At 40.4% G+C, this 72,089-nt stretch overlaps 1 protein-coding gene and 1 pseudogene across 1 annotated transcript; both read left to right on the forward strand.

The window, feature by feature from the left end:
- The first annotated feature begins 3,678 nt into the window (after positions 1-3,678).
- Positions 3,679-29,742, forward strand: fn1a (fibronectin 1a). The gene is made up of 46 exons (XM_017691684.2): positions 3,679-3,918; positions 4,277-4,402; positions 4,580-4,717; positions 4,804-4,935; positions 5,188-5,325; positions 5,671-5,829; positions 5,998-6,195; positions 6,429-6,611; positions 6,772-6,948; positions 8,403-8,558; positions 8,767-8,895; positions 9,189-9,332; positions 11,001-11,122; positions 11,231-11,399; positions 11,542-11,727; positions 12,999-13,127; positions 13,277-13,366; positions 13,454-13,654; positions 14,714-14,992; positions 15,373-15,636; positions 16,449-16,543; positions 16,671-16,839; positions 16,988-17,074; positions 17,674-17,865; positions 18,595-18,867; positions 19,468-19,659; positions 19,752-19,841; positions 20,093-20,359; positions 20,660-20,776; positions 21,002-21,166; positions 21,330-21,485; positions 21,623-21,736; positions 21,867-22,136; positions 22,335-22,525; positions 22,948-23,035; positions 23,141-23,320; positions 23,775-23,864; positions 24,008-24,196; positions 24,525-24,614; positions 24,972-25,423; positions 26,012-26,150; positions 26,285-26,452; positions 27,039-27,164; positions 28,090-28,196; positions 28,479-28,595; positions 28,748-29,742. Exons 1-46 carry the CDS (start codon positions 3,789-3,791, stop codon positions 28,814-28,816), a joined length of 7,443 nt encoding a protein of 2,480 aa, XP_017547173.1. The 5' UTR covers positions 3,679-3,788; the 3' UTR covers positions 28,817-29,742.
- A 1,140-nt stretch (positions 29,743-30,882) lies between these two features.
- LOC108423853 lies at positions 30,883-34,198 on the forward strand (annotated as a pseudogene).
- Positions 34,199-72,089: the final 37,891 nt, after the last annotated feature.

A 72,089-nucleotide genomic window follows, 5' to 3' on the forward strand; every position in this document is an offset into this window, starting at 1 on the left:
TAGAATATCATAGAGGTCTAATGTATGTCCTCCAGTCACTCACAGTGTAGCACAATGTGAACCCAATATAGACATTTAGGAGTAAGAGAGGGATGTATGTGGTTTAGACTTCCTCAATGAGATGCAGATCTGGTGAACGTCCATTAGCACTAGGCATTGTTATCCCTTCTCCTGACCTCTTCCCTTATACTTTCAGCCATGTCTTTACACTTACACAGATACACAAATAGACACTGCACTATGAACAGACATCACTTTGGCTTTGTGGATAATTTGTACTGATGAACCAGGTCTCACTCCAAATGGCAAAAAATTACCCTGACTAAATTCTATTACAATTTCATACTAAAATATTTTCTCTCCAAACTCAAAATGAGCTCTCTCACAAATCTGTAGAGTTTAAATAAATGGAAGAACAAATTAAAGCTGTGCTGAAGCTGAGAATTCTACATTTACTTCAACAAAAGCAGTAATCTAATTCATTCCAAAGACACCACATTCATATGAAGTCTCATGTTCCTGTGTAGTCTTCAGAGACACAAAGCCACTGTAATGATTTAAAGAGAGAAAATCACTTTAAACAGTGCATAAATGGTCTTGTCCAATGATGTCTTCCAGGACAGACGGCTGCAGGATGAGTTTATGCTGAGTTTCAATATCAGAGCAGTCTGGCTTGAAGCTGATGGGGGTTGCAGCTGTACACTGCTTCACTCCTCAGGGAGGATGAAGTCATAGTCTGGAACAGAGATGTAGAGATTACAGTGGGCTTAAACTAACAGTTGCTCACTTCACTGCACTGCATATTCAGTAAACTTACATACATAATATGGAACCTTTACTTTATATGGAGATTCTTTGAACTTTAAAAAGTACTCACACATAATTTTTTAATGATTCTTTAAAAACCCATTAAAATAATCTTTAAGGAACCAACAGTGTTTTATGACAAACTGCTCCAAATAACTCTTTTCAAAAGTGTAGCCTACATATTTTTCACTATTGTACTCTTTCTCAAATATGGAAATATGTTGAGACAGTAATGCAGGAAAAAACACAGGTGATTGAGTCACTCATCATGAATGTGAGCACAGGGCAACCTCCATATTTAGCTATCTGCCAGAGAGGCCCGAGGTTTCCTGAGTTCATTTCCAGGAATCACTCAGTGCTGCTGCCTCTACCTCTTTGACTAAGCTCTCTAATGGGGATTCTTCTGGATGAAGTTCTGCCATTTCTTTCCTCCTGCCACCAAATTGCCCTTGCCTTGTAGGAATGTGATAATGAGACTTTCTGCCACCAACTTCCTATGGAGATTTAAGCACTAGACCTCATGACTGAGAAACATTCTGAGATTGAACTCATCGCTTGGCATAAATCCCTCCAGTTTAGGCAAAGCAAAACTGATTCATTAAGCGGATATAGTGTGTGGTTGGGAGAGTGGGCTGGAAAACCACTAAGAAACATCTGAATCATTACATTCAAAGGATTGCCAACATTTGCTAAGAGAACGGAATAAATTAAATAAAGTGTTCATTGTGTTGTTTTAGCTAAGAGCAAATATTTGCTTCATTAAAAGCAGCATGAAGTGTAAACTTATAAAATCACCCTGAAGCAACAACAACCACAACCAAAAGGAAGGACTTCTTGCATATTAGCACCTAAATGGATTAACCCCCCATTTGCTCCTCTGGGGAAGGGTGTAGGAAAGGGTGCAGACAGATTGGAGGGGGGTGTAGGTGGGGAGGGCTTGAGGGAGCCATCTGAGCTAAACCCTGACTCAAACTTAAACAGCTGGTCCAGAGACAGAGGGCCTCTGAATCATGTGTTATAGAGCAATATATATGATGTCATCACAAAGAGCTTGTGTGGCTTATGATGTGTGTCTCTCATCTCAGCCTCATGAATATGTCAGGTTCTGAAAACTGACTCTTCTATGTCATTTTAATTAAGTACAAGGCAGATCTTTCAGCACAGTAATCCCCACTGAGAGAGACAGAGCTATTCAGTTTAGAAATAAAAGGCTGGTGATATCAAGACTGGTCTCTATTGGCTGCCCCAGCAGATAAACTCAGAGATAAGACACACATGCAGACGCAGACAAAATACACCCAGCTGTGAGGCCTACTTAGCATACAGGTTTTCGTAGGTCACCAGGAAGGTTTAAACATATTTTAAGCTTAACAATACAAAATCTTGTCAATTTGTCATTTGTAATGATATGTGTTTTTCTTCAAATGAACAAGCATGTTCATTACCACAGACATTGGTTTAAGATTATATGTGAATCCATATGCAAATCCTTTTGTTATGTGTATTTTTAAGATTTGTCTTTCTCCTTGTGTCTGCCTGTCCCTCTTTCAGGGGGTGATGGTTACTTGAGTTTGACTTTATCTAGCCACTTAACAGGGCAGAGAGATACAGTTTCAGCTCTTGGTTTGCCTAATTGGTTTCAGATGAGTATAAAGAACAGAGGCCTGGAGCCTTGAAGGGATCAGCCTATCTCAGACACAGATAAAGCTTCACTGTGTATACCTGGGGTGTCCTCACCATGAGTCTGAGCACATCAAATAACACAGTCATACCATAACTTTACTGCAGGAATGCTATAAAGAAGGAATGAATAAAAATATCAAGAAAAATGAATAAAGCTTTCCTCCATTTAGCATCCAAATTCTCAATGGTTTTTAAGAGGAAACCAAATGAGAATGTAAATGATGACATGGCCCTCCTGTCCATTCTGCCCCATCAGACGTGCTTGCCTGGGCATCCTGAGGGTAAAAAGCTACTTTTTCAACATAACAGTGAGTGAAAACACACATTGAATGAGTAAATAAATAAAAAAGAGGCATTCACAAGAAGTACAAATTAGGGCTTATTAGGATTAGGAGTCATAGAAGTTCACTCTCAGGAAAAACTGTAGTTTTCCCCATAACAACATTATCACTAGAGGATCTTCAGAACTATGTCGCTTTAGTACCTCTGATAGGGAACATGATTTTTTTCAGTTATGTTGACGCAATATATATTTTCCTGACTCCAGACTGTTCATTTATTTGTGTTTGTTTGTTTTTATTACTGTCTGTTAAAACACTTTAGATATGAAAGGGTACAGTTATGACCCTTTAACCTGGAATTGGACCTGAATTGACTTCGGGCCGACTAACTCTGTTAGTCACCTCTGTACAGAGGTGAGTAATCCAGGTCCAAAAAGTAAAAACCCTCCCCAGGATTTTTTTCCAACTGCTTGACTTCTCGAATTTGCTCAAACCAGCAGCAAAGGTGTTCAGGCAGTTGGAACAAAATCCTGGGGAGGGTTTTTACTTTTTGGATCTGGATTACCCACCTCTATATAGGTGGAATTTTCCTTTAACTCGTGTGTGGTCATGTATTTAACTCTTGGAAGACGGAAACCATGACTAATGTGAGGACATCTGGCGGGTCTCCATGAGGATATTTTTTCTTTTTTGTAAAATTATAAGTGCCGGTGAGTAACTGTTTGCGCGCGTGTGCGTAGCTCCTCCCGCCGAATGCTGAGCTCAAATAAAAACGTCCAGCTCGCGAGGTGCGCGAGAGAGGGCGTGGCCTGAGCGCAAGAAGGAGAGAGGCGGCGAGTTGAAGGCGTTTCAGAGACACTACAGCAGCTCCGGCGGCAGCAGCAGCAGCAGCAGCAGCAGCAGCAGCTCCAGCTCCCACTCCCACTCCCTCGGTGTCTCCTCAGGTCTCCCCCACAGCCAGGGAAGGGCCTTTTCCTGCTGGTGTCGTACTTTTTTGTTCCGTCTTTAATTGTGAATATGTTGGGGGGCCGTCTGGCCACAGCGCTGGCGGTGGCCTTACTTGCGGGCGCTGTGAGCTGCATGCCTAAAGCCTCTGGAAAAAGGAGGAGGCAGGCGCCGGAGCACCATGTGTCCTCAGTGTCTCAAGGTGGGTCAAACAGTTCTAGTCCTCTTACATATGCCACTTTACCATTTCTTGACTAGCTTTTTTTCATTTACTCATTTCATTTTTTAAATTTACTCTCTGCAAGTTTTTAAATACATGCATAGGTTCTTATGCTGAGGGATGTTATTTTTGAAGTTACTAAAAGTTGCTAATACTTTTACCCAGGTTATTTTTTGGTGGGGTGGAGATACATTTATTTGTACTTGAGTGGTCATTTTAGTTTAAGTAACAGATATATTTACTTAGGATGATTTTAGACTGTTCCTCCCATTTTGTAAGCTAACGGGTCAACTAAAGACTTCATGTGGGTTTATATGCTGTGTTATTGTGTGCTCCACAGATGGTTGTATAGAATATGGACAGTTTTATGAAGTTGGTCAGCAGTGGGAGCGCACGTATCTGGGCAGCATACTGCTCTGCACTTGTCATGGAGTTGCCGGCATTAAGTGTAAAACAAAACCAGAGGGTGAGTTCAGGTTTATAGTGGCAGTTGCTGGATAAAATGAACTATGGAAAACTGGCATGTGTGTTCTGTTTGTGCTTTCACAAAGCGTTTTTAAAATGTAAAGCAATGTATGCAATTGAAATTAAATTTCTACTATGTGTGACCAAATTTAGTGAATATTGTTCTTGTCAACCTTAGCTGAGGAGACCTGCTATGATAAAGTGAAAGCTCGCTCATACCGGGTGGGCGAGACCTATGAAAGGCCAAAGGATGGGATGATCTGGGACTGCACATGCATTGGCTCCGGCAGAGGAAAAATTAGCTGTACCATTGCAAGTGGGTTGACTGGAACTTTCCTATACTAATACAGTGACAGACTGAAGTTTGGTTCTGTGTATTTACTTGCTTTTATTCCTTTGTAGACCGCTGTCATGAAGGAGGAAACTCTTATAAGATTGGAGATACCTGGAAGAGACCCCATGACACTGGAGACTACATGCTGGAGTGTGTATGTTTAGGCAATGGAAAAGGGGAATGGACCTGCAAACCTGTTGGTAAGATATCACAAGAATTGAGTGACTGAGGCAGTTGAGGTTGAATTCTTGGTCTGTTCAGATAGATGCACTTTTAGGGTTGTACATCTGAAATCTAGTTAATACAAAAAAAAAACTAAAAATATAAATAAAATAAATCTTTTAAACTGGGTTTCTAAGACAGGTCTTAATATGGTTCTCTCAAACTGGCCCTTATTAATGCACTAATGCCAAATCCATCTCTTCCGGTCTTTCACTCCCTTTGCCTATTAGCGGAACGTTGTTATGACAACGCAGCTGGGACCTCTTATGTGGTGGGTGAGACCTGGGAGAAACCCTACCAGGGCTGGATGATTGTGGACTGCACCTGTCTAGGAGAAGGAAGTGGACGCATCACTTGCACATCTAGAAGTAAGAAAATCTCTGCAGGACTAAGTACCCTCAAAATTGGTTTTAACTGTACAGACTGTGCATACTTCTGCTCTTGGTCACTATCCAGCTGGATCTCACTTTAATTATCCACAAAAACCATTACAGCTGTAATCCACTGGCATCACATCTGGTTCTTTGGAGAAAGTGGATAAGCATACTTCTAGCAGTTTAATGAAGAAGGAAAAACATTCAGCTCTCTAACATAAATAATTGTAACGGTGTGTTGGAAAACCTCTGCTGGTTTTTTGTTAATGAGCAGTAACCCACTTTGTCAGCCATCTTTGACTGGTGCAAAACCTCTGATTGTGTGTATGGTGTTCTTAGACCGCTGTAATGACCAGGACACACGCATGTCTTACCGCATTGGGGATACATGGACTAAGACAGATGCCCGTGGACACATCTTGCAATGTTTGTGCACTGGTAATGGCAGAGGGGAGTGGAAATGTGAGAGACATGCCTCCCTACACACTACTGGCTTAGGTAAGAACTGTTTGCAGAAAGAGAATATACTGGACAGACTGAAAAGAATAGATATTAAGGATAAGGTTGGTAGTTTAATTTTTGTGCACTCTTCCAAAACTAGTAGGCCGATAGATGACAACAAATGTTAATCACATGCTCTTACACTTTATGTTTCGGATTTTGCAGGCACTGGTTCTCGAGTAGTCACCAATGTGCAGCCGGCTGTGTTCCAGCCCATGCCCCATCCAGTGACCCCTGTTGAGGCCACCTGTCTGACAGATGCAGGTGTGGCTTACTCTTTGGGAATGCGCTGGATCAAGACCCAAGGCAACAAGCAGATGCTGTGTACCTGCCTCGGCATTGGCGTCAGTTGTGAAGAGTGGGGTCAGTTTCATAACCTAAGTGCTGTTGGTTTATGTTGGATTGACATACGTCAGACATTGTACACTTTTAAACATGACAGATAGGAATTTTAATATTGCTGCTTTAGTTCAAGGTCTATGGTTGGACCCAAGGTCTTTTGGTTTGTCCATTCCATTCAAAGATAATTATTGCTGTTTTTTTATACTGTGCTAATTGTGCCTTTTGATGATTATTTTTACCTTTTTGATACATAGAGGGCCACTCTCAGGTTTATGGTGGTAACACAAACGGCCAGCCTTGTGTGTTCCCATTTGTGTCCATGGGCAAGACCTTTTACTCATGCACCTCAGAGGGACGCAGTGATGGGCAGCTCTGGTGCAGCACTACCTCAGATTTTGAGAAAGACCACAAGTACTCCTTCTGCACAGAAAAGAATGGTGAGCTCACATTCTGAAAAATAACCCTGACATAATATGAGATGTGCTAACATTAACTGTTGTGAATTCATACTGTCATACTGTATGCATGCACACCAACTGTGGGCAGCCTTTAAAGAGTCTGTGCTTGATTCTCATCCTGTGGTCCATGATTTTACAGTTTTGGTCACAACCAGAGGAGGAAACTCTAATGGTGCCCTGTGCCACTTCCCTTTCCTGTATAATGGCCGTAACTACACGGATTGTACTGCTGATGGACGCAGGGATGGCATGAAATGGTGCGGTACTACCTATAACTTTGATGGAGAACAGAGGTTTGGCTTCTGCCCCATGGCTGGTGAGTACCAAAATATTTTATTCAGAACTTTTAAATGGAGACGAGTTCCAAGAGGTTGATTTCATAACTTTAGGGCAATGTATTCAAAGCATGTTTCTGTCCTGAGTCTCATAATTTAATCTATCCTGATATCATCCTAATATCATTTGCATATGGCAAACAAATACTGGTCAGAGCTGCTCCTTCTCTCTGCAATATGGTTAATCTGTTTGGTGGATATTTGTTTCAGATTCCAGCACTATTATAATGCATTCAAATGGTTCTTGCAGTGACAAGCAGCAATGAACAAAGAATGGTGACATGACTGAAGTTTCCTTATCTATTCATTCTCTAACTACTAAGGTTAATTGAGAAGAGTCTACTCACAAGGGCAGGGGACAAAAGTGACTGGTATTACAATTTTCAAAATGGCCCAATTAAATGCAATACACTAAGATCATAAAATAAAATATATAAATAAAATAACTTGACATTGCATCCTGTAAATTTGTACATCATTATCAGTGTTATTTTGCCCCTTATCAACTGGGGTATTTAATGATGTTGAAATTTGAGGTGTTCTTTCTGCAGTACTCTGGGGCATTTGAAAAACATCTAATTATACAAAAACGCCAGTGGGGTCCACTCAAGGCCTTTTAGGCATTCTGATAACACCTAAGTGGACCTACAAAACTAACCTAATGCTTTCATGAATGGAAGGAGACCAAACAAGTGTTAAGAAGAGGATGCCAGAGTGGGGAACAAAGGATGAGTCGGCACCTATCCAGACACATTTACATGCCTACAGAGTGGTGTCTTTGAAGGGTCTCTTTGACATCTAAGTGCTAATTACGATGGGCCAACCAGGATTTTGTAGGCCTTTGCTATTTAATTTATTGGTAGAATCTGTTTGATGCTTTGGGCTCCACAGCTGTCCTGGTGTTCAGACGGAGAGAGTCTGGTTGAGGCACGGAGTCTGGTTGGTAGTGAAGCATTGTAGGGCTGGCTGGAGTCCAAAACGGCTGCTTTCAGATCAGTGGGCTCCTCCTTCAACTCACTTTTCCTCACTCAACCTTGGCATCCCTATCCAATTTTCATCATCAACTCATTTTCATTACCCCAATAGGTCAATAAGCCCTATTCTAACTTGCAACAAAGAAGCCATTCTGAAAGAGCACTCTGAGCACAGTGCATTTTCCCTGTAATTATTGTTTGCAGTTTTAGCCCATTTCACTCATACATTATCATATCATACATCATACATAGATAGATGCTTGTGTTAGAGTGCAAGTCAACTGTAAACAACAACAACAACAAAAAAACAGTTGTGGTGTTTTGCAACGAAAGTTTTGCCTTTTAAATCTGCATAGTGGGTTAATCCCTCCCATTCTTGTCATACCATTTCATCTCATTCTAAGTGTGCATTGTTCTTGGGTGCAAGTGCTTATCACCCAAATAAATTTTTACCCTTTCAGCTCATGAGGAAGTATGTACCACCAGTGAGGGAGTGATGTATCGTGTGGGAGATCAGTGGGACAAACGCCATGATGTTCTGGGTCACATGATGCGCTGCACATGTGTAGGAAATGGTCGTGGGGAGTGGAGCTGCATTGCCTACTCACAGCTCAAAGGTAAGGTCACCCTGTAAGGGAAAAAATTAAAAGTTTTTCTTTATATGTACATTTCACACCCATTCTGTGCTCATTTTTTACAATGCAGTAGTAATAGGAAAAGGAGACACTATTCAGGAAAAAAAAGTACTGGATATCAAGTTAAGCACAGTCATGTTTAAGCCATTTTTTTTGTTTTTATAGTAGACTAATTCAACTTTCATTTTAGACCAGTGTATTGTGGACGGTCTAACTTATGAGGTGAACCAAACCTTCACTAAGCGCCATGACGAGGGCTACATGATGAACTGTACCTGCTTTGGCCAGGGCCGTGGTCGCTGGAAGTGTGATGCTATTGGTGAGTTCACATTGAATAAATATCACAATTGAAAATTTTATTCTTTTTGTAAGAGACTACAGAGTTGAGGAACATGCAATCATGCCCAGAAAGGAACATAATTGTAACACTGGGGCAGTTCTAACACTTGGAGTATTTGCTACTATCAAAATCAACTCCGATTTGAGCTGGGCTTTATTTCAGCGATCAGAATATAACTTCTTTGCCTCTAGGTTTAAACTAATTTACCAATGTTTCCCATAAATAGCTAATTTAATGACTAATGTGTAATGACCCAACACTCATTTCCTCAGACCAATGCCAGGAGCCAGAGACCAGAGTGTTCTATCAGATCGGAGAGTCCTGGGACAAGGTCATACATGGAATCCACTACAGGTGTTATTGCTATGGCAATGGTATTGGAGAGCTGAGCTGTGAGCCCCAGCAGTCCTTCTCTGGTGAGTGTAGCACATCTTCTCTAAAAGAGACTAAATGAAGCATGTGTACCCACACATAGTGTGTATATATATATGTCATGCTGAGGACTTCTATAAGTAGTCATGTGGTCTTGGGTGGGGAGAGCATTGGAAGTCAAAGTGTTCAAGATGTTTACAGAGGTATAGAGACTGTTGCTTATTTCCTTTCAGGTGTTGGAGAGTGCTAGACCTGCTTAAAGCCTGAATGTGATCACTTTACTGCTTTGAAGAAATGCTTGTCTTTCAGAGGTGTTGTTTGAAAACGACACTTTGGGCTTTTAACTTGCGCTCATTTTTGCCTCCATTTGTTTGTACCTGTGACCTGTGTTTGTCTCTTGGGCTTTGAAGTTGGATAGACAGAAGAAAAACGCATGTACAGTCAACTTTTGTCTTGTTTGTCCCCCCACCGCTCTCTTGCCTTTTGTTTACTTGCATAATTTTTTTTTTTGCTTGCTGCTTCAGGCGCTAGGAGTTCTTAATGGATTTTTTTTTTAGAGTGCCTCAATGCTAATACACATTCTTTTGGTTGCACTGCTTTAGCATCTGTGAAGTCATTTACTGATTACATATTTTCCATTGTTAATGGCTTACTAGAGTTTTTATAGACATCATAGTTATGAAATGGCATCTCTTCTTCTTTAATACAGTCTTCAGACCAAATTGCTTTTATCATACATATTTACTGTGAAGATTTGATGTAAAACACATGAACTCTGCATTAAAAGTTTAGCAAAGGAACTGCATTTTAGTTAAGCCAAGAATGCTTCAGAGACCTGTGTAGGGTCAAGAGAGAGTTCTGTGCAGTCCTGCCTAAGTGCTGGGGACCCCAGAACAATAACTCTGCTTAATCACATACAGCTGTGTGCAGGCTAGGAACAGTGAAGGCTAGCCCTAGTGTAGGTTGGTGGATTTTATCACAGACGAAGTGGGATTCAAAAGCTGTATACAAACTAGCTATCCAGAAGGCCAATTCAGAAAAATGGAGACCAGATTGCCCAGATTTGAATAGTGCAGTGTTGCAAAATGAATATTTTTTTGCTTCATGAGAAGATGAGTTGGGGTTCTGTTATATAAACAGTGAGGAATTTCACCTCACCTCAAAAAGAGCAAGAGGTTTGGAACTGGATAGAAAATGGTGAATTATGTGTGAAAGTAAATAAGTGTTTCTTTGAGCAGAGGAGGTTGTGTATTTGTTTGGATCTTTGGTTGAGCAAATTTGAAAGAGCTTTTGTTTGCAAGGTTTGGAGACCTTGAAAACTGTAAAGACAGAACTCATGCACAAGTGCCAGTCATGTGTGAGTGTTAAAACCTCTGTAAGAATCTCACAGAACTTTGTCAAGTTTCCCATGTCAGTTTTACCCTGAAATCATATTGCAAAGCACAGTGACACGTTTTGAACTATTTTTGCTCTCTTCCAGTGACCCTTGAACTTATGTTGAATTTGAAAATATCTATATTTACTGACAAAGACCTTCTTGTTTTTCAGACACTTCGTCACTTTCGTTATAGACCCAGAATTAGATTTCAGATTTACTGTATATGTCTTTAGAAATCCATAAAGGTTTATTGACTCCTAAGTCTGAACTGTGTTGACTTGTCATGACCTTAAAACAGGAAACAAAAAAAGTCATGATTTGGCTTCTTTGGCAGGTGGCCACCGTCCGGTCCAGGTGATTATTACAGAGGCTGGCAACCAGCCCAACTCCCACCCTATTCAGTGGAATGCCCCACCCTCTGCTCACATCACCCAATACATCCTCAAGTGGAGACAAGTCAGTATTTTGTTCATGCATTTTATTTCTGTAGAAAAATGATGGTGGATTTAGTGTGATCCTCTCCCTTTGTACTTTGGGGCTAACAGTGTTTTTCTGTCACAAAAGAAAAATACTCAAACTCCATGGAGGGAGGTCACTCTTCCAGGACATCTGAACTCTTACACCATTGCTGGACTGAAGCCAGGCATTACTTATGAGGGTCAGCTAATCAGTATCCTACGCTTTGGACGCAGAGAGGTCACTCGCTTTGACTTCAGTACCACCTACGGCTCCTGTGAGTATTCCCTGTGTATGTTTGTGTGTAAGACAGTGTTTGTGTTTTAGTGCCAAAGACAAAATTCCTTAACTCAATTGTATATTACCTAATACCATAGCCATATGACCTCTACTGAACCATTCTTCTATTCCTCTTTCAGTGCCCACGTCTGAGGGAGTAACAACTCCTCCACCTGCAGTGGTGGATACCTCAGAGTCTGTGACTGAAATCACATCCAGCAGCTTCGTTATATCCTGGGTGTCTGCCTCTGACACAGTGTCTGGTTTCAGAGTGGAATATGAGCTCAGTGAGGAGGGAGGCCAGCAAAAACAACCTGTCATCTTGGGTCAGTTACCTCATCTTTGATTTTAGATGTTAAAGTCATTCCTATAACATGTATTAATCTTTAACATGTACAACATATCAGGTACTGTATTAAGTAACTGTTAAACTGCTCTGTGTAGTTGTATTATTAGGGATGAGTAGTATAAAGAGAATATCTTGGTGAATCGCATCACAGTAGCCTTTTCTGAGCAGAATGGGGATGGTCTCAAGACTTATGGTGCAAGTTATGTTTTGGTAAAAAGATTTTGTAGGGGCTCCCAAGAGGCACAATGGTCTAAGCGTTGGCCCTATCATCAGGAGATCGCGATTTCGATCCCTGGTGATGCTACAGCCATCCGTAGCCGGGAGTCCAAGAGAGCACAATTGGCCTCGCTCTCTCCGGGTGGGTAGGATGGCCGTCCTTCTCCTCCCATCACTCAGCACGATGCTGAGCGTTAGCTGATGTAACAGATCTGGCAGTTGGCGCTTTCATCAGAGCGCGTTCAGCTGTCCCGTGACGTTGCGTGAGCGGCAGTTCGAAAGTGGTGGTTGGTTTCACATGTCTCGGAGGAAGCCTGTGCTGGCCCCACCCTCCTAGCGTTGGTGGCATTGTGTGATTGGGGGAGTCCTAAGTAGTGGGTGGAATCGGAAATGACAAAAATTGGGGAGAAAATCGGGTTTAAAAAAAAAAAAAGATTTTGTAGTGGCAGTGCTGTCTAATATGTTTCTCTAGTGTCAGATTTGTGAGTTTAGATCTTGTCAATGGCATAAATCCAAGTGGGCGTAGTTACCATGCTTTGTTGTTGTTGTTGTTGTTGTTGTGTATTAATAATAATCATAATAATAACAAAATATTGTTATTAATGTTAATATGATCACCACTACTACTACTACTACTACTACTAATAATAATAATAATAATAACAATAATAATAATAATAACAATAATTTTTATAATATTACTATTATTATTAATAATAATAATGTTATTATTAATATTAAGTTCAATTTAGATATTGCCTTTCATAAACCCAATGCTTAAATCAATGTACGCACAGTTTTGATAGCATCCTTAAAAATGTGGGACTACGGTTTACTGTTGCATCATCTGTTCCAACTAATTATACTCCAGTAAAAAGCCATGTTTTGGTGCATCATGAAAAAGTGTCATATATTGTTTTTTGCTATATTACCCAGACACTAATTTTTTGGATATATATTGGAAAATATAATGTTCCATATGGTTTAACTGAAGGAATTGTAATGTATTATTTTTTAATGTACTACTTGCAGACCTGCCACGTACAGCCACATCTGTAAATATCAACGAACTGCTGCCAGGCAGGAAGTACACTGTAAATGTGTATGAAGTCACTGATGAAGGAGAGCCCGTCCTGATCCTGACTACTTCCCAGACAACAGGTGTGTGTGTGTGCGCGCCTGTGTGCGCTTGTCTTTTTCTTTTTTTAAACGTACTAACACATAATTGTAAAATGTACATATAATAATTTTCTCAATCATAAAGTTGTTCAAATTTCATTACACTTCTCTTCTGTTGTCTCTCACTACAGCTCCAGATGCTCCTACAAATCATGAGGTAGAGGATGTGGGTGAGACCTCCATCAAAGTCAGCTGGTCTAAACCTCTGGCTCCAATCACAGGTGTGCCCAGTGTGTCTCATGTGTAAACCATGCTTAATGTCCTGCAGGTGGAGGGAAAATGCACTGATGTACATTTTGTGCCTATAGGCTATCGAGTGGTTTACACTCCATCCGTTGAAGGGAGCTCCGGCAGCACTGAGCTGACTCTACCTGACACAGCAACTTCTGTGACCTTAAGTGACCTTCAACCCGGCCAGCTGTACAATATCAGCATATATGCTGTGGAGGAGACCCAGGAGAGCGAGCCAGTGTTTGTGCAGGTCAACACTGCTGGAGAGCCACTGCCAGGTATGCAGCAAGAACCCATCAGCAGGAACCTTGACACTTTAAAAAAATAAAAATTTTATATATATATACACATACATACATACATGCATACATGCATACATGCATACATACATACATACATACATACATACATACACAAACAACCAAAACAGAACTGATATACTTAGGGGAGTTCTGGACAAAATCTGTGGAGTGTTGAATTGTATATGTTCAATAGAGATGAAGTTTGGATAATATCCATGACATTTTGTAGGAGGTTCTTTTTTTTTTTTTTTTTTTTTTTTTTCCTCCGAAACACCGGGGTGTCAGGACATGAAGAGCACACAAACTCTTCTCTGTGCCACACATGTCCTTGAAGATGCACCTTTAGAATGTTTTATAACCTTCTCTTTTCATTTAAGTAGGTTTAGATAGTTAATCTGGCAATTTTAAGCTTATTTCACAGTTTTTGGCATGAGCTGTCTAGTACAGTCCAGATGCTTGCGCATCCTTATAGGATAATTTATTGAGTGAGTCATAAAGCTATCTTTCTTTAGTTGTATAGGTACAGCAGCGTTTGTTCAGGTGCATTAACTATGTAGCCTCTGTTTTTCATTTGTTTTCTTATGTTCAAACATTATGGATGGTCTAAAATAAACCAAATCTGGGTCTTGCTTCTGTAAGTGTATTGCTCTTTCTCTGAAGGGTGGCTGGTACACCAGTTGGGTGGCTAAATTCTTCTCTTCAGTTGGGAGAGTTTTATTGTATGGTAAACAGAGTGAAATTACAGGTTGAAATGAGCTAAGGCTTTGTTTAGATGAAGTGTAAGGACGTTGATGTGCACACAGAGACGCAGGTTCTGAATGGGTCAAAGCAATGTTTAAAGGACAAGGCCATATCTTTTTTTAGATCAATTATAATGGACGATTTTGAGACTTTATTCATGTTTGGTTCTATTTTGGTTCTGCAGCTACACACTCAGTAGAATTTACCCTCAATTGATGTTTACAGTATCATTTACAGTGTTTAATCTGACATTGCCTCTGTGTCTAACCGCATTGCCACTGTGTCCAACCGCAGAGGAAATCCCATCTCCAACCGACTTGCAGTTCTTTGAGGTTTCTGACTCTAAGATCACAATCACCTGGACTGGTCCTCCAACGGAGGTGTCAGGGTTTCGTGTGGCCGTGGCACAGGTGGGCGCTGATGGACTGACTGAGCGTGAAATACAGCTCCCTATAATGCGCAACGCCTATGCTGAGGTCTCCCCACTGCAACCAGGAACACACTACCGCTTCTTTATTTTTGCCCTTAAGGCAGGAGAGGAGAGCGAGCCGTTGGTTGGAGAGCAGGCCACCAGTGAGTAGAACCAGCCATAGTAGTATGGTGGTGAAGTGCATTTATCCTTTCAAAAAATGTTTGGTTATGTGACCTTAATTATGCCATGTTTCCATTCATTACAGAAGGGTTGCTATACAGACTTCTTTTTTATCTCAACATAAATGCAGTCAGTTCTTAATGTCAGTATATTTGTGGTTTGTAAGTCAAACCATGTCTTGATTCATTTTTTGAGTTTACCTGGTTACCTGTTGTCAGACATATAGATAGAAGCAAACTCAATATTAATTTGCTCAGTGAGATGTCAGTACCATTTTCATTACACAAATGGCTTTCAATCCATCTTTTTAAGGTTATTTTTTCCACAGTACTTCATTTTTTGTTCCTCTTTATCTACATAGAACCCGATGCCCCCACTAACATCCACTTATCCAATGTGACTGAGGACAGTGCTCTGATCATCTGGTCAGCTCCCAAAGCTCAGGTCACCGGTTACAGGCTCTTCCTGACTGTGGAGGGCTCGAGCCCCAAGCAGCTTCGGATCCCTGCCCGCCTGACCCAGTACACCCTGCTGAACCTGCAGCCAGACACGGCATATACAGCTACGCTACACTCAGAAAAGGGCAATGTAATTAGTGAAGGATCCGTAGCAGCTTTCAAAACCTGTGAGTTTCACATTGCTTGTAACAGTTTTATAGTATTAGAGTGGCAGGAGACCATTTTTATACCTGTTCATTTCATGTGCCTTGAGTGTCAGGATTATTTCTGGATAGGCATTATCCACAAAAAAGTATGGTACGAGCACACCCAAGATGCAATTAAAGCCAATTTAAATGCAGTCTTCAAACTTCTTCAGTAGATGGTCTTAGATGAACTTTGGCCAGATGTTATATAAGGGTAAATATAGTTTCTCCAGGCCACATTTGACAACAAAAATCCCTGGTGATACTGTAATGATGCCTCCACATGGAGAAAGGACCCCCCACCCCATAACACACTACCATAAGACTTCTACCATTTAACAGGGGGTGGCAGTCCCCAGTTCAGTTGCTGATGTGAAGGTTCTTGTCCAATTTGAGGTTCAGTAGCCTACTTCAGTGGCCAAAACACCAAGCTTTAGATCATATAAAGTGACAGTTTGGTTGGTCTTTACTTCACTTTGCTGTTATTCACAAAAAATTGAGTTTGTATTATGAGAGAAATCTTTCATATTACACTCCACAAAGCAAATGGATTTCAATTGGACTAACCAGGGATGCATTTGATTGCCAATTGTAAATGCGTGCGGTTATAATCTTATCAAGATACAATCCAAATACAAGTTATATATAAGTTTGTTATATGATATAACAAAGGTGTAAAATTTGGACAGGAATGTTTGGGTTGTTTACATTATATACTGTCCAATAAAGTTCACAGCCAAGGGACTGTTTTTTCTAAATCTTTTAACAGTAGCACTGTTTGCTTCCCCTTTCAGCCCTACCCATGGGAAATGCTCCTCGTTTCAGCACTGACATCACTGACACTTCCATCATCATCTCCTGGAATCCTATGCCAAGAATAGGATATAAGGTATTCTTCAGTCATATAAAAAAGTAGATACTCATCTGTAGGTCCCAATGATTCATGAGGAAATCACGATGAAAATCATTATATGCTTTGTTAAAGTTCTCACACTCTTTTCTCTCTCTGTGCTTAGTTGACAGTAAGGCCCAGTCAAGGTGGAGAGGCTCCCAGGGAGGTGACATCTGACTCGGGAAGCATCTATATCTCAGGCCTGACTCCTGGAGTGGAGTACACCTACAGTGTACAGCCTGTCATCAATGGCCATGGGCATGGCATTCCCATCACACGACGTGTTGTCACACGTAAGACTTCAAAAAGAGCTGTTTTGTGCTGATGGTCACTGTGAAAGAAATTTATTAGTGTAGCATGTGTTGATATTAGGTGACAGGAAAGATGTTTCTCTTTGCTGTTGATTCTGTCATTTGATGCGGAGTATCTCTTATTCTTCAGCTCTGTCTCCACCCACTGACCTCAACTTGGAGACCAACCCAAACACTGGAGATCTGACTGTACACTGGAATGAAGCCAAAACCCCAGGTCAGCAGTGTATTCTCAGTCATCCCTTCATACATTCCTACATGATGTCTCTATGTTGTCTTTTTAGGGCTTTTAGCCCAGACAGTGCAGTAGGACACAGTATGGTTATAAATCTGTCATTACATACTGGGAAGTATTGGTGGAGCCAGAAATAGTGCATAGCATTAATTGGTCGAACATAATTATCACAGAGTCTTCCAGTAACCACATACAGACAGACATATCTTGACAATCTGTGGATCTTCACATAAAATCAATTGCTGGTCACACAGAACTTGAAACTCCTATCTAGCTTTTGCTGTTTGCATTTCTATTGATACTAACATGCTTGAGAAATCATGTGACTACCACACAACTTCCAAAGAAGTCCCTCTTCTTTTGCAGGTATAGTTTCCATGCTGTATTGCACTGTCTGTTATAAAAGCGATTTTATAAGTAATGTTACAGGCATTCATACAAACAGGAGATATTTGTGAAAGGAAATGGCTGCAGTGGAAAAAAATATATTGGCGACTGTCAGCTGATTCCATAAATTTAGATAAACATTTTCCCTCCACATTTTAGCCTATTTGTGAACCTTTCTGTGTCTCACACCTCAGATATCACAGGCTACAGAGTGATGTGCACTCCCACCAATGGGCAGCAGGGCAACTCTGTGGAAGAGTTTGTAAAGGCAGGCCAGACCTCATGCACTCTAGAGAACCTAAGCCCTGGAGTGGAGTACAATGTCAGTGTGTTTACAGTAAAGGATGGTAGGGAGAGTGTGCCAGTCTCCACCACAATCACTCCAGGTAATTATTCCACCCACTTTATGCAGACTTAAACCTTGAGTTCTGACTCACCTTCATGTCTAGACACCTTAAAATTGGATATAAGCTTTTAACATTTCACATTTTTGATGGATGTAGCAATAATAACACGTTTTACAATAGATTTATAAGTAATTATTTATTGATATGCACTGTTGAGTGCATATCAATAAGTAATTATGTTTCTCTTAATCCATATCTTGATTTCATAAAACTGCTTGACATGATTTAAATAAATCAGGTCTTCACAACATCTGTCTTGACCAAAAACCAAGATGCACATTCTTCACTTGTAGCTGGATATCTTTTTTTCAAATGACTTTGCCTTTTTTACAGCATACTAATGCAGTATGTTGTATTGATTTTGTTACTCTGAGATAAAAAGTGATATGACATTACCATCAATTTTGTTGTTTCACTGTCATTGCCGTCTTAGGGGTGTTTACCTTCTTTTATTGAAACTTCTGAAATTCTAACTCCTAGAAGTTAAATGCATATTTAATACAAAGTTCAGTTGGCATTGAAAGTGCCTCTGTTATTGATGGTACTGTTTTCATATCACTAAACATTAGCACCATACTTAGCACCATGGTTCACTGTTACTTTTGTACATCCTGAACCATGAGAGATGTGTTGACTTAGTCTTTCTGTTCTGTGTCTGGATTGCTCTCCCTATCCGGGCCTTCTTCTCTTCATCTATTAACCCTGTAGATGTGCCTCAGCTAACAGACCTCCACTTTATCAATGTCACTGACTCTACGATTGGCCTTGCCTGGAGTCCTCTTAACTCCACTGCCGTAACGGGCTACCGCATCACGGTGGTGGCAGCGGGTGAGAGTGTGCCCATCTTTGAGGATTTTGTGGAGCCCACCACAGGCTTCTACACTGTGTTTGGTCTTGAGCCTGGCATCGACTACGACATCAGTATCATCACTGTCACAGAGAATAGACAGAGTGAACCCACCACTATCACACAACAAACAGGTGAGTGTGTGTGTTTGTGCTCATTACATCTTATGTTAACATGAGACTTTCATATCTACCCTAGGTTTTAGTTTACTTTATTCAAAGCCTAATGGTAGACTGTTGATTTATTCTGGTATATTAACTGTAATAAGCAAGTTCCTTATATGTTAAACATCTTGTTTTATGAATATGCACTGTTGAGTGTGTGAGGCTGGCCTCTGTTTTCTTATGCATCTGTAGAAAGCATACTAAGGGACAGCAAGCAGCTGTCTCTTGCTCCCAGTTTCACTCTTTGTTTCTCTCTCTCTCAACCTCAACTTGCTGACTATATTGCTTTTTCTCTCACAGTGAATTTATTGAGACCCATGTGGCAGCAATGTGTGTGAAGTTTGTTTCATGTCAACAATTTTCCAGTTACAGCTCTCAAGCTGCTCGTTTTCTCATTCCTTTTTCCACTGGTGGCTTTACCACTAGTGACTTTTAACGCTTTTCTTTAAAAAAAAAAATTAATTAAAGCTAGACTGGCATTCTGGTTGTCTGTTATTTACCAGTGACACATAATGCATTATGGGTATTTTGTCACCTTCTGATAACTTTTCTTAACACTTTCTTCCTCAGTTGTGCCTGCCCCAACTGACCTAAAGTTCAATAACATCAGCACTGACAGTATGATTGTGAGCTGGACTGCCCCTAATGTCCCTAGGCCTGATGAGATCGACAGCTATGTCATCCGCTACCACCCAGTCGATGATGAGGATGACACTACTGAACTCAATGTGGACGGAAATGCCAACAGTGTTGTTCTTCGCCGTACGTGAGCTTCTTCTTAACAGTCTTGTTACGTCTTTGTAGTACTTTCTGCTTGTGCTGAGCTTTTTTTTTCCCCTTCTGTTTGTCTGTAGACCTTCTGCCCAACACTGAGTACCTAGTGAGTGTGTTCTGTGTCTATGAAGAAAGGGAGAGCTCACCTGCGATCAGCACTCAGAGAACAGGTAAGTTCTTGTTTTTGTGGATTTTTTCATGTGTTCACTCACTCACTCACTCACTCACTCACTCACTGGCCACTTTATTAGGTACACATGTTCAATTGCTGACCGCGTGCTTAAATTCATAAGGACGTTAAGGACTTTCACTTCTCCTTCACCATTTCTGAAGAGAAAGTTGTCCTTTAACTGTCTCTCAGAGTTGGTGTAAACTTTTTTTTTTTTTTTTAACCCCCTTTCCTTACTTTTCTGTGTTGCAGGGCTGGATTCCCCAGTTGGTCTGCGTTTCTCTGAGATCAGCACAAACTCTTTCACTGTGCACTGGCAGCCTCCCCAGGCCATTATTTCTGGATACCGTATTCGCTATCAAATGATGAGTGGGGGCCGCTCTAAGGAGGAGAGACTGCCCCCTTCCAGAAGCCACCTCACGCTAACCGGTCTTGCCCCTGAGACCGAGTACATCATCAACGTCTATGCTGTTAGTGGCTCTCGTGAGAGCCATCCGCTCACTGGAACCCAGTCTACTAGTAGGTTACTGCTGTGTCTGTCCTCACTGTTTCTGCTTGAATATATGAGTAGGAAAGTGTAAGATGTCTGATGAAAGCTTAATGTTTTCCTGTAGAGCATTAGTGTAGATTGAAACCACTAAAAGAATGCCTGCATGATCTACACAACCCATACACCAGTGTAATTTTTCAACAGTTAAAATAGTGGTAGCTAAGGAGTAGATTCAGGCCCTGTTTTTCTTGTGGTCATCATTGTTGTTTTACCTATTATTTCACTCTATCAAGAAAAGTTCTTATGTGGTGTTTTCTTCTGGTTTCTAGTTTCTGATGCCCCTACTGATTTGGAGGTCACTTATTCAACACCAACTAGTATCACCATTCGCTGGGATGCCCCCTCTGTTACTGTGAGGTACTACAGGATCACACATGGAGAGTCAGGTAGATAAAGGATAGCACAAATTTATTATCTTAATAACTAGTGCAATGAAAGCATACTTTTTTTTCCTAATCTACATGCACAGTTGTGCTATATTATGGTGTTTATACATGTGACTGTGGCCCAGTATAAATCATTGACATTTTTTATAATGGTAATTTCATGACTTATTAGATGGAAGAAATTAATTTCTATTGGGCATTTGCTGACCTTTTGCTCTCTATTAGGTGGTCATGGTTCTCCTACAGAGTTCACAGTTCCAGGCTCCCAGACTACTGCCACCATTCAGGGCCTGCGTCCAGGCACTGACTACACCATTACTGTGTATGCTGTAACAGGCAGAGGAGACAGCCCTGCCTCCAGCACACCCATCCATGTCACTCATAAAACAGGTACACCTGCTCTAAAGCTTGCAGCAAGAACCTGACTTGACTTAATAATGTTGTGATTGGTCAGTGAATCTGATGTTTGAGCAGGACAAATTACTGAAAAGACTTTCCATTATAAACAAAGATTGTAAATAATTAAAAAATTATAATCTGTGTGTTTCTGCAGATATTGAGTCTCCATCTGAAATGGAGGTAACTGATGTCAAGGACAGCACCATCACTGTCCGCTGGACACCAGCAGTGGGCCCCGTGACAGGATATCGTATCACTGGAACCCCCCGTAATGGCCAGGGACCCACCTTCTCTGAGGTGGTCGCTCCAGGTGAATAACTTGCACAATTGATATCAAATGTGCTTATAAGCCACATGTGAGCATGTTGGAATCATGTAATATGATCATAAACATGAAATTAAGTCACAGAGCTTTATTTATGCCATGATTGTTTATTATTTTTGCAGATCAGACAGAAATGACATTCTCTGGGCTGATGCCTACTGCAGAATACACACTGAGTGTGTATGCACTGGGACAGGATGGAGAGAGCCCACCACTGGTAGAGACTGTAGTTACGAGTGAGTATGTCATGTTTATCGTAGAGCATTTTATGTTACATGTTGCATTACCACTTTTGGTATAAATATTCAAAATATAATTAACATGCTGTAGACTCCAATCACACTGTCCCTCTCTGGTTCTTTTCAGCTGTAGACAAACCTAAAGACCTGGCCTTCTCTGATGTGGATTCCACTTCCATGCGTATCTCTTGGGAGAGTCCAGATGGCCAGGTTACCTCGTACAGAGTTTTGTACTCAAGCCCAGAGGAGGGTGAGAGGGAGCTGTTCCCTGCCCCTCATGGTGAGGATGAGTCTGCTCTGCTGAATAGTCTCCGACCTGGTACAGAGTACACTGTTAAAGTCATTGCTCTCCATGACCGCACTCCCAGCCCCCCACTGGTGGGCACACAGACTACAGGTACTGCAGATTTAGCATTTCATTTTTTTATTTTTTTTTAATACATCTTGTTGTGATTTTAATAAATAACAATTTAAATTTAAAATTAAAATTTTTCCTGAATTGAAAGCCATTTCTGTATTTTGAATACGTATGGTATCATTCTTTGAATACTTTTATCTTAATGTGATTTCCTCTTTCTCTTGTCTTATCTCTTAGCTATTCCTGGCCCCACTGATCTCCAGTTTTCTCAGGTTGGTTCCAGTTTCTTCACTGTGTCCTGGTATTCAGCAGCTAATGTCCAGCTGACTGGCTATCGTGTGGCAATTACTCCTAAGAACAAGAATGGTCCTACCAAAGAGGTCCACATTGCACCTGACTCTACCCAATACCATGCCACTGGACTTATGGTAAGTCTGGTGTCATCCTCGTTGTGGTGTAATCTTTAATTTTGTTTATTGTTGTTTTTTCCACACTTTCATTTGGGTTACATGTTGGAAGATGTTTTCTTATGTTATGTATACTAGTTTTAGCAATTATGAGAAGCTATTTTCCACTGAAAAACTTTGAACATCTGCTCTGTATGTTTTGAGACATTTGCAGAATTGACTTTGCAGAATGTTAATGAAAGCTTTGTGTAGCAGCAGCTGTGTCTGTGGCTAGTGGTCTGAGACCAGTAATGCTCTTGATTAGTACAACCACATGCACAATGCCAGCCTTCTCATTTAGGCCTGTGTGTATAGCAGAGATGAATATCTGTGCCAGAAGATTTCAGAGGAATAACTGCATGAACAACAGGTCTTAAACCTTCGCTCTCATTCTGTCTCTCTAGCCTGCCACCGAATATGAAGTAGAGGTTTATGCTGTGAAGAATTCTCTTACCAGCCGCCCAGTCAAGGGAGAGGTCACCACTCCTGATAGTAAGCTGTTTCCACTCAAAACTTGGTTGCTTCTTCACTACCTGCCAACTGTGGAAACTATCTGTTTTTATACAAATTGTTTTGCACCATGCTTTTGTTTTGTAGATATCAGTCCTCCTCGTCGTGTTCGGATCTCCAATGTTAAGGATTCTTCTATCACGCTAACCTGGCGCTCAAAGACTGAGGCCATCTCTGGCTTCTTGGTAGAGGCCACACCTACCATTGAAGGTCACAGTCCCATCCAGAGGACCATTCCATCAGACTCACGGACCTACACGATCACTGGTACTGAATACTGTTTGTTTTTTGTTTTTGGTTTTTTTTTGGTTTGGTTTTGTTCTCTTTCTAACAGCAGCACAAAAAACTTGCAGACGTTTTAATGGTTTATGTATATACTTAAATTTAAATTAGCTGTTCAAATTTAGGGTAGCATATTTTTGTATACAGTATAGAAATTGACAGTAAAGGTCATGTCTGATTTAGCTGTGTTATGGCTAGGTAAAATTTGTCAGTGCTTCATATGTGGAGTGTTAACCTGTCTTCCATTCACTGCACCTCATTAATGGATTATATAATGAGCTTGTTTCACAATGTAAACAAATTGTAATTGTTATTAGTATAGGCCACACCAAGGTGTTGACTATCGAATATTGTTCTTAGCTGAGAAATTCTCTATAGGTGCATTCTTAATTAAAATATTTCTCTGTGAATGACTTGATTGTCTCCCTGTTATACAAAGGTCTGCAACCAGGGACCACCTACAAAATCAATATTTACACCCTCAGTGGAAGTGACCGCAGTGAGCCATTCACCCTCACCGCCACTACAGGTAGCCACACCAAATGATGGTTATGACTGTGTATATATAGATTTTCAGAAAAGCTCCTATATATTGTGTAGATGATCCTCCACACCTTCATGTTATAGGCCTGTTAGTCAGCTTGTCAATCTTGAATCTTTGCCTGTCTTTAGCTAAACCAGTGATCAGCCCTCCGACGAACATTCGTTTCACTTCCCTGACCCCCACCACCATCTCCTTCTCCTGGGAACCCCCCCACAGCACCATCACAGGATACTACATCACCTATGAGGAGGCTGGTAGCATCCCACGAGAGCTTCTCCCAAGACCCCTAGCTGGCCGAACCTCCGCCACTGTCTCTGGTACTGTTCCCTTTTTGACTCTCTTTGATTGTCTTATTATTTTATTTTTGTGTCTTTTTTGTTTTGCTTTTTCTCTCTGAAGTGAAACATTCTGAATATTTTTTTTTTTTTTTTACTGTATTTCTGATTTTTTTTTTCTTTTCTTTTCTTGTTGTTTTAATCTATTATTGGTGTGAAGGGTGCCTTTGCAAATTAACTACATTTCCCCTAGTTGTGTTTTTTTTTTTTTTTTTTTTTTGGCCCCTTTTTTTCCCCCTTCCATTAGTTATACGCACAGCCTCTGAGCTAAATGGCTTTATTTCTTTGTTTTTCTTTTTTTTTTCTTCAGGTTTGAGACCAGGCACTGAGTATATCATCAAAATTGTTGCCCTAAACAATGCTCAAAGAAGCACTCCACTCCTGGGCAAGGCCAGAACACGTAAGAACCTTTTCTTTGTAACCTATAGGTGCTGTAATGTACAACAAATTGAGAAACAAATGGGTGCTGGTACGTTTAGTTGTAGCGTACTTATGACAAGATTCTTTGGTGTAAGCTATTAATACATGAGCCAAGCAAATCAATGCTTGTTAGGGCCTCTTAAGATAAAACTGAACCATGTTCAGCCTTTTGAATGGCTGTAACATTCAAAAAATCATAAAGGCAATGATTCTCTGCAGTTGTTCTTACTGCTGTAGTTTAGGTTGTCATGTCTCCCTCTGCTGGCAGTGACATGCTAATGCAATTCTGCTAATGCAGTTCTGCTAATGCACTTGCTCCTAACCCTTTTCCTGCTAGAATTGGAAGATGTATCTCCCCAGCTCCCAGTTCCCCACCAGCCTAAAAAGGAAATTCTGGACGTCCCTGAAGATGACAACCCTAGCATCAATCATGTACACCTGGCTGGCCCCAACAGACACAACACACTCGGGAAACAGGGCCAGCATATCTACACAGAGTATCAGAGCTTTGGCCTGGCTAACCGTGGCCAGCAGCAACCCTTGGCTCCACACCATGGAGAGCCTTTGGTCTACATCCCTCTTCCTGGGCCAGACGGCCACAGAGTGCCTGTGGTAAAGGTGAACGAAGGCCCTGTGACTGGCTTCCCCTTTGAGTTCCCTCTAAATGAGACAGACTTGCCCCAGGAAGCCCAGACCCAGACCACCATCACATGGCAACCAGTGCCAAACAGCTCAGAGTATGTGGTTTCCTGCAGTCCTATCACAGAGATCAGCGAGAAGACCTTCCAGGTGAGCATATCAAATCCACTGCCTCACATCAGCTCACACAAACATTCAAATGCCAAGGTTATGTCTAGGTTAGACACTGCTAAAACTGTACACTCACTAGTCATGAGGTTCACCTACCATACAGATGTGCATTTCTGTTGTGCATGATAAACTCCTACCAGCACAAAAAGGGCTGCTACCATGTTTGTGTCACTGCTGCAAATAGTCAAATAATACCTGGTCAGTGGTAGTTCTGTGGTGAGCAGTTACAGTCTGTTCTTGAAGAGTTTCATTCCAAAACACTGTAAATCTATTGTAATATATAACTTTGTATGTAACACATTTTTGAAAAGTAAAAGCTGACCGATAATATCAGTAATGGAAAACAAATTTTTATTTCTCTAGGCATAATTAATCATAATATAACATTTGAAATTTCTTATGTGTAAAGTTTACAAACAATGTATCACAAAAAACGATAAAATAAAAACATAAAATACCCATACAAAGTGATAGGGATTAGGTATGTGTTCTTAATAAATTGGCAGCTCAGTGTACAGTAACAAGGAATCTGAAGGTGACTTCAGTTTCTGTCTCCCCCTCTTTCAGATGCATCTTCCTGGCACCTCCTCTAGTGCCACATTGATTGGTCTCACCTCTGGAGCCTCCTATAACATAGTTGTAGAATCTGTCAATGAAGGTCAAAAACAAAAAGTTCTGGAAGAAGTGGTGACTGTTGGCAACACTGGTAAAGCTCATTTTTTCACCACAGTTCAAATCATTTAACCTATCACACTATTGTTCATTAAGTAGTACATAGTTTTTTGTGTGTCTCTGCATATTAAAAGGATAAAGTGTCTTAATCTGTAAAATGTTTTCCAGTTCCTGGACCTTCAGCTAACCCCATAGGCAGGGATGTGTGCTATGACACATTCACTGCCACCTACCACGAGGTGGGCGCAGAATGGGAGCGCATGTCCGAGACAGGATTTAAGCTGTGGTGCAGGTGTCTTGGCCTAGGCAGTGGTCATTTCAGATGTGATTCATCCAGTGAGTGACTAATCCAGTGTTTTCAGATGCTAAACCTCACACCTCACACTAGCATGGGCAGCTGTTTTCATTTACAGACTGGTTAAAATATAATGTATCTCTCTGTTTGTCCAAGGTTACTATGTTCATTAGTTTGTTAGTGGAATCATGCTCTGAAATCTGTAGAAAACATCAAGGCTTACAAGAGGAAGTAATTTTTTGATCATCTTAGCTTTGCCCATGCTAGCCCCTGTCGGTCATGTCTGTAACAGTTCACATGACAACTAGGTAAGAGGTGGCTCATGTCTCAGATTTGTATTGTCAAACTGTAACAGGACGATACCAAACTCTAAGACTGGCTTACTGTCTGCTTCAACACTGCATCAGTGACTAGATCATGGGTCACTGGTTCTTATGAATGTGCTTGTGTGTGTGTGGGTGAGGTGGATGAATTCAAGGATCATGCTGTTCTTGCACTGAGCAAAAGTTACTGTGTGACTATTTTTGTGTATCTGCATTACTGTGAAGATATAAGATGCGTTTATATAGTCTGACCAAGTGCTATTTTCCTCACTGTTACCCACACTTTAATCTTCCATGCAAACAGAATGGTGTCATGACAACGGCCATAACTACCCTATCGGGGAGAAGTGGGACCGCCATGCTGAGAATGGACACATGATGAGCTGCACCTGCCTGGGCAATGGAAAGGGAGAGTTCAAATGCGAGCCACGTAAGCATCAGCATTTCACACTTCCTAAGTTCATGCCTTCTACTGATACACTGGTCCAATATGCTAGTTCCAATAAACAGGATTGGTATGGTGATGTTGTTTTATCATATAGAATATCTACCAGATGCAGCCTATCCATTACTGTCTTTAGTCATGCTCATTATAAAATAGTAACAGGATAATTTTCTAAACCTTCAATAAGAATGGAATTAAAAACAATTGCAAAATCCTAAGAAGAATGTTGGTGTATGACCATTAAAAAGGCTCATTTAAAAAATTTCTCATGATTGTTGAATGTGATATTTTCTAATACTATCACTTAATTTAGCAAAATTGCTGAGGGAAACTAATGGGTAACACTTTACTGAACAGCTGTGTTCATAAGGCTACATGACACCTACAAAAGCTTTTCATGATGGCTAACATTTCATAAACATTTATAATGGCTTGTTTCAGCATCCACAAGTTGTTATAATGCTTTCTGTGATGAAACAACCTCAGATAAAAGCAGCCTAATTACAACTTACATGAGTTGTCATGTAACCTCTGGAATCCTGCCCTTCAGTACAGTGTCACCAACAAATGTTACCTACATGCTAGTCAGTGTTGCAACAGAAGACAATTTAATGTCTAACTTGCTGTAATGTTACTTTGCTACTATGAAATATGAATACTTTAACAGATCATTGATAGAGTTTTGATATTAGAATCAGGAGAGTAAAGTTTTGCAGGTGCATCTCAAATGGCTTTCTGCCATTCAGATGGTCCAAGTTATGATGTGATCAAAATTGGCATAGCATGAAGAGTCAGAGAATGGCTGCTGTTAACTCTTCTTGATATGTTTGTTATCTGCTCCAATTCTTTGACATTTTGTTCTGCATATTAAACAGTACTTTGATGTGCATGTTCTCAATTACGTTTTTAGATGAGTCAACATGTTATGATGAAGGAAAGATGTACGAGATCGGTAACCAGTGGCAGAAGGAGTACCTTGGAGCCATCTGCACATGCACCTGCTATGGTGGACAGCAGGTAACACTCACCTCCCCTATTAATTGCATTCCTGGACATACATTTTCATGTTAGTGAGTTTAGGAGAATTTCCTTAAATGTGAAAAGACAAAATATGATTGAGGATCAGTTCCCACTCTGTGTAAATGTATTCATTGTACCATCACAGGCAAAATGAGTTCTCTCTCTTGAATTTGAAAAGAATAAGATTCTGGTGTTTAAACAGTGCAGCAGAGTGGAGTGTTTAGATGTGGTGCTGTAACTGAGGTCCTGATGAAAGCTGAACATGTGCTGTTCCCTCAGGGATGGCGCTGTGAGAACTGCCGTCGTCCTGGAGCTGAGGTAGACGTGGACCTCATCCAGTCTCCAGTGCACCCAGACGTTTACGACCGCTATAGAGAGAATGCCCTGCGCAAATTGGTAAGTCTGAACCCCAGAGATGAGTTAGTTCCTCTGTAGATATCAAGCTCCTGCTTCACTTGTTCAAAATGGGTTTTGTATGGCTTTGCCTTTAACTGTACTAAATTATTAAGCTTGCAGTGTTAATGAACAACTCTCTTTATCCCTTGCAGAACATCCAGTGTCCCATTGAGTGCCTCAGACCAGACCTGCTAGCAGATGCCCAAAGCCCTTCAGAATAGTGTCTGTTATGCACAGTGCTGAAGAGCAGCATACCTTAGAGACTATACTTACTGTATACCCCTCAGTGCCTTTCATTCCTTCTCTGTCTACACTCTGAACCCAGTCCTGCTGCCTCTGCACCACTCCCTGTCTGCCTGCCTACCGCACACTGCAAGATCCCTCATGCACCAGGACAGGCTGCTCTCTGTCCTTTTTCTTTGACCTACACAACAGAAATGCAAGTCACCGTCACTTAGTGAAAGCCCGCTGACTTGAGCCTTCAGTCTGGACAGAACAGTTTTAGTACTGGAGTTTTACAGAACTCTTAAAGATTGTGTCCTGTGTTTTTTTTTCTTTGTTTTGTTTTGTTTTTTTGTTTGTTTTTTGTTTTTGTTTTTGTTTTTTGGGGGGGGGGTTGTTGCTTTAATTTGCTCTCATCAGAGGAACCAGCTGAAACCAAAGACTACATGTCTTCATAATTTTTTTACCTTTGTCGTCTGTAAGACACCTTTTAAATGAGATTGTGACTCAACTTTATGGCCTGGATCCATTTTCTAAGTAACCTTTAAAAAAATAGTGAGACCCTTCCAAAAAAATGCAAGCACTGTCTTACAATGGAGGTCTCTGTGCCTTGTAGGCATCTTTTTTATTGTGTAATGTTGATCCCATTTTTGAATTGGTTGTTTGGTTGGTTTGCATCTGTGGCCTCTGCTTCCATAAAGAAACAAAGGAAAGCACTGTATTAATGACATTCACATTTAATGTTTTTCTTTTTCCTTTTTTTTTACATTTTTTTTTTTTATTATTTATCCCTCTTATGCATTTTTATAGAATGAGATTTTGGATGTATACTTTTTTTTGTTTTTTTTTGTTTTTTGTTTTAGGTGCCAAAGACTTAACTACTGTGGACAAAATATCTTTTTAATAAACTTTTTTAAAAAATAAACATTTGGTTGTAGTCACTGAGTTGCATTTTAGGGTCACAGCCATCATCCAGCCATCATCCTACAGTTTCAGCACATTTGTAGACCTCTTTTCCAAACCAGTTCTTTGTTTTGCTGCACACTGCCTGGGATAATGGGAGCTGTTTGTTTGCTCATCAAGGTCAGTGTAATATAATCATTGATACGTTATCACTCTTTCAGTGCTATCTGTCATTGTGATCCAGTCTGCTTTATGATTTTGGGATGGAACAAAATGCCCTATAACCCCTATACATAGAAAATACCGTAGTCAGTTGTAGTCATAAATTGGATTGAAGTGCCACACACTATAAAGACATAAGTAGACTGTTAGCTGGAGTAGAAAGTCATGCAGCTTGGACAGAAATTGATTATTAACTGAATGTGTCAGGATAGGCATATCCTATAGGATAGGATAGAGGGAACTATATTCACAGTATCTACTGTACTACAGACAATAAAAAGAACAAGCTTTTCTAGGATTTTTACAATTGAAAATTTTTTTTGACTGAATATTCCAAAATCAATGCTATCAAATCACCACCTTTAGATCAAAATACACTACATGACAAAAAGTATGTGGACGCCTGAACATCACACCCATATGAGCTTGTTAAACACCTCATTCCAGAACCATAGGCATTAATATGGATTTGTCCACCTTTGGGACTATAACGGTGTCCTCTCTTCTGGGAACACTTTCCACAGCATTTTGGAGTGTGTCTGTGGGAATTTGTACCCTTTCGATCAAAAGTACATTTGTGAGGTCATGCACTGATGTGGGATTAAAAGACCTGGCTCGCAATCGAGTTTCCAATTCATCACAAGTGTGTTTAGTGGGGTTGAGTTCAGGGCTCTGTGCAGGCCACTGGAGTTCCTTCATGCCAAACTCATCAAACCATGTCTTTATGGAGCTTGCTTTGTGCGCAGTGGCACAGTTATGTTGGAGCAGGAAAGCGCCATCCTCAAACTATTACCACAAAGTTAAAAGAATATAATTGTTTATAACTGTCATTGCGTTAGCATTAACATTACACCTCACTGAAATTAAGGGTCTGAGCCCAAACCCTGAAAAACAGCCCCAGGCCATTATCCCTTTTTCACGAAACTTCACTGTTGGCACTATGAATTCTGGTAGGCAGTGTTTTTCTGGCATCCACCAAACCATGATTCATCAAACAGAGTGCCAGATAGTGAAGCCTAACTCATCTTTCCAGACAATGTTTCTTCTGCTCCAGAGTCCAGGGATGCTTATGCCACTCCAACCCATGCTTTTGGTGTCACACATAGTGATCTTAGGCTTGTGTGCTCCTCCCACATGTAAACTCTTTTCAAGAACCTCTCAACACAAAGATCTGATGTTGCTTCCAGAGGCAGATTGGAACCCTATAGTGAGTGATTTACCAGAGAATAGCCTAATTTATGCGACACTCTGCAGCATTTTGGAGCAATCTGTGAGTTTGCATGCTCTACCACTGTGGTTAAGCTGTGATTGCTCCTTGATGCTCCCATTCCATATTCATAGTACTTACATTTGACCAGGTCAGATTTAGCAGGGCAGAAATTTTACAAAGTAACTTGTAGCAAAGGTGGCATGCCATGACAGTGCCACGCTTAAAGTAACTGACTTCTTCAGTGTGACCAATTCTGTTGCCAGTGTTTGCCTATGGAGATTGCATATTACATAATGTGCTTGATTTTATACACCCGTTGTGGATGTGGTTGAAACAACTGAAATCAATAATTAGGTGGGCCATAAAGTGTATCATTTTGCATGGATGCATTTTTACTCACCTTCTAGTTACAGGTAGTTCTTTATTGATTTTGCCTTGCCTTCAAAGGTCTGTGTAATAAGTGATAAGAAAGACTAAGTAGTAATCACACAATAAAAACTGATGCTTTGCATGATATGTGTTGGTTAGTTATTCACATTTACTGTGTAGAAATTTAAAATGATCAAACCGAAAGTGGACCAGTTTACCTTTAAGAGAATTTTTTTAAACTAGCACACTGGTGGGAGAGCCTCTGATAGAAGCTTGATGAATCCCTACCTCTAATTGGTGGAGGGGCTTTGGTATCTCTGGGGTTTCTGAGGACAGCGATCTGTTCATGGCTGGCTCAACCCAAGTTGAGACCGCTTCACAGGCCTTGCCTGGTTGACCCGGGCAACCTAGCGGTGTTAACAAAGGGTGAGTTGGGCAGGGGGGTAAGTATTCGGGGGCAGTCGTGGGCTGGATGTTAGGGATCTGGCCCTGTGACTGGAAGGTTGCCAGTTCGATCCCCAGTGCTGACAGTCCATGACTGAGGTGTCCCTGAGCAAGACATCTAACCCCCAATTGCTCCCCGGGTGCCATGGATAGGGCTGCCCACCGCTCTGGGCTGCCCCCTAGTGCGCATGCGTGCGTGGAGTTTCCCTGTTTGTGGGATTAAAAAAGCATCTCTTAAGTAGAATGTAAATGAATGATAGTATGAGTCTTTTAAGTTCACATCTGATGCATGCTCAGATTTCAGTGGCAGGCAGAAGAAGGCTGTTTGGATGGACTGTGGGATTCATGCCAGGGAATGGATCGCTCCTGCTTTTTGCCAGTGGTTTGTCAAAAAAGTGAGATTTCTACTGAATGTAAATTTAGATTTGGTCTCATTTACTTATATTTAGTCAATATAATGTCCATTTGTCTCATATAGATAGTGCTGACATACAGAACAGATGAAAAAATTAAACAAATGGTTCAGAACTTGGATTTCTATGTGACCCCAGTGCTGAATATTGATGGATACATATACACTTGGATCAATGAGAGTGTGAGTAATATTAAGCACTTCTAAATAAGGACAAGCACTTCTCTGTTTACTGTAAAATATATATCTGTTTCTCTGTTAAAATATGATCATGCTTACAGACTAGACTGTGGAGGAAATCCAGATCCCCTCCTCCTGTTGGCTGTACTTGCCATGGTGTTGATCTCAGCCGAAACTTCTATGCTAACTGGGGAAGTGAGTTTTCCTTATAATGACTATGGAAACAAATTCTACCACTTGCAAAGCCATATACTTTCCACTGGTGCTGTAGTAGATTTTCTCTACTTCTCATTTAATCAGCGGTTGGCGTCTCTACGGACTGCTGCTCCAACACTTACTGTGGCCAATCACCAGTGTCTGAGAAAGAGTCTCAGGCTGTGGCTGAGTTTGTTGGGAACAGGACAGCTGAAATCATCTGCTTCCTCACAATCCATTCATATGGACAAGTTCTTCTTCCATATGGTCACCCACCGTCATAGCACCCAATCATGCTGAACTGGTGAGCTTACTGTACTTATGCAAATCCCCAGTCTTTTGTCTCTTGAGCTTCATTTTAATGATTTACTTATTCATTTTTAGGCTTGTCATTTAGTAGCTATTCTATGAAACTGTAATGTACACAAAACAAAAACAAAAGTACAGTTGTGTGCAAAAAAATGGGTGTCCCTGGACAAATTGTGAAAATAAGTTAACATATCCTCTACAGAGAACACAGTACTGCATATTTTAATACACAATCACTATTTATTTGCTGAATTGAATTTATTAGAAAAAAATAAAACATAAAATGTGGCCTGTGCAAACGTTTTATTTTTTATTTTTGATAAAATTTGCAAATAGATACATTGCAGAATTTGCATAAACAAGTACCATATTTAATTGTGTTCCCTGTAGAGAATGTATTACCTTCAGTTAAAAACAGATCATAATAATCATAATCAACAGATCATAAAACTATAAAGGATATTTTTATTAAAGCACAAAATTGGTGTGTTGGCCTTACATATGTGTTTCTTTTGCTTTTTTTTATAGATGGAAGTAGGTTTGGCTGCAGCAAAGGTAATGACAGCTGTTCACAGGATGGAATATGAAGCAGGAACTCCTCCTGAGATACTCTGTTAGTTTCAGCACATTATTTTCCTGATTCCTATTCATACACAGTCCACATACTCTTACCACATGCATGGCACTTTTATTTTGCTCCCTATCTCATCCTGTCTCTTCTCTCTCTTCTCTCTCTCTCTCTCTCTCTCTCTCTCTCTCTCTCTCTCTCTCTTCTCTCTCTTCTCTCTCTTCTCTCTCTCTCTCTCTTCTCTCTCTTCTCTCTCTTCTCTCTCTCTCTCTCTCTCTCTCTCTCTCTCTCTCTCTATGATTAGATGAATTCTCTGGATCCTCTCAGGACTGGGCACGGCTAATTGGAATCCCCTTCTCCTACACGTTTGAGCTACGGGACAAAGCCGAATTTGGCTTCTTGCTTCCAGAAGAGCAGATCCAGCCAGCCTGTGAGGAGGCTTATGCAGGAGCTCGGCACATCATCACCACATGCACGACAAAATCTTCACTGGTGGCACAGATTCAGTAAGTGTGACCATCTGGGTCTCCATACTGACCTCCTATTTCATCACCAGTGCCCTAGTGTAGACAGAATAAAATAAGATATATATTATTATTGAATGTCAGGTGGCATTTCCAATACAGTCAAGAGGCCAACGTTTTTTGAATAGCTGTCGTCACACATGCAAAAGTGAAGGAGACAGAAAATGTGAGAGAGATAAGTTTGTGTCAACTCATTTTTTGTTCATCAAGTCTTGTTAACGTCCTTGAATCCTGAAGCTGCTGCCAGTGTTTGCCTATGGAGATTGCATGGCAATGTATTTGATTCTATAAACCTGTTAGCAGTAGGTGTGGTTGAAACACCTGAAGTCAATAATTAGGTGGGGTCTCCTTATACTTTTGGCCACACAGTCCATTTTAAAAGACCATTCATAGAAACGTAAATACTATGACTTCACAGCAGGGGGCAGGATTGTCTTGTACTCATGTAAACTGTAAACATGAAAGCACTCTGTGAAAGGATTTCCCTGCACTTGTCTGTAATGTAATAGCTCTAGAATCTTTCTTTAAATTACCTGCACTGTATTTTAGAAGGGCAACAAAAAATACGACTGGCTTATGATTCACTTCATTTTCTTCACCATGAAAAGCACCAGTAAACGCACACTACAATTCTTAGACTACTAAAGAATCCTCTATTCAGCACAGTCAGTGAGATTGTGTGATATAATCACTGATAAGTTTATGTAACTTTATGATTTGTGAGGCACCTGTGAGTAAGTGCATGACAGGAGAGGCTTTTCAGCCAGTCACGTCTTCACAAATGAGATAACAGTAGTAATGATCTAGACTGCACAAACACGTGAGACAGAGAAAAAGACTGAAATCTGAGCAGTGCAGGATTAGCTTTTTAGATGAATAGAAAAAAAAGGAGGCATTGGCCTAAATATTAAAAAAAAATCTTTACTCCACTCTTGGTCATTCAAGGGATCTTTGATTCTATGTGGAACCATGAACACTCAAAGAACCACATGCGTGCTTAAAGGGTTTTTTGCCTTATGGTGAAATGGTTCTTCAGATTGATGAGGAGTGTATCATATATGTAGAACCTTTTTGTAAATTGTTCTATATAGCACCAAAAAGAGATATGCTACTGTTATGGTGGCCACCATATAGACAGTAGCAGAACCATTTTCACAAAGGTTCTATATGGAACCAACGTTATACATCAATCAGAAGAATGATTTTACTATGCAAAGAACCCTTTAAGCACACAAATGGTTCTTTGAGTGTTCAAGGTTCTATACCATTGCCTTTACTAAAGAACACATGAAGAACCTTCTTTTTCAGTAGTGTATATGCAGCATTGAGAAGCAGGAAGGAACTACTTGGATTTATAATTATGTGCCACTGAGTGTCTGAAGTAAAGAAAACAATGGCACCAATCCTTCACATCCTTCATCTACATCTAATATCCCTTAGCCTGATATCTGTACCAGTGCAATCATTACTGGGCTATATACAACAGCATTAACACTAGATTTCATTACAGATATTTAGAAATGGGACTAACTGAGCTGCATGCCCTCTAATTTTTTTCACCTAGTCTAAGCCCTGAGGTAAAACCAAAGCGAATTTAATAAGACTGCTGGAAATGTACTGAGCATACATTTAACCACCACATGTCTCTGTCTGGATCGATCAGGGGTCGGCAACCCAAATGTTGAGATGAGCCATTTTGTCCTTTCAGCAAAAATTGAACCACCTCAGGAGCCACATCATTTTATGTCTATTTTACCATCTTGGCTGTACATATGTCTCAGTATGTGCCAGTGTACTAGTATAGGATAAAAAATAAGATAAAAAAACCCTGAAAACACAGACTTAACTTACTTTGCTCTGCTTTAAACTTTAGCTCAGCTATAGCCGCTTTTCTCACATCTATAAAGTATAACAGTTCCTTGTACAATGTCACTCAACAAGTCAGCTTCTCATTCACCAGCTTCTTGATCAAATTTTCCCATTCCACCTTAAATGGTGCCTGAGGCACCAGACTGTAACTGCTGCACCAGTCTGCGCGCCAACCTTCAGGGTTTGAATTTTGTGAATTAGCTGTTTAACTCCAGCGTTTAAGGTCACTTATTGTTAAATCTGTTGGAACGATCAGCAGAGCAAATGAAAATTATTTTACTTTTACCTAAAAATCTAGTTCTGCTGTGCAGCCAAAGCAGGGCGCTGAAAGAGCTGCATGTTGCCGACGCCTGGGATAGATAATAATGACCTCTGAGGTATGTATGTCAACAAGTTCATCCAGCTCATGTAGCTCATCCAAAAATTCTTCTAAAATCAAAAGTATTCATTGAGAGCTTGTCCTACCTTACAGCAATAATTGCCTCTGCTCTTCTGTGCATTACATGTGGAAACATTACTGCGAGGATTTGACTGCATTTAGCAGCATGAGCATTAGTGAGGTCAGGCACTGATGTGTTCCTCATCATGATTAGTTCTATATCACAAATGCCACTCCAACTCATCCTAAAGAGCTTTATCCCTCCCTAGAACATAGGTCCACTGCTCCGCAGCCCAAAGCTGGGGGCTTGAACCCCTTAAAATACCAGGTTCATTACATACTGAGGCTTACTATTCAGTAACTACAGGGACTTCATTGCAAACTGGATGAGCTGTTCTTAGGTTAACGTCCTTGAATCTTATGTGTAATGTTTTAAATGTCTGTTACGGAACAGCAAATACTATAATCTCTCAGCAGGGGGCAGGATTGCCTCGTACTTGTGTAAACTAAAAATGAAAGCACTGTGTGAAAGGACTGCCTTGTACTTGTCTGTAGGCTAAAAGCTCAAGAATATTTCTTTAAATTACTTACACTGGATTTTACATTATTCTCTTTTTTATTAAAAAAAATGTGATTAGTTTATAAGTTACACTAACACTAGATTTTCTTCACTATGAAACAAAACCATGTAGAAATGTGTAATAAAACCTTGGGCTTGCTGGCGGGCCCTGGCCATTTAAGGGTTTAAACCTCTCTAGCCAATACTAGGCACTGGGCATGGTGACCTTAGACTCATGTGGCTCCTACCCAGCATAGTATTTTATTGACAATGCTTTTCTGTAGAGATTATGCAGGATCTGTGTGCAACTGAATGCTTGTGTCAGCAATGGGTGCACCTTAAATAAGTGATACTTTATTAATCCCACAAACGGGAAAATTCCACCTCCGCATTTAACCCATCCGTGAAGTGAAACACCAGATACACACTAGTGAACAGACACACACACTAGGGGGCAGTGAGCACACTTGCCCGGAGCAGTGGGCAGCAACGGCACCCTGGGAGCAATTGGGGGTTAGGTGTCTTGCTCAAGGACACCTCACTCACGTGCCCTGGGAATTGAACTGGCAACCTTCCGGTCACAGGGCCAGTTCCCTAACTTCCAGCCCACGATCGCCCCCAAAGTATCTCAATTCACTCATTTGAAAGGGTGACTGGATACTTTTGGACACACAGTGTTTGCTTCTGAAGATTAGTGGATGCAGATGGCAAAACAATGCCATTTGGATGAACACTGGGCCACAGAATGTTTTGCTTAATGCTGGTGGTTTAAGAAAGAACAGAGTGTGAAATGAGTCATGTGTAAAAAAAAAAACAAATGGTCATTCTTCAGTTTACTTCTTGTAACCGTAATGTTTCTCCTCAATGTAGGGACCTACAGAGCAGTTGAAAAGATCCAAATGGCCCAAAAGCTGGATTCCTTTTTGTTTGGGATCTGAACTACGATGAGTACACTTGAGTCAGCAAGAGTATTGAATTTTCATCACTGTTTTGATGTTCTATGATGAGTAAAGATGTGTTTTTACTTTTTACTGCTGTTTTTTCTAAGTGCTTCTTTTCTCCTAGTGTGTACTTAGATGCTAAATGAACTAAGTTGTAAATGAAAGAGCTTCGACGTCACCAAGTGGAGGTATCAATGTCTTTGTTGAGTTGTAGCTATGTACAAAATGATTGTTGTCATTTTTAGTGTCCCGCTATGTAGTTTTCAGCTATGGGGTCTCAGCAAGAAGGCAATACGTGAAGGGTGCTTTCCAACTTTTGCACAGTACTGTACATTTTTAAACATCTGGGACTAAAAGTAGCTGTATATTTTAAATAGAGGGGCTTTACACTTGTTAAGTTGCTCTGCAATGTAATCAATTGAACAGCACTTGCATTCAAGTTGTATTGTCTCTCTCAGCTCAATAGTATGTAATTGCCTCATTCTGAAAGCAATTCAAACACACAGTCCCCACTGTGCATGATGGAAGTATTTATGTTTGCTTCTCAGTGATTTCTTGAGTTTTGCTGAGAGTCAGGGAGTGGTCTGTCTTGGGCACGTTAATGTAACTCTTATCTCTCATGCTGCGTATAAATCATTTTGGCTTTGCTGACCATTATTGGGCCTGGTCCAGTTTACTAGGAAGCTCAAATGCGCGGTGGCCGAGGCTGACTGAGGTGCAGCCAACTAAAATCACAGTTCCCCCAAGCACATCTGAGTCTCTTTAACCAAAATGCATGATAACATTAGTTACCGTTAAGATTTGCATTGATAATCACTAACTTGTTTCATAAGTGTCCCTTGGCAGTAGCTGGTGGAAGGCTTAATGAGCTAAAAATGATTCCAGAGGAGATTAATAGGGGGGACTTTCTCTTTGGCAGGTGCTCTTCCTGCATCCAGAGTTTAGATCTGTTAATTATCCTCCATTTGTCTACTCCAAGATTTTCTGATATAACTTCTAGGGCCCATTCCCAGATACAGATTAAGCCCAAGCCTAGATGAAAAGGCTTTTTTAATGGTAAATCACTGCTGTTTTTGCAAGGTAGGCCTAATCCAAGTGTGACATTGACCTTTAGTGTTCTTCTTGGAAAAGACAACTCAAAATGCCTGATACTGAGGATGGATTACTTCTCCAGTTCTGCTTTAATGTGTCTGAATCTTTGAATATATATTTGACTGTACGGTGAGCTGTGTGATATCGCTTTCCTCCAGAAATCCCTGAAATCATAGAAGCATGCCTAATCAAATGAGACTAAAGGACACCCCTGTATTTTAGTGAACATCTTGAGATCTGAGGAGGTTTGGATTCTAATGTCTGTTTCTTCCACTACACACTCTAATTAACAACTCTTTGAACATATTTATTCTATTCAGCTGTGCTTAATTGCTGCTCTTATGTGTTTTTCAGTAATGACTGTGTTATTACTACAATGCATTACAATGGCATAGATTCAGTGACGGCACATGCCAATGAAAGAGAGAGAAAAGCATATTGTTTCACAAGTGTCTGAAACTCCTAACTGTCAGATTTGTTGTAATTAAATTATCCCATTCATTTCCATGCAGCCTGATCTGTCTCATCTAAATGAAGCTGAATGGACTTACAAGCTGGGATTTGCAGCAGGATATGCAGAGCTGTAAGTTTATAGTAGAACTTTAACAATTTTATAATTGAAATGACATGGAGATGTGCCTATATCTTCATCAGTCATTGAGTGAGGACTTAAAGAACCACACAAATAAACCAAAGAGGTGATTAGAGCATGCAAAACACAAGTTTGAGTAAATGCATTTGTGTTTGGAATGGAGTTTAGTGTCTCTTTGGGAAAAACATATTTTTTACAATGCATGTAACATTTGATGGATGTGAATGTTCTTAAATATTCTCAAACAAAATATTGCTTATTCAAGTATATTTGTGGGATAAGAAGTTGACATTTTACATTTTAGTCAGTTTGTTACACATTCCTTTTTCTGTTTATTTTCAATATGTTACATTGATTACAGCTTCTATACTGTGCTGTAATTGGTCACACCTCTGACTCTTGGCTCATTTTAAAGTAAAAAGAAGATTATTTTATTACAGAAGAAAAGGATGCCAAAAAGAGCAATACACCTTAGCAAACAATTTTATATACTGGTAGATGCTTTATGTACTAGAAAGTTCCACTGCGGTTCTTTAAGTTATTAAGTACTTAAGTATTCCCATGAGCTGCTTCTTTTGAATTTGTTGGTAAGTTGTTTTTTGGAAAGGTATTTTTACGTGACTCATTATTTCACCTACATAACAATACTTTTACTCATGAGTGGGTTTGGTGTCCTCTAATAATGACACCTCTATCTGAGAAACAAAAATCAGCCACAAAATATTTTAACCTTGTACTCAATTATGTAAATGATTAAGCAAACCATTTCACTTTACTTCAGAATAGTGAGAATTTGACTTGTCATTTGTCCTGTTGTCCTGAACCGTGAATACGCTTATTTATGTTTTCTCCCAGTGAAAAAGGTACAATCAGTGTTTGCTGACTGTACTTGTATGTCACTGACAACAAAAGCAGACTGAAGAGAAGACAGAGGGTGCTGTACGTACCATATGCCCTGCAGTGTCTCGGTGGAGGGGGCTTTTGATGAATGCCGTGCAGAGTGGCTGGCTGTTGGCCTGTACCTGAATCCTGTGAGGCAGCTTCTCCCCCTTGGCCAACAATTTACTGCCTCCTGCCTGCGTAAATCAATCTGTGGAGCGTCAGCAGGAACCGCTCTCCCCCCTGCTGTGACACGCACAGCTACTTACTGTCACACACTCCGTGATATATTGGAGGCCAAATATTTAATTTGGCAAAGCAACCCAAGGCCAGGCAAAGGAGTCCTTTTTCCTCCCAAAGTTTTCAAAAAAGAAGTGTTTTTCCGAAGCAGATCTTTTGTTGAGTTCACAAAGGTCATTAACCTGGGAACAACTTTTTATACTGTAAAAGAATAACATAGTTATTTATTCAGGATTTAAGTGTGGTCAGTATGATAATATGTTATCATCAGTACTTCTGGAACACTGAAATTCATAGATAAATCATAGATAAACTTAAAAACATCTGAGCTTCAGGAGACTAACGCAAACGACCCTTTCTTTTTCATATGTTCTCGCTATTGTCTAAGAGAAATTACTGAGTTATTCAGAAGATCTCGTTTAGTTTTGTCTCTCCTGTGGGTTTTTTTCCATACCAACTTGTTCAAAAGCTACAAAAATGAAATATTGTTATTATGGAAACATAATCCCGAGTGGTCCATTATGGGGGAGTTCTGCTGATTTTGGAAAATGTGGACATAATTGGGTCATGTCGCTGTAAACAAAGCCGAGTAAATCAAGGGTGGTTTGGTGTGAAATGCTCTGTTCTAGAGAAATTTACCAAGTCAGAATGGTTCACAGTGGTGCTAATAAGATCCAGACGTCTGCAGAGTTTAATGTCTCTAACAGATCCCTCCTTGAAAGCTATTACATGAATTGGTTATGAATATGATGCCTGCTGCCTGAAACATTGTTCTAGAATAGTTTTAAAAAAGGTTTCATTTTTTCAAGAATTTTTTCCATCATCATTACATATAAAAACTCAGAAGACATGCAGATTCACTGCATGTTCTGAATAGTAACTAAAATGGTTGCACTTGTCTTCTGAGCCCTGGTTCCTATCATCACCACTTTAAAGACATTTGAACTGTCAGGTTTCTCTGTACTGCGGCGTTTGTCACGCCTCATGCGGAATTTCCCATGAATCCATGGGAGGACAAGTGACTTCGGGCTTCCCGGACTCATCGGAGTCTACATTGGACTCCATGTCCCAGGAGACAACAGGGGATCACGTGACCGCTGAAGCTCGGTCCCGAACCTATCAGCGTTCACAGTCCCCGGATTACTGAAAGTTTTCACCTGTGTTGACGTGTCATATGATCACCGTAGTTTAGTATATAAGCCCGGGCTGTAGCTGGGTTTAGTTGGGAAGTGTTGTTTAGCTGTAAGCTTACTGAGCGTGCGCCTTTGTTGCCTGTATTCTGTTTTTGGCTTTGACCCATGCTAGTCACTCTCCACTCTGATTTTTGACTCCTCCCTGTTGGTTTCGTTTGCTGGTTTCCTGGATTCGTGTTTTTGACCTCTTTTGCTTCTTTCTTCTTCTGAGAGTTTTGGATTACCCTTAGAATTCTGCTTGCCTTGTGAGATGATCACCTTTCTGATCATCTACATTCTTTTGGTTTTAACCCACCCGTGTACATTGACCACGGCCTCGACTAACGTTACTAAACCTGTCTTGGACTTGCTAAATCCTCACAGCATTTCACACAATACCACTCTGAATGACCTTAATAGTGGACCCCTTAGTTAGATCTCCAGCATTCTAACAAGAGCTAACAGTAGCAAATGCTTGTTTCACACAACTTAAGAACAGCTTTCCCCAAATTACTGTTCTTTACATTTCCTCTATTTTTCTCCACTTTGTCATTTCTTGTGTCATCACTAGATGGTAATGTTGGCCATACACAAACTGTGTGCATGTACTGATTTTTTTAGGTGATGCTGATTAGCACTGCTTCACACTCTCAGCCTCTGTTCTGCACTCTAAAGCGAAGGAAAAAATGTGTATTTATGTGTATATGTGCATCTGTGTGTGTCACACCTGCTCACAAAGAGGATGAATGGGGTTTTACACCCACTGCTGGCTTAATTCTTACAGATAACACAGCCGCAGTGCTGATGAGACAGATCCCTTCTCACACTACAAGTTTTAATATTCCTCAGCAGAACTATAAACATTTCACTATTTTTCATATAAAGCTCAAGTACAGGAGGCTCTCATTACACTGAACTCTTCATACCCACAATGTCACTAGGTAAAAGACTGCGTGCCGTTTTCTAAAGTGGCTTTAATAGCTTTCATCCATCTTCTGTGGGCTGTGAGGAAAGGCTTGCGATGGACTCCATTTCACACTGAATGCAGTAAAAGGCGAGAGCCAGCAGGTGTGAAATATTTCTGTGTTTGACAATGTTTTATATTATGATTATTGCATTGTGTATTCATTCATCCCTCAGTGCTGCATTAGCTATTTCAGCTTTGGTCCTTTTTCTTATTGGCCATGTGGACTTTTGTGCTAAGAAAGAATTATACATGATCATACAGTGCTTCACATGAGTGTTAACCTTTTGTAATTTCGGCATTCAGTCATGAACTGGAACCTTAAAGGACTGCATATTTGTTGTCTTTCATATGTTTTCCTACTTATGGGCCTGTACACCCAAAGCAGTCATCATTTATTTCTTCATGACCTGTCTTTAACTTTTCAAAAAGGCTGTTTTCGTTACTGTTTTCAAATGATTGTGTCTCATCTAAAGTACCCCTACTGTTATAAATGAAACACAAAAAAGTATCTATAATGAATAATAAATTATTCAATATTTTTATGTATGATTGTTATGCCTAAAAAAATCCCCCACTAACATCGGCATAGGAGCATTCATAGATTTCAGCACTCAATAACAATGCAAAGATCTACAAATATGCACAATTAAGTAAATTATAAGAGGCCCCTTGCCACCTGTTTCCAAACCCCATTACTTCCTCAGTACCCTGCACTTTGTCTTTATGTTTGAACACATAAAGCAGAGCAGAAACAAAGCTCCCTCTGTAACTGTAATAATGAGATAATAAAAGTTCTGTCACCAGTCACTCCATTTCATTCACTCAGATTTGAGTCTTTGTCCCCTAAACTAGCCACAGTGCAGCGTCAGTAAGCCGAATCTGAGGGTGATTTAGCCTTATTGCTAGCCTCTTTAAACTCTGGTACTATAAATAAATAAGTTTACCTGCTGAGGTTTGAGTTTCATTTTCTAAATATGCAAAGTGTAAAGCTGTTCAGGCCTTCTCACAAAGCTAACACTATTTTCTAGCAGCAGCATTTTCTGTAGGACCATGCCTCACAAGTGGATGCATACACTGTGCTGTTACCATGGGACATGAGGGCAGAGTCAACAGGAGGAACAAGAAGTTCTCTTTCTCCCTCTCAGCTCAGGTGCTCCTGCTGTTCTTAAAGAGATCCAGCTGACACTGGTTTGGTATTGGCAGCTCAGGATAATGCCACTTCCTATGCCTTTCGACAGCCCTTGGGGCTCAGCCAGAGCCAGTTTATGAAGAGCCCGGCCTCTTCCTATTTCCCAAGTTATATAAAAAACATGACTGCAAAACGCCAGAGGGTGCCCATGAGTGAGTACTCAATGAAAGGGATGAATTGAGCTCAATGGCTAAAAACAGTAAGTTAAAATAGTTTCTAATCAACATCAAAACTAGTGTGAATAATGTCAGAACACAAACACAACAAATTCAAAATATGTGTTTTTGCAGCGACATTTCCTTACTAGAGTACAAGAAAATAAATAACCAAACTTGACATGTGTGATATCATAAATTCAATAAATGAGCTTACTATCCATAGAAGGAGTGTGTGGATTGAGGAGAGAATTTAGAAACTTTAACAATGCCTACATGCTATATCAAGCTATTCTATAAAAAAAAAAAAAAACAACTCAGTTTTCCACGATATGAGGCTGTGGCCCTCCATTGCAAGGTCAGATCTATGCCACACTACAAAGCTATGTCTTAGCAAAATCTTGTTCACTCTTTCTAGTCTAAGTTTTTTCTATAATTCTGGCCATATTCTCAGATTTATGTAGTAGAATATGGACTGATAAAGTTTCATCTGTCCTCTGTGTGAATTTATTCAATGCTCCCTGCTATCTTTCTCACCACACACAGGCAAGACTTGCATGGCCGCATGGCAAAGTGAGGAAAGCATTTCCTCGACAACATCATGGCTGGCAGCAGAGTGAATGTGTATGTGCATGCATGCGTATGTGTGTATGTGCGTGTGTGTGCATGTGTGTGTGTGTGTGTGTGTGTGTGCGCGTGTGTGTACTGGCCACCTGCTGAAATGTGTCAGTTGGACTCTCTTGACTCTCTCCTGTCTCCCCAGATTGCAGCACAGACTGTTAGACATTAACATATTTATGCCACATTTCCATTCGTCTTCTCGAACCCATAATATGAAGACATTATCTGAAGGGGTCTCCTCTGTAATGAAAGCTAGCACCAAGAAAATTGGATCTTTTTTTCCCTCAAACAGTTTGGGCGGTTCCATCGTTCTATTTTTTAAATATATTTTTATCCATTCTCTCTTTTCTCCTTTCTCTGTTGTTTGTACCGTGAGCAATGTGCTGATCCTGCAGCTCTAACCTTTAACTCTGTTCCTTTTCACCACAGACATGTGTGCCAAGAGGAAATGAAGCTAGACCTTTGACTTTCACAAACCCAAACTGTGGCTGACCCTCTGGTCAGTGGGATCTCTGCTCTTGAGCTGTGAGGATGGGAGATGGGTGGACAGTACAGACTGAGAAAGAGCCTGGCCTTACTTTAGGTTTGAATAGGTTAAAGTTGAGAGAGAGGAAACCACACCCAGTCTTTCATCTCCACTAACACCCACCCAAAACACAGCTTAATCAAACAGCACAGTAATAAGCCACACAAAAAGCTGAAGCCTTCAGCCTAAAACGGAATGAAATGTCTCTGGAGACCCTTCATACTCTGCCTGTTCTGTTCAGAAAGCACTTGACGAACGTCCAGGGTCTGCAACTGTTTGAACATGAAAATCTTCTACTCTCCTTTAATGGTTGCGTAAGCTTCTTTGAAGAACTATGCTAAAATATTACCTCAGACAAATTTTCAAAGAATGCTGCCAACAATGGTGCTGTGGTAACATGTCTTAATGCCATAAGGCCTGACATTGAAATCTGTTCTTAATGCACGAGAAATATAAGTGATCTGGACATCCAAATGTCCAGAATACCTTCTCCACTCTTCAACTGCTCTATTGTATATGACCCCTTACCACAGAGAGATTTGATTTGTATTAAATTGATATAGTCCAAATACACAATATTTGACATTTTACCTTATAAACTTTGCAGGGCTTTTCTTTTGTGAATATATGCTCATTTCAAATATAATGCATAGAAATGTCCCAAAAAAGTTGGAACAGGAGCATGTTTACTGCTGTGTTCCATCACCTTTCCTTTTAACACCACTTCATAAATGTTTGGGGGCTGAAGACAAAAATTGATCTAGTTTTAAAAGTGGAAGTTTTTGCCATTCTTCAGTCATATAAATCTTCAGCTGCACAACGGAGCAATTGTTGCAGTATCTTGCAGTTCAAAATGCACCATACATTTTCAATTGGAGCCAGATAGGCCAGTCTAGCAAATGCATTCTCTGATTGCGCAGCCATGCGCTTGTAACATGTACAGACTGTTGCTTGTCATTGTCATGCTTAAACAGAGGTGGACGAAGTACACAAATCATGTACTGGAGTTAAAGTAGAGATACCCAAGGTAAAATATTACTCCAGTAAAAGTAGAAGTCCTTACTCTAGACCTCAACTTGAGTAAAAGTACAAAAGTATTTGCCTTCAAATGTACTTAAGTATCAAAAGTAAAAATACTAAAAGATTATTTATGGCTCTGATGTCCTGTTATCATTTTTGTATTAAGACTCGCTTCACAAACTCGTTTTAGGTGAAAATCCTCCAGTGTCTCTCTTGGTAAACCAGTCTTTTAATAGAATGTCATTAATTAGTGACGCTGACGTCTAGTAAAATGATCATAAGCACAAAACACTGAAGGCAAACAGTTTTCATCAGGTAGAACCGAGTGGCTCTGAAATCACTTTTACACACAAGCAAAGTTTCAGTTTAAGATTACTTTGTAAATTAGTTACAAGCTGTAAGAAAAACCTGCTTTAAATACGGGTTCACAAATAAGTTTTCCTTTACTATATTGACCTGTAGGCCTCTGTTCATAAACATAAACTAACCCAAACTAATTTACTATAAAATGAAAGTGTTTGTATGAAAAAAAGTTGAGAAAAAAGAAACATGCCAGTCACGACTGCATATGTGTACATAATTCTATTTTGTGGTCTATTTACACAAAGTTAGATTAGTTCCATCATTTAGGTGACGTATGTGCTCCCAAGTTTTTATGCTGCTGCGCTGATGTTGAACCATGTGCTTGCACTGGGTTGGTATGACCAACAGGTCAAAACAAGCTCAGAACAAAGTGACCGCTGTGCCCTGATTGGTGTTCTTGCTTTGCACTTTTTTTGTTTTGACATGTTACATTTTTATACACACAAAACCCAAAAGGAACAACAGATTTCGCAAAATGTAGTGGAGTAAAAAGTAAGATATTTGACTTTGAAATGTAGTGGAGTGAAAGTAAAATGTCATTCAAAATGGAAATACTTAAGTAAAGTACAGATGCACAAAAAAACTACTTAAGTACAGTAACGAATTACATTTACTTAGTTACTGTCCACCACTGTGCTTAAATAAATATGGATGTCCCTGAAAAAGAAGGAATCTAAAAGGCCGTATCTGTTGCTCCAAAATGTATATTTCTTTGTGTTAATGGTGATTTCATAGATGTGTTACACATGTCATGGCCGCTAATATACCCTCATACCATGACAAGGCCCTGGCTTTTGAACTTTACACTGGTAACAATCTGGATGGTCCTTTACCTCTTTGGCCCAAAAAACTCAAGCTTGACTCATCAGACCATAATCCACATTTCCACTTTGTATCAATTTCTGAACATTGATGATGAATGGCTTCCACCAGGGGTGTCACAAAAGATTTATCAATAGGGGAGCTAAGCATTTACTAGGGTGATCTGGGAGCACACTCTCACAGAAGAATGTTTTTAATGGACCAAAAATATCTGTTCATCACGAACTTTAAAAGTAGCAATGGTGGCTCTTTGGTTATTTGATACATAGAAGATCTGTTTCTTCATAGTGTATTGAGCTGATTTTTATGGCTTCCATGCTATATCTCTACTATATCTAATACTACGTCTACACAGTTCATAGATCAAATAGATGTTCAATTCATGCTGTCTCTTAGATAAACTACAGGTCTTTAATATGTTATTCAAATACACAGATTATGCTGTAGATTGTTACAGTGTCAGTTTGTACCACCAATTCTACTTTCTCTCCTTCTCCTTGCCTGTTAAGTAACATTTTTTATTAAAGTCAGGTTCACAAGAACTCAGGGATCAAACTGTTTATTTTTTTGTTTGAACTCTCAAAAGTGTCACTTGACTGGATTTCTTAGTTACATGAAATGAAAACATATAATCTTTGAAATTTCTTAAAAATCTAAAAAGTTGACTCTTCAGCTAGCTAACATTTGTGGTTTCTCTCCTTTTTTTACCTCACATCAACTTTAAGTCAGCAAGCTAACAAGCAACTAGGTAAAAAGTTGATAACCCTCCATGAATATTGGCGCCCCTGGTAAACATGAGCAAAACAGTCTGTAAAAAAACACTCTTTATTGCTTATCCTTTTGACCTTTCCTTCAAAATATTAACAAAATCTAATCTTTACCTATCAGGAAATAAATATTCACGTCTGTGTGTGCCACAATTATTGGCATACTTACATTTAATATCTTGTGCTTCTTCCCATTGCAATGATAACAGCTCTGAGTCTTCTCCTCTAATGCTAACTCGTGGCAAAGGTTCCAAGACCAATCTTCCATACAGAACCTCTTCAGATTATACAGATTCCAAGGTTCACATTGTACACTCTCCTGTAGACATTTTCTATGGGTTTTAGGTCATGATACTGGGGTGGCCATAGCAAAACCTTAATTCTGTTCTCATCTGACCATAAAATACACTCCCATTGGAAATTCTGGTAACACTGGTGAGTCAGTGGTGTATTACAGCAGCAGCACCTCCCCCAGTTAGCGCCCTGCTATCACAGTATATAGTAAACTTAGAGACACAATGGCACAATTGAATAATGATGAAAAATGCTGCAGATGATTTGATATAAAAATGCCTGTTCATTTAGGGGTGCTAATATTTAGGGGGGGCTAAATGATGTCCCTTGCTTCCACTGCATTAGATGTAGCAACAAATAATCTTTGTTGACAACGGGTTGTCTAAGTATTCTTGAGACCATGTGATGATATCCATCACAGAAGCATGGTGGTTTTAAATGTACCGACATCTGACAGTTCGAAGGTCATAGGTATTCTTTGGCCTTGGTTTTCAAATACAGAGATTTTTTCTGATTCTCTGAATCTTTTTGATAATATTTTGCATCATAGAGGATGAAATACCTAAAATTCTTGCAAACGCTTGTGACAAAACAATTCTGACTAGAATAAATTTTACATCAATTACATTTTACATCAATTACACCAATCTCTGAATTTTAGAGTAAACTTCTCTGAATGACTTTGCTCACATCTTATTTATGCAAATACTATTAAAAATCAGAAGAAATTCCCAATAAAAAGGTCAGATAAGGTTTTTAGCTTGTATAATTCTTTTTTTTTTTTTTTAGCATTCTGCTCTTGCTTCCAAAGGACATTCTGGAAAGTTCAGCGTCCAGAATGTAAAAAAAATGTGAAAAGAAAAAAATTAACCAAATAGCTAGACAGCTGGACCGTAACTGCAACAAACATATCTGCTATTGGCAGCACATTTCTCATTTCTATACTTTTGAAAAGTTTTGCCTATATTGTACATATCATGCACCCTAAAGCCTAAAATCTGAATGGGTTCTACTCATATGCCTGTTTGGGCCTGCTTTCCACTGCATTGTTTGATTCATAACCTCTTCTCTTCTCATATGCTGCACTCTCTAATCCACTTTATCTATTTTGTGACCTTACTATGACATTTTCAGAAACATTTCAGTTTCATTTCTTTCTTTTTTTTAATTCTGTGTGACAAAATGCCAAATAAGATCTTAATTACACATATAAATCGCAGTGTTATTACCAAACAAATTCACACCCTGATTATGGACATAATGAGCAATATTAGATAGATTCATTACCAAAATCAAATCTCACTTTTGCCGCTGGGGGGAAAAGCCCTTCCAAGCGGCGTTCAGCTCTCCTCTTAGACCTGCACTCTCTGACACTGAGAGAGCAGCTTGATGCCTCTGCTGCAATCAGTCTCCCAAAGTACTGATGAGCTCTCTGGAACATCCAAATGCCTTTTGAACATAAATTAGCATTTAGACAAACCAGCAGCCCCAGACTGAGCTGAATCACTCGTTAGCTTGCATCTAAATGGCTGTTTGGCTCCTGTGTGGACCTGGCTATAAAACAGGCTGTTAGGTTGATGCATTTTGCTTTAATTCTGTGCGGGGGACAGTGCTGTGGCTTTAGGGTGCTGTTTGCTTCTTCCAACCTCGCCTCTCCATCTGACATTCATCTCCCTCCCACGCTTGAATAAAAATACAGAAATCAGTCTACTTTATGGATGAGACATCTGACATTTCTAACACCATGCATAATCCTAATAAACAGTCTTTCTCCATGCCGAGAAATGAGCCTGCTGAAACAAATGGTCACGTTGCTGTTGTGGCTCCAGTGCCAGTTTATTAATCTGAGTGTGCTCTGTCAGGCTGAGGCTGGCTGCGATGCTAATGATGGGCACTGAAAGTCATCGCTCACCATGGCGTTCAGCATTACGGGGATAGATGATTATTACCATGTTTTACACCCTCCCTTCACCCTGCCTATACCACCAGGAGGAGAAGAATGTATAACCTAACTGTCTGCTGTTGGGATAACATCTCGTTACACGTTTTTAATTTCATTCTGCTCATTCATTAAACCAGAGTGCAATGAACAAAGACAGGCAATTAAAAGTAACACGGTGAATCTACTCACCATTCAGCTCAACTTTGATTCACCTGAAACAAAAATAATTAGAGCGTGATATTAAAAATGAAAAGATAAAAATTAAAATGTCTATCATGCGCAGATTTTTGGCTAGGAGAGTAACAGGCAGGTAATCCAGGATGTTCTTCTCTCCCCAGGAGCAAAACTTTTGATGAGTGACAGAGATTTTGTCAGGAGGTTTTAGGAATTTGAACCTTCTTGAAACTTATGAACCTTCCTTGAAAAACATGTCAACATGTAACAAGGATATATGGCCAAAAAAGCAAAACTGAAAGAGGAAGCAATAATGTTAAGTGAAAGGATTCCTTCTGTTGTATTTCAAAAACAGAGAAAAACTACTACATTCTCTATACAGTCACAATTATCTATCAGGTCCTCTTTCCTGATTCAGTTAGAGCTTGTAACTAGATTGTATGATCAGTGGTGTAGTCAAGCATACACTGCTGTTTCCATATACTGATTTCTTATGGTATTTTTTTGCATCTGTTTGTATATTTCCCTGCGATGGACTGGCGACCTGTCCAGGGTGTATCCTGCCTTCCGCCCGAAGACTGCTGGGATAGGCTCCAGCTTCCCCCCGCGACCCTGACGGAGAAGCGGCTTAGAAAATGGATGGATGGATGGATGTTTGTATATTTTTTACCAGACCATGTTCCAAGTCAGTTTCCTATCATCATATAAACAGTTTTGCTTGATTCATTTGCATTCATTTCAATGAATACCACCATCGGATACCACAGTGTTAGAGTCTCCATAAGTCAGTCGCAGATATGCCAATGTGGTTTTCATAAGACATGAAGGAAAACCTTTGTGAATGTTTATTCTAATGAACAAATGCAGTTGTGTTATAACTGAAGTTTGAGGGGAGGAAAATGCCTGAAAAAACACTCATTTTTCCAGTCCTATACATTCACATCCTCACCCACCATTCCTGTGACAAAGGATGCGCAATCCCAACTGCCATCCCATCTCTTCCTTGTTCCTCAGTCCTACATCAACCCTACTACAGCTATGAGGCAGGTCTGGCCTTCTATCTACAAGCTGCCCAGAACTCCAGTCCAAGTTTTCAAAGTTCTTCCCCCTCACTTAATTAGCCTTCCCTCATAATACCACCATGTTGAAGGCATGGTCTAAATTCACCATAGAGTATTAAGTCACTAATGACATTAGCAAGAACTTTTAGAAGAGGGCTACACTCTCAGAAATACAGGTCTGAAACTGTTACTGGGGCAGTACCCCTCTTGTCACTGGTGTGGTACCCTCAAGGGTACATCTCAGGAATTTTAGTTAGGGAACATAATTGTACATAATTGTAAATTCTATTTTCGAAGTTGTATTGACTCCACACCCTGTCTCATTTACAGGCTTTTTGTTTTATTGTTCTGTTTTAATACATACAAAAGGTATAAATACGAACTTTTCTAACTGAACTGTTATTGGACTTCTGTGCCAGGCATGGATTGTCCATAACGAACACCAAGTTCGAACACAAGGATTTTCATAAGTGTACATGGTACCAGAGCTCCTTGGGTCAGAGGACAATGATCGATTTTGTTGTCATTTCATCTGACTTGGCACCATATGTTCTGGACACTCAGGAAAAGAGAGGTGCTGAGCTGTAAACTGATCACCATCTGAGTTGGATCAGATGGCAAGGAAGACTCATGGTCAGACCCGGTAGGCCCAAGCGAATAGTGAGGGTGTGCTGGGAACGACTGTTGGAGCCCCCTGTTCGGAATTATTTCAACTATTTGAAGAAAGGCCTTTATGGACTGGATGCCCTGAAGGACTCCTGACTCAGCAGATAGGTACCCACAGGTGAAAAAGGCGGCAGCCGCAATGGTGGCAGAAGCGAAATCCAGGGCGTGAGACGAGTTTGGTGAAGCCATGGAGAAAGACTTTCGATTGGCTTCAAGGAGGTTCTGGACAACTGTGCAGCAACTCAGGAGTGGTCAGGGTGGCTGCGCCCAACCTGTATTCGCCAAGGGTGGAGAAACTCTGACTTCAAGTGAGGATATTGTCGGTCGGTGGAAGGAACACTTTGAAGAACTCCTTAATCCAGGAGACATGCCTCCCTCACGGGAGCCAGGGCCAGAGGCCTCTGGTGTGTCAAGCCCCATTTCCCTGGTGGAGGTCACTGAGGTAGTTGGCAAGCTCTTCAGTGGCAAGGCACCAGGGGTGGATTACATTAGTCCGGAGATGCTTAAGGCTCTGGATATTGTGGGGCTGTCATGGCTGACATGCCTCTGCAATATTGCATATTATTGAACATTTAATATTGAACAGTACCCTTGGACTGGCAGACCGGGGGTGGTGGTCCCCATTTTTAAAAAAGGGGACCGGAAGGTGTGTGCCAACTATCGGGGTATCACACTGCTCAGCCTCCTGGGGAAAGTCTATGCCAAGGTGCTGGAAAGGAGACTTCAACCGATAGTTGAACATCAGACTGAGGAGGAACAATGTGGATTCCGTCCCAGCCATGGAACAATGGACCAGCTTTTCACCCTCTTGCAGATTGTTGAGGGGGCATGGAAGTTTGACAACCCAGTCTACATGTGTTTTGTGGATTTGGAGAAGGCTTACGACCGTGTTCCCTGAGATATCTTGTGGGAGGTCCTCTGGAAGTATGGGGTACCGGGGCTACTACTCCGGGTCATTCGATCTCTGTACTCCCAGAATGAGAGCTGTGTTTGTATACTCAGCATTAAGTTGGACTCTTTCAGTGTTTGGCTTTGGCAGGATTGTGCCCTGTCTCCACTCCTGTTCATGATATTCATTGACAGGGCGTCAAGGCAAAGCCGAGATCAGGAGGGCATTATGTGTGGAGGCCGCAGGGTGGCGTCTCTGCTATTTGCAGACGATGTTGTTCTTTTGGCTGAATCACATGGATGCCTCCATCGCTCACTGGAGCAGTTTGCAGCTGAGTGTGAAGCAGTTGGTATGTGGATCAGCACCTCCAAATCTAAGTCCATGGTCTTAGCCCAGAAAAGGATGGCATGCCCACTCCAGGTAAAGGGAAAGAACTTGCTCCAGGTGGAGGAGTTTAAGTATCTTGGTGTCTTGTTCACGAGTGATGGGAAGCGGGATCGTGAGATCGGCCGTAGGCTGGGACAGGCAGCAGCAGTAATGCGGTCACTGTACCAGACTGTAGCGGTGAAGAGGGAGCTGAGCCATAAGGCAAAGCTCTCTGTTTACTGGTCGGTCTACATCCCGACCCTTACCTATGGTCATGAGCTATGGGTAATGACCGAAAGAATGAGATCGCGAATACAAGTGGTGGAAATAAGCTTTCCTTGCAGGGTGGTGAGCTACACTCTATTCAATAGGGTGAGGAGCTCGGCCATCTGGGAGGAGCTCGGAGTAGAGCCGCTACTCCTCCGCATTGAGAGGAGCCAGCTGAGGTGGTTCGGGCATTTGATTCGGATCCCCTTTGGACGCCTCCCAGGGGGGTGTACCAGGCACGGCCTACTGGGATTAAGACCCTGGGGTTGTTTTAGGACCTGCTGGAGGAATTACATCTCCAAGTTGGCCTGGGAGTGGTCTGAGTATGGTCCACCAATTAAAACTAACTGGTCACCAGTTCTGTGGTCAGAAATTGACCACTGATGAATGAGGTAGAGGGTGATTGACAATGTCATGACAAATGGGCAGTCTGAAACTGTAGTGGTCTTGTAACATGGAAACCTCATATAGTAACGAGTGAGTGAGTTTCTAATGCAGTGGACAGTTGCCGTATTTCTCCTGTGAGTTCACCACTAAGCCGTGCTGTTTGGAGCATGTAATGACTCCATGGTCAGCAGATCTTCTTTATCTGCACTGTTAAATTCAACAGTACATTCATTACTCATGTCATATGTCTCTGAAGGGTTTGTGTGATTGTGCAGAGTGTAATAAACACAAACCCTTTTACACAATCAGGCCTGACCCTGTCTCGGACTTGCCTACTGAGGTCAGTCTCTGTAGACAGGGGTCAAGGGCTGCAGACAGACATGAACTTCTGTAGACATGCCTCACTATCTCAAGGGAGCAGGGCAACTCAAGCAGCAAAACTGAAGGAATAGCAAGCAGCCACACATTGTGCCACAGCCTCATGACCCAAAGCAGCAGAGTTGCTATGAAGCAGATAGCCACGTCACCCTGTGTGAGGTCTAAACAAAGAAACCTCTTTGCCGTGATTGGTGTGCAGAGCATTTGTTTTTAAAGTGTTCTGAAAGTTTTGAAGTGGCAACACTCACTTTGCGCAAGAGGAAGGCATTTCCGTGTGTTTGTGTGTGTTTATCACAGCAGGGCTTCCCACATGTGGAACTGATTCTGTTAACATTATGTAAAGGACTCAGTATCTGTAACACTCACCAAAAGCACATGCCCTCATCTCAGGCCTGGGCTGAAAATGTGCAGACTTTTGAAAAGTTGTTTAAGAGGCGAATGTCATGGAAATCCTTTTGAATTTCTCTCATTATTTTAAATAAAGGAATTTGAAGTAGCATATAAAGAAAGTAAAATGTAAAAAGGTACCATTCTCTACTCTGTCCATAGGGTGACTATATGGAAAATATACTGCAAAAACTAGCTAATTTTGAATGAATTTGTTAAGTGATGGTGCAAGAGCACCATCAGATATCAGATATCCACCCACAGTTTAGCTGCAGCCAATCAAGAAAGACCTCATATACATATTAGATTCTATATATAACATTATATATAATACTGTAATGGTATATAGTATTATATATAACTTTATACATTAAATATAACTATTTTATATATATATATATATATATATATATATGTGTGTGTGTGTGTGTGTGTGTGTGTGTGTGTGTGTGTGTTTGTGTATAAGAATCGAGTTCCGATATATATATATATATATATATATATATATATATATATATATATATATATATATATATATATATATATATTAGGCGTGAGGGAAAAACTCGATTCATAGACTCATCGCGATGTGGAGGTAAACTATACTGAATCGATTTTGTAAATATTTAATTTATAACGTAATGTTGATGGAACATAAAATGCAGACCTTGGAAGTGCAGAAATGCAGTGCCCAGACAGTCTGTGGCGGCACAAAACAAAAATACCAATGGACAAGTGAGAAATCTGACCACTACCCTCTGCATTAAAGCCAGGATAGGTCAGGAGTCACAACCCGAATGTTAAGAAGAGCCATTTTGTCCTTTCAACAATACAACATTTAATGTCCAATATGTGTCCTAAGTACACGGAGAGAGAGAGAGGAAATGTGCAAAACATGGAAGTGGCCGATATTGGGGGATGGCTGATGTTAGGGGTAGCTAGCTTAGTTGCGTCCAGTACATCTCAGTGTGTGCTAAGAATACGCGAAAAAATATAACCGAAAACTATAGCCGACATGTCCAGTATGTCTCAGTATGTGCTAAGAACAAATTAAAAAATATCAACAAAAATTATAGCCAACATGTTCAGTATGTCTCAGTATGTGCTAAGAACACATTTAAAAATATAGCCGAAAACTATAGCCGACATGTCCAATGTCCACTCAGTATGTGCTAAGAACAAATAAAAAAATATCAACGAAAACTATAGCCGACATGTTCAGTATGTCTCAGTGTGTGCTAAGAACAAATTTAAAAATATAACCGAAAACTATAGCCGACATGTCCAATAAGTCTCAGTATGTGCTAAGAACACATTTAAAAATATAGCCGAAAACTATAGCCGACATGTCCAATGTCCACTCAGTATGTGCTAAGAACAAATTTAAAAATATCAACGAAAACTATAGCCGACATGTTCAGTATGTCTCAGTGTGTGCTAAGAATACATTTAAAAATATAACCGAAAACTATAGCCGACATGTCCAATATGTCTCAGTGTGCGCTAAGAATATGCTAAAAAATATAACCAAAAACTGTAACAGCGCATTTTATCGCAGATGAGTGGCAGCAGCGTCTCATGTGCTCCAAACAAGAGCAGTGAATGAGTGCCTTATATTTCACTTGATACATCACTTGCATTTGATTTATTAATAAAAGATATTGGAAGTACAACCCCAATTCCAATGAAGTTGGGACGTTGTATAAAACACAAATAAAAACAGAATACAATGATTTGCAAATCCTTTTCTACCTACATTCATTTGAATACACTACAAAGACAAGATATTTAATGTTCAAAGGGATAAACTTTATTGTTTTTTGCAAATATTCACTCATTTTGAATTTGATGCCTGCAACACATTCCAAAGAAGTTGGGACAGGGGCAACAAAAGACTGGGAAAGTTGAGGAATGCTCAAAAAACTCCTGTTTGGAACATTCCACAGGTGAAGAGGTTAATTGGAAACAGGTGAGTATTATGATTGGGTATAAAGGGAGCATCCCTGAAAGGCTCAGTCGTTCAAAAGCAAGGATGGGGTGAGGTTCATCACTTTGTGAACAATTGCGTGAGCAAATAGTTCAACAGTTTAAGAACAACGTTTCTCAACGTGCAATTGCAAGGAATTTAGGGATTTCATCATCTACAGTCAGCAGCACGGTGGCGTGGTGGATAGCACTGTCGCCTCACAGCAAGGGTTCGATTCCCCGGCCGGGTGACCGGGGTCCTCTCTGTGTGGAGTTTGCATGTTCTCCCCATGTCTGCGTGGGTTTCCTCCGGGTTCTCCGGTTTCCTCCCACAGTCCATAGACATGCAGTCAGGCCAATTGGATGTGCTAAATTGCCCCTAGGTGTGAGTGGCTGTCTGTGTCTGTCTGTCTGCCTTGCGATGGACTGGTGACCTGTCCAGGGTGTATCCTGCCTTTCACCCGGAGACTGCTGGGATAGGTTCCAGTACCCCCCCCCCCCCCGTGACCCTGACAGAGAAGCGGCTTAGAAAATGGATGGATGGATGGATCATCTACAGTCCATATTATCATCAAAAGATTCAGAGAATCTGGAGAAATCTCTGCAAGTAAGCGGCAAGGCAGAAAACCAACATTGAATGCCTGTGACCTTTGAACCCTCAGGCAGCACTGCATTAAAAACCGACATCATTCTGTAACGGATATTACCACATGGGCTCAGGAACACTTCAGAAAACCATTGTCAGTGAACACAGTTCGTCACTCCATCTACAAGTGTAAGTTAAAACTCTGCAAACTCCATGCAAAGCGAAAGCCATATATCAACACCACCCAGAAACGCCGCCAGCTTCTCTGGGCCCAAGGTCATCTGAGATGGACTGATGCAAAGTGGAAAAGTGTCCTGTGGTCTGACGAGTCCACATTTCAAATTGTTTTTGGAAATCATGGACGTTCTGTCCTCCGGGCCAAAGAGGAAAAGGACTGTCCGGATTGTTATCAGCACAAAGTTCAAAACCCAGCATCTCTGATGGTGTGGGGGTGTGTTAGTGCCCATGGCAGGGGTAACTTGCACATCTGTGAAGGCGCCATTAATGCTGAAAGGTACATGCAGGTTTCAGAGCGATCCAAGCAATGTCTTTTTCAGGGATGTCCTGCTTATTTCAGCAAGACAATGCCAAGCCACATTCTGCACGTGTTACAACAGCGTGGCTTCGTAGTAAAAGAGTGCAGGTACTAGACTGGCCTGCCTGCAGTCCAGACCGGTCTCCCATTGAAAATGTGTGGCGCATTATGAAGCGCGAAATATGACAACGGAGACCCCAGACTGTTGAGCAACTGAAGTTGTACATCAAGCAAGAATGGGAAAGAATTCCACCTACAAAGCTTCAACAATTAGCGTCCTCAGTTCCCAAACGCTTATTGAGTGTTGTTAAAAGGAAAGGTGATGTAAAAGGTGATGGTAAACATGCCCCTGTCCCAACTTCTTTGGAACGTGTTGCAGGCATCAAATTCAAAATGAGTGAACATTTGCAAAAAACAATAAAGTTTATCCGTTTGAACATTAAATATTGTGTCTTTGTAGTGTATTCAATTGAATATCGGTTGAAAAGGATTTGCAAATCTTTTTTTTTACTAAATTTTTATTTATGTTTTAGACAACGTCCCAACTTCATTGGAATTGGGGTTGTATATATATATCAAATAATGTTTTTTTATGTTACACTTAAGGTTGTATTCAATTGGCTTAGTAATACTGTATATCTCCTAAGCCTTAGTTATCACAATGGACAACACTGCATTTCTGTTTATATTTATTACTCTATACTGTATCAGTACGTTCATTGTGTAAATCCTAAAAAAGACAGTCAGTCAGTAGTTGTAAGCTGTCTAATGGTCAGGTTATATAAACTGCAGTGATTTTTTATTGCTGTAATGCAAAACAAATTAATAACAAGGGAACCTTGAGATTGACTAACAACTAACAAGTCAATTCCATGTTTTACAGCTACGAATCACGTGTTCTGTCAGGTTTAGCTTTAGATACTACACGTCAATTATCCTCTAAATCACCTCTGTATTTTTCATAGAGCGTGACAGAGCTGGAAGCAAATTAAACACCATATTGTGTGAGATGATGAGGCAAATTTCAACTTGATCAAAGCCATGAGACATGGGTGAAGCATTGTAGTTGACTAAGCCTTTGTGGATGGGCCAGGCCAGCATGAAGGAAACATAGGAACCACCAATCATTGTGCAATACAACACATTACCTAGCATTTCTAAGCACAGGGATCTTACTCCTGTGAATGGCAGAAGGATTGTCATGAGTTATCTGATAATGTAGTAATTTGGGACATTTAGCACTCACAGTACAAATCTAATTAGGAGATGGATTCAGATGGAGCTCTTCCAAGCCTACTCCTCATTTCTCAGTCCTTTACAGCATGGAGAAAGAAGGTCATTGACCTTCTGACTACAGACATTGTTAGGTACAGTGTACATCAGGGTAGAACAATGTATAGGATGGATGCATCATGCTGAAAAATGTAGCACTTGCTATGGACAAGTGCCTTTTTTCATGATATTGTTATACTGTTGTATTGATGTAATTTTCTGCTTTGCATTAGCATAAAGGTCGATGCTGTTAAGACAAATGTGTGAATACATATTTTTTGTTGAAATTGATGTGGCATTAGATTTGACAGGTTTAAAATTTCAACTTCACTGCATAGTGGGCTGATATTTCAGTATCTCATATTGCCTTATCATACTGATGCCAGTCTTTGGCATTTTGACACTTTAGGTTTACACTTTTGGTGATAATATTACACTCACTGTATACATTGATGGATTTATTTCATTTTGAAATGTTAGTTGAACATTTTGAGTGCACTGTTGCATGTGACATGAGTGCTGCACAGTACAAGCTGATGTGGTGATTATACTTGAAGATATGATCATTTCAACAATGTTTCAGAAAATGTGCAGAGCAATTGAGAAAAAATGTAATAATGTATTATGGGTTGAAAGAACAGCAGGAAGTATGATAATGCTGTATATCAACTGGGGACTCTTATTCTGTGTTTGCAACAGACAGTTTTGCAACAGTGTGCACAACTATGAAAGAACATAAAGTATAAAACAAAATGAGTGTGCTCAACTCTTTTCAGATATTGCTTTGAACTCGTCTTTGATCTTTTCCAATCTCGCTGATAGTGCACCCCCTCCTCCTCCTTTGGCCAAATTATTTTAGCTTCATTTTGTTTTGGAGCATTTGTCGTTCAGTTCTACTTGTTAAAACATGCCAAACTGTGGCACCGTGTTGTTCTGTCATATTTATTTACTATGTGTTGCACTGATTGTTTTGTATTGTTATGGTCTTGTTTTCTTCCCTAATTGCAACATTTCAGAAGCTGAACCCAAACACATACTCGTCAGGGTAGTTTGGTTACTTCTACTCAAATTTTAAATCACAAAACTATCTTTAAATCTATGCTTCCCTGTTGAAAGAATATCATAGTTTATTACTGATGATAAAGATCTCTTGAGACAGATGAAATAGACCAGCTTAGCTTTTTGTTTCTGTGGTAGATGTTAAAGTACTTCAGAGATTACATCAGTGCCAATATATTCTGTGAGTGTCAAAAACCAGTGTAGCAAGAGTAACATTCATCCAGCTGACCAGCCCTCTACTGCATATTCATCACTCACTTCTATTTGTAGAGAACTAGCATATGCTCTTCTACCTCTTCTAACACTACTCATTTTACCATGTGCCCAGAAACTATCCACCTCTGAGAAGAGTGAGTAAAGTGTTTAAGTGCTTCTAAAGGAGCAGAGAAATGGATAACCTTTTCTCTTGAAATCAGCAGCAAAGTGAGAATAGGCAGGGATTTGACTTGCCTGTGAAGACATGGTAGTGTGATGGGTCAGTGCAAGAGGAGACTGAACTGACATAGTGGGCTTCAGACCCTGCAGCCCAGACTGTCACTCACCCTCATGTCCCACACAAGCCAATAATTACTTTTTCCAGCCTTGACAGCCCAGCTGGAACAGCCCAGAGACGGTCTGGCTTTCGTTGTCACAACAATGGAAGCATAACAATATATATATATATATATATATATATATATATATATATATATATATATATATATATATATATATATATGCTCCACATCTACTGGTGTACAGGTTTCTGTCCATCCTTCCACTGTGAGAAGACAACTCAACACTTTTTTTCTGTTACTTTTACTGAGATAAAATAAAAAGAGCAAGTTTAGAGATTTGTTTATGACTGGAAATATCATGAAAGCTGATAAGCACAAATACATTTTCAAATACTATGCAGTACCCTCTGAAAATGTTTGACTGAGAAGACATTAATATATATCAAGATAAAGGCCTCAATCACACTGCTGAGAACATCAAGATAGACACATAGTTATTAAACAAAAAATCTGCTGGTGTCCTTAGAACAGTGAAATGGCCCCTCCAGAGTCCAGACTTCAACATCACTTAATGTGTTTGGGATTACTTGTATTGTGAGAAGCAGAAAATTGCAAGAAGAATGTTTGAGGTGTAGATTTCTCCCATACACCCCCCCCCCCACACACACACACATATATATATATATATATATATATATATATATATATATATATATATATATATATATACATGTGCCAGATTTGGTGTCTACATGACTTTGTAGGTGCAGATTATGTTAAAGTTTAACATATTACAAATGTATAAAGTTAAATCATAACATGTAAACACACTTCTCTAATAGATCTCAAATAGACTTGCTTATGTGGTTTTGACACTGTATAACAAGAAAACCTACATGGGTAAAAATAGTAGTAGCAGCATCTCAATTTTTGTCTCTGTATTTGTTCATTATTACAGATATGTCTACATGTCTAGATAACAATATGTCATTGAGTTCTATAAGATTAATGGAGTGCAAGCTGTTATTGCTTGATACATTACTTTGTACTCTGGTGCAAAACTACAGAACAACTTTTAGACATCCATCATATCTTGGTTTGGGGTAATGGGGAAATGGTACAATTTCGATTTTTCACTAAGCTATCACTTAAGTCTGCATATGAGAAATGCTCTGTTTTAGAAGTTCTCACAGTGTGAGTTCAGGTGTCTTTTTAGCCTGAGATTGCATACTAGCCAGCTGATGTTCCTGGCAGCTTTTAAGAGAAGTCTGCAGTTCAACATAATAGCGCAAAACAGAGAGGCCTTAGGGATCTCTTCTTCTTTTACTGGAAAGGCCTTAGTCCTGCTTCCCTCAAGCAATGAACTGCAGATTCACCTATGTGACCTTTCAAAAGAAGGGAGTTTTTTTCTTGTATTGTATGGTTTTGTAATATATAAATATAAATTGTTTAAACCTTTCTGGTGTAATCTACTCATGTGTTGCTCTTTTGTCATCCAAAAAACAATCTGAATGTGGAGACCTGTGGTTATTGACTTGAGCCTCTACAGCAAATCACTGCAACAATTTAAACCAAATTTCTTGAATGATTTAAAATGTGGACATTTTTGACATCAGTATTAAAAGGTTTTTCACTTTTAAATGCTCACTTCCACAACTCCATATATATCAGAAGATGATACCATTCTGCTGACTGGCACACAATATCTGTGGCTTTCTTGCTCTCTGTGTGCCTGTGAGGCTTCTTACACATCCCATAATCGCACTAGTTGAGAGATCGCTGCACATACGCATTGATTTCTGGCAGCTGGCAAGCTGGCCTCTGAGGCTCAGATTAGGTTTGTGTTGGTGGGTGAGTGTATGTGTGTGTATTTTTTCTACAATTAGATTTGTGCTGCTGCTGTGATGCACCTATGTGTGGGTGTGCTGGTGTGGAGATGGAGCTATATTATTGTGTGTTAAGAAGATATTGCTGTTGCTGTGCTCAGACCTGTGTGTGCGTGTGTTTGCTGCTGCAGTAATACTATAGTCAAGAGTCATGTACGAGATTAAGTTTGACTTGCTGCAGTAAGGCTATGGAGAAACGCGCTGCAGCAAAAATGAAACTCAGCACAGACTTTTTCCCCCCTTACAATATCCCTCATCCCACTCACCTCTGCTCTTCACAGAATCCCTCAACAGCTGGAGAATGACTTACAGTCATAAAAAAGCCAGACTGTTTCACTCTCATTTTTAATGGAGGTCACTGGGGAAGAAAAGCTCTGAGGTAGGGGGTATCTAGCCTGTGCTCTGTCTTTAATGACTATACCATCTCTCTAACTCCAGGTGGAGGGGTTTCACCCTGAGAATGGCTACGAATCAAATTCTGATCTTACTGGAGGCATGCCGCTTCCACTCGCTGATCTGTTTTGCATAGAAATATTTCTGAAAGGGACTGCAAGGCTGCCCATCATTTCCACTGGTAGTGACCGGCAGGGAGCCGCTTTGCTGTTATCCACTCCCTCTGGGCCTAGCCTATTTGTCTCTGTTTAGCCTTTCATCCTTAATAATCTCTGGGGGGAAAGGGCATTCAGGGGGTGAGTTAAAGCCAAGCGTGGATTTCTTCATAAGGCCCACAGAAGCCCTCAAGAGCAGGTTTCATAAGCCATACAAACTGTCTGGCAAACCTGCCAAACCCCCTCTCTAACTCATCTGTAACACTCAGAAAATATTTCATCTACAGGGGACATCTCACCCTCTGTCCTTCCCTCCTAAGCCAGCTCTTGCTACACATCAAAAAGCCATTTGAGCCCTGCACTTACAGTCTATTCTCATTCTCACCTTGCCAGAAGAGGAGGCAGGGCTTGATTTGTTTACCTATGTTGATGCTATTGGGGTGGCCTTTTTTTTTTTAATTTGAGAGAGGCATGTTTATCAGACCCTGCAATTTCACTCTGTCATCTCAAAGAGCAGACCTCAATCTCGTAGCTATGAAGGAGCACTTTGGCAGGGATCAAAGCAAGCTAATGCTGTGCTCTTCACTAGCCACTCTTAAAGCAGTGTCCTCTTTACTGAGTTCTGTAAATTTGATGTGCCTGAAGTACTCACAGTACTGCACACGATCACATGTATACCCAATTAGAAACCGTGATATCTCCTGCCCCCTCCCTCGTACACTGTGCCTTATTGAGTCAAGTCAGATGCACTTGAAGATGAGTGCTATCACGACTCGCAAATCTCAATATCAGTCAAAATAGATTCTTGAGAGCTCTCTATTTATCTCTGAGATGACAGCAAAGCACTCATGTTTTGGATGAAACTTGTATATTCCCTTGCATATTGAGTATCTGGATTCAAGAATACTGCATGAGGAATTCAATAATGTAGAATATACACCTATGTTTTCTGCACATTTCTTGAATAAAGTCTAACTATTGTTTGCTGATGTAAGGGTTTTGGGGAACTAAAGTGGTTCAAACATAAAATGCTAATTGACCCTTTTATAGCTGTGGTGTCTGGCCCAAGGGAGTGATTCTGATCTAAAGGCTTCTTAGCACACTGTGTGATCAGACTAGTAACGTCAGGATTAATCCAAGTTCATTAGCATGAAGTTCTGAAGTTCACCTCTCTGCCAGGTCCCAGACCAGTTCTCAGGAACATTTGAGCCCCAGTCTGGATTCTCCAGCTTCTCTCAAAGGCCACAGGAGAGCATGGATAAAAGCATGGATGTAAACTTGCTGACTGCGGTTATTAAATGCACGTGTCAGGGCCCTGGCTCAAAGTTATTGATGGTGGTTCATTAGTGATTGAGTGAGCATGCCCGTAATTGCTGAGTGTCCATAACAAGGGTCGTCTCCCTCGATAAATGTTAAAGCAAGGTGGTTGGGTGTGGACCTGGTAACTGACAGATCACAGCTTACTTGGCCAAGATTCAAGATCCATGGGGTAGCTTGGCAAATGCCTGGAGAGTTGAAAACGTATTCAAGAAGGTGCAAAGAACATAAAAATTACATAGGTAAACAGCTGTTGACTGTACTAAGTACTGTTAGAGTGCATGCACAGCCTAGTTTGAGCTTAGCTTAAGTATAAGTACTATATACTGTTTATATCAGAATCAGAATCCTTTATTGATCCCAGAGGGAAATTGCAGTTGTTACAGTTGCAACCATTTATGTAAAAGAATAAACAATTTAATAATTTAAAACATGTGCGTGGAAAGTGATATAGATAATTTGGTCAAGGTTGGTTGGAAGTTTCAAGTTATTTCTTATGTTTTGCTACACCATGTAAATGTAATTACATAATCACACAATTAGTTACATAGTTACATAATGAATTAAATTTACATCTGTTCAAACGTCCTCAGTGAGTCTTCCAATTCAGTTTGGATTCTACTACTGGCCTGTACAACATCTCATCCAGCTGGGCTAAAGGTGCACCTTGAAGAAAACAAAGCTGAGAAAATCCAGAAAGTTGCAGGGTTGTAGAAAGTGAAGGAGAGGGAGTTCTAAGACACTCTGAGGGATGTTCAGAGAGGTAATGTTGAACACCGACTCTGCATTTTACTGCTCAGAAAACATACCGTCAGATGATGTGAAAATTCACAGGGCACATCTGCTCACTGCCTCAGGTGGTCCCACCAGGATCTCAAATGCAATGTGTCTGGAGAATGTGCGAGATAGGGTTAAAGCAAAGTGGACTATAAACACTTTTTCCCACCCCTCTCAAATCTCATCTCTTACTGAACTCCACACCAACTTAATGATGATAATACCTAATGGATCAGCAGGTAAAAATGAGCAATGATTCATGATCAGATGGAACATGTGTATTACTTATGATGGGGTTAGAATACTTCAGTTCCAGTTTCTACACCACTTGCGTGAAGTCTATGCATTTGCACCATGATTGCAGAAGGGAGATCTACTGAATATATGTTCACATACTCTGTCCACATCCACGGAGTATGGAGCTAAAGAGAACACAAGTATGGTGAATTGGGTCATCTAGCAGACAGAAAGCTGCATCTGTTTTGTTGTACTCTTTTGTTTGAATTCCATTTGCTGCAATTTTACTCCACATCTTTTATAACAATCTGTAAAGCATTCTGGCACAGATCAACAGTTCACCACATACAAACATCTGGATTTTACATCTCCTCCTCTTCAAAGTACTAGAGTAAGAACTAGGTTTTAATCGGCCACGAGTGGTTTAGGAACTATATGGAAATGTGCATCTGCCAAATACAAAAGGTCCCTATGAGAAGGCCTATTTAACAGCTAACTCTCATTAGTAATTGATGAGTGGTTGAGCCCTCATAGTTCAAATTCTGATAACTTCACGGTATACTTGCTTTGAAAGCTTAAGCAGATTCTCGGCACGGTGTTTTTCTTTTTAAAAAAAGTTAGAACATGCTTTAGAGGCAGAGAAACCGTATTTAGAGCTAGTGAAGATACATGTTTTTTTTCCTTGTTAATCTAAAAGTTGCTTATTGAGCACACTTTTCCATAGCTTTAACCCGTGTGACAGTGAAAGCATTAAGCGTGCCAAAAACATGTTTCTAATAGGCTCCTGTGCTCCATTTTCAATTGGATTTTGCTTATGGGCTCTAATGTGGGCCCTCAGGGGGCTTCAGATTGGCTTGATGGTTTCTCCAGCTCTTCCCAATAATCAGCACCCATCTGGCCATGAGAATAACAGGCAAATACCCCTCGATTGCTCCCTCCTCCGCCCCCACATCTCACCACCAGCTGCTCTGGGTCTCTGTAATGAGAGTGGAGAGAGCTGATCAGCACAGCCACCACTACACACACCACCTCAAGTGACATCTCCTAGCACTCACAATATATCTGTGCTGGCAGCTCACCTGTGGACAAACCTTTTTTTCCTACATTAAAAATACACTTTTTCTAGAAAACTAAAACAGCATACAGAATACAGGATTTGTGTTATGTAGGCATAGTAATATTTTGCTACTTTGTGACTCAAACCTATAAAAGCCCATTTGCACCAGGTAGAAAAGACAACGTATTTCGTTTTAGGTTCTCCCAGCAGTGTGTCAAATTATAATATTGACTTATTTTCTCAATATACTGACTTAGTTTATTGAAATAATGTTTTTTTCTTAAAATACTGACTTCGTCCTGAAATAAAGATTTATTTTCTTGAAATATTGACATTGAGGTGCTATCTTGAAATAATTACTTATTTTCTAAAGATTGTGAGATATTCTTCAATATAATAAGCCAATATTTGGAAAAAGTAAATCATTATCTTGACCTAGTAAGTCAATATTTTAAGAAAATAGGTAACTATTTTGAGATACTAAGTCAATATTTTGAGAACATGAGACATTATTTCAAGAAACCGAGAAAATATTGTAAAATGCGGCTGCTAGAAACAGCATCCTTTTTCCTTTTTTCATAAAAACCCTTTTTAAGATAGTGATACAAAATGGAGTGTGTGCTACTGCTGTGGGCATTAACTGCATAAAAATGGAAAGGGCTTTTAAATGTTCTCAAAAGGTCATGCCCATAAAACAATGTGAAAATTGCCAGTGGTCAAAAGAATTAATAGGAGTTTAGCTTGACAGTATTTTGGCTAATGAATAGAGTGAGCATGTTCTGGAACACTGTTTACTCACACTCCATTGCACTGTATCTGCTGAACTGTAGGTTGACAGAATAACATATGTCAGAGGCAATGTTACTGTAATGTTCATGTCATTATCAGTAGAAGACTGCAGTTAATACACTGGGCATTACAGTAATATTGCCTGTACATGAAAATTAAAGGCACTCTTATCCTTGTCAGTCAACTCAAGTGCTCGTGACAGAAACCATACAAAATCTCTTGAACATTCACAAAACATTCCCCTCTCACCCACCCAGCAGTTGGAGTGAGGAAAAAGAGATGAGTACCAGGCCAGACTCATATTTACTGCTGATGGTGTCAGAATGATGTAGTGTCCTGTAGAATCTGTGTGATTGTGGAGCCGTTGGGAATGCGTGTGCTCTCTGCTCAGTGAGAGGACTCTCAAGGTCCTCATCACTCAGAGCTTCTGACACTTACTGCGTCGTGATCAGGGTACATGTTTCAAAAGTAAAGATTTTTGGATCATTTGTCTGTTTAATCAAACTGAGGTAAATGTGATGGATGGATAGATTGATGTAGGGATGGATGGACTGATGGATGGATGGACAACCAGCTGGATGGACAAATGTATGGACAGACAGAGAGATACACTGATGGATGGATGGATGGATGGATGGATGGATGGATGGATGGATGGATGGATGGATGGATGAATGGCATATCTACAAAATTAAAAAATTCAAACACAAGATTTCATAACTAAAACCAGGGTGAATGGATGGATGAATAAATGGATGACTAGACAGACAACTGGATGGATGAATGGATGGATGCATGGATGGATGATGAATAGATGGAGAGTAAAGGCCAGTTAAATGGTCAGACAGCTGGATGGATGGATGGATGGATGGATGGATGGATGGATGGATGGTAAATAGTAGGGGTGGGAATCTTTAGGCACCTCACAATTCAATTCAATTACGATTCAGAGGCCTGCAATGCGATTATAAAACGATTATGCAGTTGGTTTCCTGGTACGTTAAATCTGTAACGAGAGCCTCTCTCCCTCTAAAAAGTTGCGAAGATGAAGTCGCTTTTCTTTCGAATATTCCCGTTCCACCTTAAATGGAGCAGCAGTTACATTCGGCTCTGCAAGCAGAATTTAAGGTGGAACAGGAAAATTTAAATGAGAAGCTGGAGAATAAGAAGTGACTTCAGCCTCGTAAATCAGTTGAACGATGAGAGACATTTTACAAGAAACTGTGCTAGTTTTGAGGAAATGTTTTCTGGCAGAGATGAGAGAAAAGTGGCTATAGCAAAAGCTTAAAGCAGAGCAAAGTAAGTCTGCATTTTAGTTCATATTTTTTAGAGCTAAGTAAGTCTGCATTTTAGTTCATATTTTTTAGCCTATACTAGGACATCTGCGCATACTGAGACATACTGGACATTAAATGTTGCCGCTCCCAAGGTGGTTTGCCTTTGTTGAAAGGACAAAATGGCTTTTCTTAACATTTGGGTTGTGACTCCTGATCTAACCTAGCTTTAATGCAGAGGATCGGATTTCTCACTCATCCAGTTGCGTTTTTGTTAAGTGCCGCCACAGACTGTCCGGGCGTTGCACTTACCAACTTCCAAGTCCCGCCTTTTACATTCCATCAACATTAAGTTATACATTAAATATTTAGAAAATCGTTTTTTGACATTTATGAATCAATTCAGAATTGTTCATGTCCACATCGCGATGCATCTAAGAATCAAGTTTTTCCCCCACCCCTAGTGAATAATGATGTGGAAGGATGAATGGATAGAGGGTAAATAGCCATATGAATGGATGGATGGATGGATGGATGGATGGGTGGTGAATAAATGGGTAGATGGAGGAATAGATGGATGGATGGAAAAAGAAAAAGGATGGATAGATGAGTGGACGGATAGATAAATAGTGGATGGATGAATAGTGGATGGTTGCATGGATGGATGGATAGATGGTAATCAGTCAGATGGATAAATGGACCGACAGTTGGATGGATGGACGGGTACCTGGGTGATAGACAGACAGATGGACAAACAGACATATGAAAAGAACTTTTCAATATAGTAAATTTACAGGTAAAAAGCTCGAAGCCAGTTTGTCTGGCTGTGCTCTGTGTATGCAGAGCGGTGCTGCCCTGCTGTAATGAAGCCCAGCTTTAACTGCCCTGCAACTATTGCGTCTCCCTTCATCTCCACATGCAGATACCCAACACATAAAGATACCATGCTGAGGTCGTTAGTGATCTTGTTTACTTTGCACCAGCTCTATCGGAACACTGCATCAACTGCACATATAAAAGTCATGCGTCAAATTACCCATAAAGCTTGTGGCCCAGGGGGCTGTGCTCACTGCTACACAACGGAGCCCAAATTAATCTCTGTCATTAATAATTCAATCGCAGCCTCTTTGTTTAATAAACAGTTTGTCAGTGATTTATTGTGGGGTGGCTGTAATTTGATTGCCAGAGGAGCAGGGCGGATATGCATATGGCAGCCAGTTCAGATAAACAGAATTATTATTGCCGGTTAGCACAGAGCAGAGATCACAGACACACTACCCACCACCAGGAGAGAGAAGGGACACTGGAAGGGAGGGGGGCAATTACCCCAAAATTACATAATCAGGCCCTGATGGATGAGTCCCTCCTTCTCTCACTCCCCCAGAGTGCACTTCCACAAATGCAATAACATCAGGGAAACAGAGGAATGTGTAATGACTTTTTGGTTTAGTGATAGTGGACCACTCTCTCAGTGTCTATCACCATTTTACTTGCATTTTCATCCTTTCTCTCTCTCTCTCTCTCTCTCTCTCTGTCTCTCTCTCTCTCTCTCTCTCTCTCTCACTCTCTCTCACTCTCTCTCTCTCTCTCTCACTCTCTCTCTCTCTCTCTCTCTCTCACTCTCTCTCTCCCTCTGCCCCTTTCTGTTTCTCTCGTTTTTCTCTCTTTCTCACCATATCACTCTTTTTGTCTTTCTCCCTTTCTCTTTCTCACATTTTTCTCTTTTTCTCCACCACAGAAAACACACATGTATAACACATGTGTTTTTATTTCACACTTCATGATAAAAATGTGTCATCACATATGATAAAACATGTACACATGTAAAAAAAATGTTTGAATCATGTAAAAAAATGTGTTCACTTAAAAAAACATGTAAACACATAGTGGACCTCAAAACATTTGGCTTTTGCACACTGTGAAATTTCTTTAAGGACTGCATCTCTTTCTCTCTGTATTTATGTCTTCCTGCCTATGTCACTCTCTCTTTCACACACACACACACACACACACACACACACACACACACACACACACACACACACACACACACACACATGCAGACTTTCTCTTTTTGTCTCACTTTCTGTTTCTCTCTCTTTCACACACTTTATCTCTTTCTATATCTCTCACTGTTTCTCTCTTTCTGTCTCTGCATTTCTCTCTGTATTTCTTCACCCCTCCCTCTCTCTCTCTCTCTCTCTCTCACACACACACACACACACACACAAACTCTCTCTCTCTCTCTTTCTCTCTCTCTCTGCGTCTCTCTCTCTTTGCTCTGGGTCTCTCAGTTACTGTCCTTATTTTAGTTATTTCATTGTACATATAAGATTAGGCCCCATTCTTCCCACAGTAAATATCCAAAGTAGTCATACTGATAATGATAGTTTTAACTCTTTGTTCCAGAGAGCAAATTTTCTAAGAAGCTATTCTTTTCTTCTTTCTGACACATAATGTTTTAACTAAAAGGCAAACAAAAACAAATTGCATCATCCCATCTGTGATGAGATGGAGCAGGTGCACTGTTCAGGATTTTGTTGGAATAAAACACTCATGCCTTAGACCTGTAGTTCTTTAAGACAATGAATACTATGAAGATACACAATGTGTTGTTCAACACATCTTGTGTTGGTGCTTGTGTGCGTGGTGATTTTGGAAACTTTCTCATAGGGAACGCACACTGGAGAGCTGCTTGTATAACATTGTTTAGTGGGAGACAAGTGCTTGGCTGCCCCTAACATTCTGTGCTGTATACAAAACTGAGGTGGGATGCACATGGCTTACCCCTGGAATGCAAACAATAGGCCAGCTGATGAGTCACAGGCACTGTTAAGCTCTTTTGCTGCCACTAGATGGCACTGTGTAATAGAGGGGGGCTACTCCTTTCCCCCAAACTAGTTTGGCCAGAGCTTGAAACCAGCCTTCTGTAGATCAAACTTAATGAACCACCGGCACAACACAATGACCTACAGATCCTTCCCAGCCTTAGGCTGATGGAGTGTGACTCAAGTGTCCAATCTGAATTGCTTGTGGAATTCTAAGTGTGTACTAGTGAGAGGTGTACTTTGAATTGCAGAGGCACGCCTCTGGATTGTGACTAACGCGACCCCACCTGTATTGCTATGAATTCTCCAGCAACAGCAGTCTATTTTGTTGAGGGAGCAATGAAC

The sequence above is a fragment of the Pygocentrus nattereri genome, chromosome 6 (assembly GCF_015220715.1).
Source record: "Pygocentrus nattereri isolate fPygNat1 chromosome 6, fPygNat1.pri, whole genome shotgun sequence".
Taxonomy (NCBI): domain Eukaryota; kingdom Metazoa; phylum Chordata; class Actinopteri; order Characiformes; family Serrasalmidae; genus Pygocentrus; species Pygocentrus nattereri.

Excerpts from the sequence above, each read along its gene's own strand:
- fn1a (XM_017691684.2), top strand. The coding sequence starts at position 3,789 with ATGTTGGGGGGCCGTCTGGCCACAGCGCTGGCGGTGGCCTTACTTGCG. Across the intron at positions 11,123-11,230 it reads ACATCCTCAAGTGGAGACAA|AAAAATACTCAAACTCCATG; the intron begins GTCAGTATTTTG and ends CTGTCACAAAAG. Across the intron at positions 18,868-19,467 it reads CACTATCACACAACAAACAG|TTGTGCCTGCCCCAACTGAC; the intron begins GTGAGTGTGTGT and ends TTTCTTCCTCAG.